Here is a 72,089-nt window from a genome sequence, read left to right on the forward strand (position 1 = left end):
TGCAGCCCGCCAGGCTCCTCTTTCAGTAACGGTGCATACTTCCAAGTCTCAGCTCTTCCCAGTCTTCATCTTTCCGCTGCAGTTAACAGAGCCAAGGCTGGAAATGTAGCAAAAAGATCACATACAGAATTGGAGGTTTTGAGGATCGACCTGCACACTATTGTATTTTAAATGGCTAACCAACAAGGACCTACCACATAGCACAGAGAACTCTGCTCAATGTTATGTGACAGCCTGGAGGGGAGGGGTATTTGGGGGAGAGCAGATGCATGTTTATGGCTGAATCTCTTCTACCCACCTAAAACTATTGCAGCATTGTCAATCAGCTATACTCCAATATAAAATAAAAAGTTTTTTAAAGAAAAGAAGTGGAGGCTATGTCTATATAGAAAGGGCAAAAACTGGTAGAGATGTTCAATTGCCAATAAAAGAGGCAGAGAAGGAACACCTCCACGAGTTAAGAACAAACCTAGATCGTGCAGTGCCATGGAATCTACAAGATAGTGTTTCAAGAACAAAGTATTCAAAACCATCTGTTCCTATAGAAATGAATGAAAGGGCTATGACACATGGGAATTGCCACGTCTTGCGCATCCCACCTCTGTTCTAATAGTTATCCTGAAGTGCAAATGTTCTCCAAAGGCATGGACAGGAAGCTTACCCCCAAACCTCTCAAAGAGCCTGCCATACAAAAGTAACCAAGTAATTATAATAAATAAGAGTGAATCAATGGCTAGTCACTCAATGTCACCTTCAAAAGAAAACAATGCTAATCATGAGGTCAGGAAGGAGGTTAAAAAGGGAGTGGGAAGGGATGAGAGACAAACAACATAGGCTGAAATATTCCAAAAGGGTTTTTTAAGACAATTTATTATAGTATAGTTGATTCACAATGTTGTGTTGGTTTTAGTATACAGCAAAGTGGCAAACAGAATCAGTTATACATATGCATATGCATATACCCACTGTTTTCTTTTTAGAAGTGAAATAAGTTTATATTTAGAAGCCCCAATTGGGGCTTAGTAAACTCAGAAAGGTGGTAAATTGTAAGAATAAAATACCTATAAATCAACAGCTAGTTGTAGTGTTCCAGTCTCTTGAAGTCCAGTTAATGTGAGGCATTCTATGCACCGTATATCCACTTATTTTTACATTGCTTTCCCACATTAGAGGGTATTGAGTAGAGTTCCCTGTGCTATATAATAGGTACTTATTGTTGTCTATCTATTTCATATATATAGTAGTGTATATATGTCAATTCCAATCTCCCAGTTTGTCTCCACCCCCTCTTGCCACCTAGTAACCATAAGTTTACTTTCTACATCTGTGCCTTCTATTTTCTGTTTTGTAAATCAGTTCCTTTGTACCTTTTTTTTATATATTCCACATATAAGCAATATTATATGATATTTGGCTTTCACTGTCTGTCTTGCTTCACTCAGTATGATAATCTCTGGGCCCATCCATGTCACTGCAATGGCATTATTTCATTCTTTTTTATGATAGGGCTTTTTTTGTGTGTGTTAATGATTGCTGATGTTGCTATTGTTTGTTTCTGCATCTTGTTTTTTAGTATGAAGGAGATTTGAGCCCCTGTATGGGTTGTAGAGAAAAAAAAATCAATTAAAGGTTGATAAAAATCAGAGTTGGAGGTGAGGGTTGGGGGAGAGAACAAGGTTTGTTTGAACAAATATCCAAAGAAGATGAGAGGACATGAGCTGGAGAGAGCAAGTCTGCAGAGAGAAATGAGACTTATTCTAAGAGAAGGAGAAAGGAGACATATTTTACAGAAGAATCAATAGATTTTTGAAACATAAATCTTGAGCTGGATACAGAAATCTTGAGCTGAAGAATTATGTTGGCTCTGACCTCTCATGAGAAAAGGGGGTGGAAGATGGTGCAGAGAGGAGTTTTCATGATTAAAGAGAGTGGGAAAGGTTTAGCAAGAGCTGCCTTGGAACTGTAATACATTTAGGAGACCCAATACAGTGGTATTAACCCTGAAGGTCCCAAGGAATGGAAGAGGGTTATGTGAATTAGAGGAGGTTCAGTCACTGTGGTTTGTGACTTCCTTCAACCAACAGCAGAGGAATTTGTCAGACAGGTACCAGTAAAGGTCAAAAAATAAGGGACTTCAGATCATCAGTGGGAAAAACCCAGTTGATAACAAGCAAGCGCCAGATTTTCTTAGAAGTTAACTTTCATAATCAGTTGCTTAGCAACTGTTCCTCCCTCTTAAGCATAAGCCCCATGAGGGCAGAGTACAGCAATCAATCAGTCAGAGGTGGCACTCAATAAATAATTGCTGAAGCATATGATGGCTGAAGCTTTATTGACTATGCCAAAGCCTTTGACTGTGTGGATCACACTAAACTGTGGAAAATTCTGGAAGAGATGGGAATACCAGACCACCTGACTTGCCTCTTGAGAAACCTGTATGCAGGTCAGGAAGCAACAGTTAGAACTGGACATGGAACAACAGACTGGTTCCAATAGGAAAAGGAGTACGTCAAGGCTGTATATTGTCACCCTGCTCATTTAACTTATATGCAGAGTACATCATGAGAAATGCTGGGCTGGAAGAAGCACAAGCTGGAATCAAGATTGCTGGGAGAAATATCAATAACATCAGATATGCAGATGACATCACCCTTATGGCAGAAAGTGAAGAAGAACTACAGAGTCTCTTGATGAAAGTGAAAGAGGAGAGTGAAAAAGTTGGCTTAAAGCTCAACATTCAGAAAACTAAGATCATGGCATCTGGTCCCATCACTTCATGGCAAATAGATGGGGAAACAGTGGAAACAGTGGCTGACTTTGTTTTTCTGGGCTCCAAAATCACTGCAGATGGTGACTGCAGCCATGAAATTAAAAGATGCTTACTCCTTGGAAGGAAAGTAATGACCAACCTAGACAGCATATTAAAAAGCAGAGACATTACTTTGCCAACGAAGGTCCGTCTAGTCAAGACTATGGTTTTTCCAGTGGTCATGTATGGATGTGAGAGTTGGACTGTGAAGAAAGCTGAATGCCAAAGAATTGATGCTTTTGAACTCTGGTGTTGGAGAAGACTCTTGAGAGTCCCCTGAACTGCAAGGAGATCCAACCAGTCCATCCTAAAGAAGATCAGTCCTGGATGTTCATTGGAAGGACTGGTGTTGAAGCTGAAACTCCAATACTCTGGCCGCCTGATGCAAAGAGCTGACTCATTTGAAAAGACCCTGATGCTGGGAAAGATTGAGGACAGGAGGAGAAGGGGACGACAGAGGATGAGATGGTTGGATGGCATCACCAACTCAATGGACGTGGGTTTGGGTGGACTCCAGGAGTTGGTGATGGACAGGGAGGCCTGGCGTGCTGCGGTTCATGGGGTTCCAAAGAGTCGGACACAACTGAGTGACTGAACTGAACTGAAGCATAAAAAAAAGAAAGGAGGGAGAAAAGAGGGGAAGATGTAGGACTTTTAGAACTTTTGTTTAGAACCAAATAATGATGTTGTCCTTTGTGTTATTTGAAAGAGCATTTCACTTTATCAAAGGATAAATACCCACCACACTCTGAGAATAGAAAGTAATGTGCTGTGGACTGTTTTCCCATCTCTCCTTTGCTTTAGAAGAAGTTAAAAGCATGTTGATTGTACATTAACTAGAGAAAAGTCATATAAGGCAGTCAATAAAACATCCAGAGAGTTTTCAATCTTGAGAGGATGTGAAGTCTGTTTCTGGCAGCAACACCAGATTCATCATGAAGTCTGTTGGTGAAAATGATAAGAAAAATGGCACAGTTTGCTATCATGACCAAGATGTTCAAAAATAAATCTGTCTCACCAGATCTTTGAGAAATGTCTGATAGCTATACTAAAGCAATCTCAAGTCCTGGAGACAATGTATCTCTGTCTATCAAATAGGATCTCAGCTCATTCTTTAGAGGAAAACGGTGTTAGTTACTCAAACGACAGACCATCTGCATAAAGGGACAACTGAGTGAGTGATTTTTTAATGCTCTCTAGTCAAGTTTGTGACAAGGAAAGAGAAATTTGAGAAAAAATCAGAAATTATATCAATATTCAAACCCTTGTCCAGGTCAAAGGGATCCTGGTTAATAGGAAAGGGGTCTAGAGACTTCCCTGGTGGTCTAAGTGGTAAAGAATCCTCCTTGCACTGCAGGGGATGTGGGTTGGATCCCTGGTTGGGGAACTAAGATCTCACATGCTGCAGAGCAACTAAACCCATGTGTTGCAACTGAGCTTGCACACTCTGGAACCCAGAAGCCACAATTACTGCACCTGTGACAGTCACAAGATACCACGCGATGCAACTAAGACCCAATGCAGCCACGTAAATAAGTTTTTTTAAAAAATAGGAAAAGGGTCTAGGAATAACTATGATCATAAGAGCAGAGTCATCATGGGGGGACCTCAGAATTTTATTGGGTGCCTACATTTCCCAAGGTTAACATCTTCCAGAATTTTCCGAGGGCCAAATATTATTTCTTTGGACTTATTCCCTAGTTCTAGAGTCTCTGTAAAAGGATCCCTGGAATATACAGCTCGAATGCATAGCTCTGAGCCGTCTCATCCACAATTTGATGCTAACAGATGTGAGAGAAATAATGCAAACAATCAGTGGTGACTTAAAAAACACCAACAGGTTCAATCCTAGCCCGATTGCTAGTTAAGGGAACACAGAAACAACCTGGGCCTCCCTCACTGTCTTGTCCTTCCACGGTAGGACACCTGCATGCAGTCTGGCCAGAAATAAAATACAGATGCTCTGCCCAGTTCTCTAGTCATGGTCAGACTTGCATTGTGGTCACAAAAGGCTGTCCCTAAGTGTCTGCTGTGCTGCATAAGTCACGTCCCTACTTATTCAGCAAAGAGCTCGTCTGCTAACACCCTGCCTCTGAGCACTTCTTCCTGAGCTTTTCCATGTGACCACTTCCCCATTCATTCTGACACCTTCCTGGAATTCTAGCTCCCCTGACATGCCTGTGGTTCTGCCTATGTATCTTTCCAAGACTGCTTCTCAGGGACTAAAGATCTGACGCTAAACACCAGCCAAGTGTCTGTCTTACCCATTGCCAACCTGGACTGCCCACACTTATCACAATGCCTGGCACAAAGCAGGTACCTAGGATACATTGATTGAATTAAAGCATGACTTGCTGTGAGTTCCCTGGCACCAACTCCAATCATATACCTGAAGAGTGTCTGAGTATCTTCCCCCCTACCCTCTGTGCTGTTCCTTGCTTGCCCAGCTGCAACTTCGGTGTGGAAGGCCAGGCATGAAGTTTTAATCCATCTGGCTGTCACATCCTACGTTAAGTAGCAGGTAGATCTGGGCAATAATTTCCAAAATGTGACAAGGACAATCAGCTCCTGGGTCTAATGCCTCTTACAGATGCCTTTAGCATTGACAAAGCATGTATTGATTTCCTAAGTCAACTCAAATTTTATGTGATGCTCCTTAAACAGGTAAGCCCTGGGTATTTTGCCATATTATATATGGAATTTGCTTTTTCTAGTGTGGTATGCAGTCTTTCAGACAATGTGTACAACAAGGCATATAAGCTATTTTGATATTGACCTACATACTATCCTCTTCAAAAATTATCTAGTTGAAATGAACCAGACTGTTCTAGGACATTCTGAAAGTTTATCAAGAAGAAACAAATCTTTATTTATTGGCAAGAGAAATTGTAGTCAGCCTTGAGAAAAGGGTGCTCAGAGAAAATATTCAGTGACTGATCCTTGTATCAAGTAAAAAGTTGAGAACATATATGACAATTATAGCTGTCCACCTACAGACTGGAGTATGTACCAAAATGCTTTCATTATTTCAAAATGTAAGAAATTTAAGATGTAATTATTATCAGATGTTTATACATGTAGTATATGCATTGTATATGCATAAGATTTCATTCAAAATTATGTGTTTCATCTTCCCTGTCAAAAACAATCTTCAGGCTGAAAAGGCCAGAAGAAATAATGCTAAGAGTGAATCAAAAGCCAAGATAAGCATAGAAATTATAAGAGTATAATTGTAAAAAAAAAAAAAAAAAACAACTTAAGTCTCATGATTGGGAAAAAATACATATGAATATTTGAAGAGGATTGGAGAGAGGCTTGGGGATGCAAATGTATTCTCTGAGCTGAATCCTTAATGAGCCAGAAAAAATAGAAGAGAATTATGGTTTACATTGTCAGAGCAAAGAGACAGATTCCACAGAAAGATTTGATAGATGTTTCAGTCAAGATTCTTGACTGAATTATTAAAAACTTGGTTTGAGTTGACTTAGAAAATCAAGTTCAAAAAGAAAAAGTAATTGGGATAATATGGAGTAAATCACCCCAGATTAATTGTTGATAGAGCTACTGAATTGGCAAGAAAGAATGATATGAAATGGCACATCATGATTGCAGCAAGATGTTACACAGTATATTTCATAGTATTTTGTCTTGTATTCAAGACAGAAAGTTTTAAATTGGATCAAGGAAGTTGGCTGGGTTTAAAACAGGTTGAACGACCACAGCAAAGAAAGTCAGCGTTGACCTAAAGGGGATTTCTGGAGCATCTATTGTATCTTGGTCAATGCTTTTCCCAGTGGTTTGAATAAGGACTCCAGGAGCTCTAGGAGACTCTAAACTGAAACAGATAAAAAATACCCATGTGATGGAAACAGGACATACAAGATCTCAATTGGCTCAGGTGATGAGCCAAATCAAACAGAAATGAAACTTTAAATAAAGAGCTTTTCACATGGATTGGAAAGACCAGGAACTATTCGAGGGAAGGGAAAGAGAGATTACAGAGTAGGGAATAATGGGCAGGGAGCTTTGGTGAAAGGACAGTGCATCCTCTTCCCAGGACCACTTCAATGATGTACCGAGGACAGAGTGACTTCAAACAACAGAAATGTGTTGTCTCACAGTCCTAGAAGGCGGAAATCTGGAGTCAAGGTGTTGGCAGGGCCACGACTCTCTGGTGAATCCACAGGAGAAGTCTTCCTTGCCTCTTCTGGCTTCTGGTGTTTGCCAAACATCCTTGGCGCTCCTTGGCTTGTCCGTGCGTCCCTCCAGCTGCGTGGCTGTCCTCTCCCGGTGCCGTCACTTCATCCTGCCTCTGTGGGAGTCTGTCTCTGAGTCCTAATTTCCCCTTTTCATAAGGGTTGGACTCGAGCCTGCCCTAAAGACCTCATTTTAGTTAGTTACTTCTGTAAAACCCTGTTTCCAAACAAGGCCACCTTCTGAGCTCCTAAGGGTTAGGACTGGAGCCTATCTTTTACGGAGGATGCAAGTTACCACATAACAAACCACTCCATGCGAGTTGGCAGAAAGATGCCTCGCGTGAGAAAGCATGATCGCACAGGTCAGGAATAAGAGGAGAGCTCAGCCTCTCTGGTCAGAGTCCACCTGGGGAGCTGCAGTCGTTTCTGGCCCTTTAGTAGGTCATCAGGATAAGGGGGAACTTAAAACCAAATTATTGGATCATGGTTTAGAGGAAATGGGAATGTTGAGCCAGAGGAAGAACAGGCACAGGGGGAAATGAAAGCTGTTTTCAAATACAGGATTAGTTGGCTGAAAGTAGAACTCAAGTTGTTTTTTATGGCTCTGAACTCAGAATTATATTACTGAGAGAGAGCCTGACTCAACTGGATTAAAAAGAAGATTTTAAAAGGTAGTGTGTCCAGAGGCAGTTGGAATTTCATAGAAATACCGAGCTCCCTATCTTTGGATGTCTTCAAGCAAAGGTTTGACACAGAGGGAGGATGTTTTAAAGGGAATGGAAACAGTGGGAATCAGCCTGGAGCAGGAGTCTTCTGACCTTCTATGAAAAGAATCTTTCTTTTAATTGAAGAATATTAATATCCAAAGTAACCCATAGTGTTTTATAAGGAAATGGCATGTGCTAACCAAAGCTTAGGATTGTTTTCTACTAAGGAAAATGTGAAAGAAATAAAAATGAAAAGGATCACATATTTTAACCACACACATAAAGTATAGATGGTCTAAATAAACAAAATATACTCAGTAAGAATATTGGAAAACCATAAAATCAAATGAGGGAAAGCAAAAACCTTTCTCAAATAGGAAATGGAAAATTCAATAGGGACCAACTTTCCCCCTCCCCCCCAACCCTGACACCCAGAAGCATACAAGGAACTGGAACTGTTGGGTGAGGTGAACTGATGTCCCTGAAAGAGGTTGGGAAGGAGAAAGAGATCAGTGAAGAACCCGATGGAAGGAAACCACCTGCGCAGCAGACAGGGCACCAAGCTTGGAAGGAAGTCTCAGGACCCACTGGTCTTGGCTCAGCCACCAACCAGCTACACCGGTCACACAAAACATTTCTCTGCTCCTCAGTTTTCCCTGTAACATGAAAGAAAAAAGAATCAGATGATGTGTTAGCAGTCCCATCCAGCTGTAAAACTGAGTCTGATGAATGCTCCGAGGTAGGGAGTGAGGAGACACTTTAACACGATGAAGGCATAGGACCTAGAGCCTGTTATACAGGGTGAAGTTAAGTCAGAAAGAGAAAAGCATATCGTTTATTAACACATATGTATGGAACCTAGAAAAATGGTACTGGTGAATCTATTTGCTGGGCAGGAATAGAGACTCAGACATAGGGAACAGACTTATGGACACAGTGGGGGAAGGAGAGGGTGGGACGAACTGAGAGAGTAGCCCTGAAGCATGTGCATGACCATATGTAATAGAGACAGCTGGCGGGACGTTGTATATAACACAGGGAGCTCAGCCTGGTGCTCTGTGATGACCCAGAGGAGTGAGTGGGGTGGGGGGTGGGAGAGGGGTCAAGAGAGAGGGAACATACGTATACTTATGGCTGATTCGCACTGTTGTGTGGCAGAAACCAACACAACACGGGTGAAGCAATTATCCTCCAGTTAAAAGTAAATTTTTAAAAAATACAAAAATACAAATGCAAAAAGATAATTAAGACTTTTTAAATATAATTTAAAAAATAAAGGCATAGAAACATTGAACTTATAAAAGACCAAAAGTAAGAAACAACCAGTGTAATTGCTTAAAAGACTAGAACTAAAGTAATGGATGAAAACAATAATAATAGGTACTAAATGGAAATGTGCTAACAAGCCAGATGTCTACATACCAAGACTGAGTTCCATGAAAAATATAAAGAAAGTCATTTAGTTAGCATATTAATTATTACCCAACTTAGTATTACCAATGAAATTATGAACACCTGCTAGGCAACTTTTTACAAATATTTCTCATATCCAGTATATTACTTGGTATAGTCTCAGATGAAATATACCCCTAAGCTTGAGGCTACAAGTCCAATAATGTCACCTTCTGGGCAAAATGATTGATAATTAAATTATCAGTTATTTTTTTTCCACAATAGCAATTTCATTAAAATTCTTCACCATATTCAATTCAGTTACTATAAAGCAGGCTGGATGATTTTCAAATCTAAAGAAAGAAGTACATAAATGGACCAACATTTATTTACAGTACAGAACAGTACACACCATAAAACAAGAATATCGGGATGGGGAATATGTGTAACTCTATGGCTGATTCATGTCAATGTATGACAAAACCCACTGAAATGTTGTGAAGTAATTAGCCTCCAACTAATTAAAAAAAAAAAAAGAATATTCAACATACAGAAAAAGGCTTAAAGAGACAGTGATATCTGAGTAGAATTTTGAAGGATGAGTAGGAATTTGTTCAGCACAAAGAGAGCATTCAAAGGCACAAAAGCAAGAAACAGAATGAAAAATTTGGGAAATTACAGTAGGTTAAGTATTTCTGAAACACACTCTTTGGGGCAGACAATAACAGCAAGAGGTGAACAGAGAAGGAGACAATGAGCTCACGAATGGCTTTCTGTGTTATTCTGGTAGCAAAGGTCTTATGGGCAATAAGAAGCCTCTGAGAGATTTTTGAGCCTTTAAATGTTACCCTCACATTGGCATTTCAGGGAGATGATTCCAGATGTGGCATGGAAGGAGGGAATATGAGCTGGAGAAGTGAGATACAGATGGGGAAAGAGATGGGAAGGAATTGAATTAAAGCTGTGGTGGAAGAGACGGGACAGAGAGGTATTATGTATGAAAATGGTGGGATTTGAGTAATCAATGGGACATTTCAGACCTTCTCTAGAGCTAGTCAGGGAGAAAGATAACAGGTTTAGGGGTGGAAGGTCCAATTTGGACCATATCAAGTTTGAGATGCTCAGAAGAGAAGTTAACTCTATATATTATCTTTTTTTTTTCTTGTCCTAGTCCCTGCAGATTTGCAAAACCTATTTTAAGAGAATAAAAAAAATCTGAATAGCTGAGTTCATTTATTAATGAGATGTCTATAAGAAAATGAAAGGGATGTTTTCCCCCCAGAGTAAAATCAAGCGTCACATAACACTCTAAGGAATTCCACTTTCTAAAACAAGATCTGCCCTCATGCTGTGAAAGGTATTGCCCAATCAAAGGCCAGTTAATCAAATGCTTTGTCAGTAGAAAGTAATTGTACCTGTCACACCTGGGTCATCAAACTTTAAAGAATGGAAATGCAGAAGATACTCTTCATAGCAAATCTTCCAGGATTCAAAGACCCTTGAGGCACCTTAAATGTGCTCTTATGCAGCTCACTGAAAAACAAGCATACATGTGTGGGAACGTTCTCACTTTTGCTGGAGCCAAGTTAACCCTCCTGCTGTGTGTAATGGTCTGTACTTGGTTTGCACAGAAGGATCTGAGGCTGACACCATCAGTAAAAAGGCGGGGGACAGTGGGCCAAGTTCGCATTCCCCTTTGGCAACGTAGGGCCAGACACATAGGAATGTGGTCAAGACAACATTAAGTTGAACTGATATTTAGCATGTTGTAGTTGGGAAAGCCATGGTGTTGCTGCCGTGTGAGCCAGTAAGCCCTAAGAGAAAAACAGACCGTGCGAATGGCATTTCCAAAAGTCACACACTGGCAGGCTGACACGTTTGGACAGCAATGGCCAATCCAAAGTTTTCTTCCATAATTAGTAGATTCATACACTTGAGAAAGGACATTTTCCATGAAGAACTTGCTTTGAAGGCAGACTTTCACTGCCAGGTCTCCAGGGAGGATCATTTTTTCCAGCTCTCACTTTTGCTATCTCTGACTCATCTCAAATGGTTTAAGGGAAAACATTCTTATGAGGGGGGCCACGTGGGGGTCAAGATGAAACTTTGTGAGTGTCTCCAAATATCCCCTATACTCAGAGCTTCACGTAAGTTTACTAAAATGCCCATGTGATGATGCCAGCTCTGGGTTCCAATCTGGAGATGGAGAAACCAGATGAGCCATAGGGGCAGCTTAACATTCAAAGAAAGTGCTCCACCTGCCATGCCGTGGGCCTCAAGGTCCAAAACCCTTTCTTCTTGGGAGGAAGTGATGATTTACTCTTGACAGAGGAAGTAGGGATAGAGTTCTGAAAAATGTGAGCTGGAGAGCCATGGCAAGGAGAAGGGAAGCTTATCCAGATGCTTTAAGAAATTACTAGAAAATAACAAACAAGCTTGGGTGGCCTTCCTAAGCCCCTATAAAAATAACCCCCACTGAACTGGCTAATGATGGAAGCATATGTCATCCAAAAAATAGGTTTGATTGGCCTGGCCTCTTGGATTTTCGAAGCATTTAGGGAAACAAATTGACCCTCTGATACTGGAGACATAAACTATGGCCTCATCTTTGATTTTTTGCTGTGACTCATGAATCTTTCCTTCTCGTTTTGTATGGACACTTCAGGATTAAATTGATCAAAGCATGGGGGGTGGGGATGGGGGTTCAGACAGTGGCAGCTGGTTTTTGTCTGGTTTGTTAAATACTTCTAATGCCCACACTTCTAACCAGTGGACTCTGCTTCACACCCCAAGCAGTACGTTCTCAGGATCTCCGGTCAGTGTCAGTGGAGAGCGGCTCCCTTCACGGAGTGCAGGGAGAGGATTAGCGCTATCTCCAGCAGCTGAGCTGTCGGAAGGCTGCCCACATGTCCAGGCACTGACCAGCAGCCTGCCTCCACCTTCAGAGGCCCGTAAGCAGGGCATCTGCAGCTTTGTAGCTGCATAAATTATACAGAAGTAAAATAATGGCTCCTCCTTTAGGGGTCGGGGGTCTGAGAACCTCTGATTTTTTTAACATTTTACTGTTCTGTAAACAGTCTCCTATGGCCCCGGTTTTATTTTAATTACATGTATCCATCTTTATTTTTTTCTTCCCCAAACCTGTATTGCAGTAATGTATTGCACATTTAAAAGAAACCACATACAGAAAGAAACCACATTTTTGGATTGAAATACCCTGAAAGAGCATTGACGTGTTTCTTTGGACTGATGTTGGCAGCTTCCATACACATGGGTTTAGAATTACTCTCAACAATCGGGGCGTTAGGGGACTGCCTGGCTCTCTTCTGTGGGGTCTGATAGGTTTCTGACCTGTGAGCAAGGCAGTCCCCAGAAAAATTTTCTTGGAATTCCAATTTAGTTTCTCCCAAAACGTAACAGATTCAGACATTAAGTTTGTAAGTCACAAGAAGGTGCATTTTCTTATTGGAGACCAAGATTCCAATTATAGAAGGAAAGGTTCAATTCTCTTGAGTTTGATTTTATGTATGAAAAAAAATTTTTTTAAGTGAAAAAATGTGTTAGTCGCTCAGTCATGTCCAACTCTGCGACTCCATAGACTGTAGCCCCCTAGGCTCCTCTGTCCGTGGAACTCTCTAGCAAAAATACTTGAGTGGGTTGCCATTTCCTTCTTCAGGGACTCTCCCCAGGGATCAAACTTGGGTTTGATCTGTGTTTCAGGAGGGTTCTTTACCATCTAAGCCACCAGGGAAGCCCCCTATGTATGAAAATATATAAAAGCAAATACATATGAATAAATACATACCTATACATGTCCATATATTTGCTTTTATGCTACTTTTTAAATTAGATTTTAAAGTCTTAACTCCTCAAAGACAACTATAGAAGCTATTTGATGAACAAATTGCCATTCAAATAAAAAATATAAATTTGTGATCAGAAGACTCTCTTAGTGTAACTCCTTTGGAAAGGAATACTGACTGCACAGAAACAGACTTCAGTGATATTTGGGGTAAAATCCTTGGAGAAGCACATCCCAGAGGGTTGCAGCAGGCAATTACCAGAAGCCCAGAGAAGTAAAACCCAACTTCCCTGGCAGTCCAGTGGTTAAGACACCCACTTCCAATGCAAGGGATGCAGTTTCAATCCCTGGTCAGGGAACTAAAATCTAACATGCCATGTGGCACAGCCAGAATATTTAAAAATAAAAAATTTGATTAAAAAAAAAGTAAAGCCCTCCAAGGGAAACACAGCATCCCTGGCCCAGGCTGGAGTAACCCTTTATTCTCCCACATTGCTCTGGAAGTACATTCAGCCTTGTGCTCGACACTGTTGCACCTCTGGAGACATGCCATTTCTAAGTGATGGCCACGGCCCTTCCACAGGAGACAGCCTGTGTCTCCCAGACCACCGCAATTATGCCTCTCCTCCCCTGGCCTCTGCCCGCAGCGTGGGTCAAGATGCCGCTGTCCACTTAGAGCACTCGCTCGTTTAGAGTCCCAAGGGGATGGTCAATACCACATATGTGAATTCTGAAGAAACGCGCTGGGGGTGGTAAAAACCCAGCAGGATTCAGAAATAGCACATCAGTAAAACCCAATGTATAGTCAGTGGTTTTCAAGGGTTCTATATATGTCGATGTTCCAGAAAAACAAAGCTAATTTTTTAAGTATCAAAATGCTTTTCAGAGGATTGATTCGATCAGTAATGAGGCTTGCTCAGCCCTGAGATGGTTGCCTTCTCTGTACCAGTAGACATGCTTTCTAAAGAATGGTGCAGGAGTCAGTTCTACTTGGAGCCGAACTGGAGCATGGAAACACCTCTTCACTGAAGAGAGCCGGGCTGAGCACTCATGTTCAGGTCAAACCAGCCCAGCAGTAATGGCTCCTACTAATGAAGAGCCAACTATTTTCCATTCCCCTTAAGAGAAAGTTAAACCTATACGGTGTCTCAAAAATTTGATCTTTTCTTTAATAAAAGCCACCGCAAAGAACATACTTCCTTTGAACCATCACATCTCTAAGCAAAATGACTTTGAAATTCATGGACTCTGAGAGGCATTTATTTCCATGGTTGTGTTTTAAGTCAGGGGGATGGGGGGGAGAAAAAGAGAGAGGGGGAAAAAATGCATGGATAGCAATAGAATAAGTACATCTAGAAATTTTCCTCTGGCAGCTGAAATCCTGCTTGGAAATCCTGCTTACAAAATCTGTTTAGTTGTAGGGCTATTCAGCCTCTCATCCGTTCAACAACTATTTATTGACGACCAACATCCTGTCAAGAGTGGTCCTAGAGACAGAGAAATCACAAGGACCTAATAGATCGAAGGGCAGGGTGTTTGGAGGTAGAAATCACGGAGGCCTTCCCTAAGGTGATAAATAGTTGACCGCACGTGACCTGGGGTGGAGGACATTGCAGACAGAGGCAGGAGAGTAGTGTTCCAAGACAGAAAGCCACTCAGTAAGCCTGCAGGGCTGAGGGTGGGAAGAAGGTTCAATTACAAAGCAGGCTGTAGGGAGAAGAAAGGCCATCTTAGGAGTTTCGCTTTATCTCAAAGGTGATGGGAATTATCAGAAATATCTAGAATGTGTTGCATGAAGATTCATAGTTAGAAAATAGTCAATCTGCAATGGTTCTTTTTTAATGTTCATGTATTTATTTATTTATTGGGCTGTACTGAGTCTTAGTTGCAGCATGTGGGACCTCGCTCCCTGACCAGGGATCGAACTCAGGCCCCCTGTACTGACAGCATGGAGTCTCAGCCCCCGGACCACCAGGGAAGTCCCCTGCCATGGCTCTTAAACATAAGAAGAGATGCTCATTTAAAACTCAGAGAGGCTGCTTTTCACCTATCAGATAAACAAGAAGTTTAAGCAGGGTAGAGAAAGGGGTATTTGACCCATTTTTTCTGGCCGGGGTAATAGCAACTTGGCAACATAGATTAAATTTACAAACACATCTGCCCTGAACCCAGCAGTTCCAGTTCTCAGAAGTCACCTCGAAGTTACTGTCACAGCAGTATGGAGTGACATATTCGTGTTCATTCACTGAAGCATTGTTTGTCACAGCAGAATATCAAACATTCCTAGTGTCTCTTAAAAACAGGCTGGCTAAATATATTTTATTACCTCAATATGATGGAAACCTGACCCTTTGAAACATTAAATGTCTTCTTTATACAGAAAGGTTACTAAGATACATTGCATATTTTAAAAGGAAGTACAAAACAGTGCTTCTTTTTTGTAAAAGTGGATATTAAAAGATACATTAATATGTTAATTGTATATGTATGCAGTATCTCTCGGAGAAGGCAATGGCATCCCACTCCAGTACTCTTGCCTGGAAAATCCCATGGATGGAAGAGTCTGGTAGGCTGCAGTCCATGGGGTCGCGAAGAGTCGGACACGACTGAGCAACTTCACTTTCACTTTTCACTTTCATGCATTGGAGAAGTAAATGGCAGCCCACTCCAGTGTTCTTGCCTGGAGAATCCCAGGGATGGCGGAGCCTGGTGGGCTGCCATCTATGGGGTCGCACAGAGTCGGACACGACTGAAGTGACTTAGCAGCAGCAGCAGCAGCAGCAGTATCTCTGGAATAGCACAGAATACATTCCTCCCCATGACTGTGCAGAAGGGAACTGGGTGGCTGGGGGTGGGCTAGCAGGGATCGTTTCCAGCGAAAGTCATCTTCCAAGACCTTGGCCCAAAGAGTTTCATGGAGTGTTGTGGGCAGAACCCAAAGTGTAGTTGACGACTGAATGAATGAGCAGTGACAGACAGGAGACCACTTTCAACAAATCTGGTTGTGGAAGGGGAGAGCAATAGGTCAGGATGGGGATCAAGGAGCAGTGTCAGATCCAGAAGAGTCTCGCTTCGATGGGGAAACAGAGTTGAGCTTGTTTTCGAATACAGACATGGTAACAAAAGGATGGTAAATGTAAAGGAGGTATTGATGAAGTGAGACAAGAGTGGAAATGAAAACATTGCAAATTCCCAGAGAAGATTTAAAACTATAAGTCCAAAGATTGTATCTTTTTCCTCTTTTGTTTCTTTTCCTTTCTCTCTCCCTTCTGTTGTTCTCAGAACAGCGGTTTATACCAAGCAGGACTCACTAAATGTTTATTTCCCATCTGATGTCATGGTGCCTGAGCTCATGTTTTGAAGGATCTCCCTTCACTGAACATCAGCTGCAAGATCAAAGAGGCCCGCACCTACATTCGAAAGTGTGTGCAGGAATCCTACCAACCCTACGTCCCTCCCTGTGCCTGGAAGAGTCAAGAATGTGGCTTCTCCCTCCCCTCCCTGGCATTCTCCCTCAGTTCTGCCTACAGTTCCTGGCTGCAGAAGAATCCTGCACCAAGGGCTGTGCTTCCAGCGGGTCCAGACCCACACTTCGTGCAACAGCCAGGAAGGACACAGCCCCACAAATTCCTTCCTAACTTTTCAGTGTTTTCTCTGTCCCAGCATTCCAAACCATCGCCCCCACCCCCACCCTGCCTCCCTTTCTGGCATTTTCCAAGTGAAACATTTGACTCACACTCCCCCTAGTGACAGCCCCAGGAATGCTTTTCACTAATTAAACTGTACTTCCTGGAGAGCAGAGAGAAGCAGCCAGCCCGGATGGGCACCTTGGCGTCCTCAACTCCCACCCCCACCCTCGACACATTTACTGACATTGCTTTCTGTGGTTAGAAAGAAATATCTGAGCAGCTGAATCTCTAGAAATTAGCAGATTAGAGGGAATGAGTTTCAATCACAGTGGAATAAAAGCATCACCAGATCTTCTTTGTTTTGCGAAACAAAAAATATTAGAAGCAGGAAGACTCTGCACATTAGAAGGGAGTAAAGGGGAATGTAGAATATGCTTGACGTGTCCAGGGCTGCACTGGTGATCCCAGAGCCATGGCAGAATGACTCTAGCTCAGTTTAAGAAGACAGAAACTCAAAGGGTTAATGCATGAGGATGGGTTGCTCTGTGGGAGAGATGGCTTTAAAGGACAGTGAACAGAGTGATTAAATATTTGCAGGGCTGACCAGTGGAAGAGTAAACTTCCTTGTTCAGAACAACTCCCCATTGGTGGTTCTGAACGATTTCACAGTTGTTTTGAGAACTGATGAATCTATAGACTTCCTCTCCAGAATAATATACTTTCACATTTCAGAGTTATGGGGTGGGGGGGGGGGGAATTCTTGCAATAAATGTAGACACAGATGTTTAACCTCACTTAAAAATTCAGGCCAAAGTAACAAGGATAAGAACAGGTTTGGAAGATATTAATTTAGTAATGCAAATTAGAAAGACATGAGGAAACAGGCACTCTTGTACAATTGATGCATTATAAGCCAGTGCCATCTTTTCTGGAAGAGGCCCCATATGTTAAGTGATTCCCCAGGCCACAGCTTCACTTCCCATCTTCTGGCCTATGAGTCTCCAGTGTGTATCGTCCATCCAGCTCAGGCAGGCCTCTTTGAGCTATAAACATGAGGAATCAACTGTCTTCACGTGACTGTCGCAAAGGTTCTGCAAATCTAACATGTGCAATTCTTGCAGAACTCAAAGTGTTAGCTGCTCAGTCTGACTATCTGAGTCAGATAGCCCACCAGGCTCCTCTGTCCATGGAATTTTCCAGGCAAGAATACTGGAATGGGTTGCCATCCCCTTCTCCAGGGGTTTTTCCCAATCCAGGGATTGAACCTGGGTCTCCTGCCTTGCAGGCAGATTCTTTACCATCTGAGCCATCAGGGAAACCCAAAACTCAAAAGTCCCAGAAACATGGTGATATTCCCTGTGGTGTAGAACACCCTATCCATCTAGCTGTGTTAGAAATCCCAGAGGCATCCTTGACATTTCCCTCTAAGTGCTTCTCCCCACTTCTGTGTCACCACAGCAGTTTAAGATATTATCCTGTCTCACCTGGATGACCGTAATAATCCCCTAACTTGTGTCCTAACAGTCTCTTTGATGGGTTCTCTCCATTGCAGTCAGAGTAACCCTTTCAAAGCTTAAAGCAAATCACAGTAGTCTTCCTGTTTAAGTCCTGCAAATGCTTTTAAGATAAAGACAAAAATCTTCAATGCAGCCGGCAGACTGGACACTATCTCACTTCTAGTTGCCTTTCCAGGCCCCTCTTTCCCATCTTCTCCTTCACTCCCACATGCCCGCCTCTGGCTTCTTTCTCTTTCCTTAAAGCCACTTTTCTCTCCTGCCTCGGGGGTGGATATATACATCCATATTTCTCTTGTCTCAAATTATCTCCTTCCTCTCTTCACGTAGTTAAATCCTACTCAGGACATAATCGAGTCCTAAAGGAAGGCATTCCTGTCATCTGGGTTCAGCTCAGTTTTCTTTTGTTTTTATGAAATCAGAGAGCCATCTCTTTCTTCTTTCTGAATTATAGCACTTTGTAATTATGCTCTAATCTCTGGGATTGTTTCAGTTCTATCTTTTCCTGCTAGTAGACTATAATCTTCATGACAGCAGAGACTTTGTTTTCCCCAAAGTGTGCTAGTGTTTCTTAAATAGCAAGAAGTAGTTATGTGTGTGTGTGTGTGTGTATGTGTATTAGAAAATGTGAGGAAGAAAATACACAAAAATGTTTATCAGTGGTTATTTATAGATAATGACTTACACATGACTTTTTCCTTCCTTTATTTTTTCTGTAATTTATATATTTTATACACTCGGTATGCATTTATTTATAACCAGATAAAAATCAATGTGTTGTGTTTTGATAACACCTAATAGGTTTTTGCTAAAACCTAATTAATTGAATTTCAGAGGAAATGCACTTCAGCCATTTCTTGCAAATAAGAGCGGACTATAATAGCTTATTAGGAATGCTAAGGAAAACAAACAGCATTAAAATGAGAGTCTAAAATGAAATTATAAAATAGCCAAATGTGGGATAACAATAGAAGAGGTCTTTTCAAAAATCTGAATTAGCATCTTCAGAAACATTGGAGAATGTTATTTTCATCATAACAAACTGCTGTGTAAAAGAGAGCAATTAGAGAACAATGTGTAATTAAAAATTTATTTGCAAAAAGGCAAGGAACTGCATGATAAAATACACACAACTGAAGTTGGTGAGCTGAAAGATAAATCAAGGCAGTCCCCCAAAAGAGAGGAAATTCAAAGCAATGGAAAATATGAAAGAAAAGTTAAAAGACACAGCATATGACCAAAAGGTGTTTGAGACAGAGATGGCAGGAACTATACAGAAGGAAGAGAATAAAGAAAGAAAAGAAAAGGCAGAAGAAAACTTCTCTGAGCTAGAGACGAAAAATGGTCATCAAATATGCCAAGTGGAAGAGAAGGGGATTTCAAGACATAAACCTAGATACATACTCTAAAATAATCAATTAACCAAGGATATAAAGAAAGTCATATTGCCTCAAAAAATAAGAATTTCCTGCAGCAATAAATAGAAAAGACGTGGAACCCATATTCTAGTAAGAAGGAAACAAAACAGATAAGGAATAAAATAAATAAGTGAAATATGTGTTTTTAAAATTTTATTTCCTATTTTTGGCTGTACTAGGTCTTTGATGCTATGCTTGGGCTTTCTCTAGTTGCAGAGGTTCCTCTTCAATGTGGTGTGTGGGCTTCTCACTGCAGTGGCTTCTCTTGTGACTCCCAGGTTCTAGAGTATTCAGACATCAGTAGTTGTGGTGCTCAGGCCCAGCCACTCTGCAATACATAGAGTCCTCCCAGACCAAGGATCGAACCCATGTCCCCTGCACTGGTAGGTTTAAGTAGTGTTATCAGGGCAGCCTCACTGGGAAAGTCACATCTCAGTCAAGACCTGGAAAAGGTAAGGGATTAGCCTTTCAGATATCTACAGTAAAACATCCCAGTGGGGGCATGGGGCAGTGTTCATCATGTGCAAAGGCCCTGAGGCAAGAGCATGCTCGTCATGTTCCAGGAACACCGAGGAGGCCATTGTAGCTGAAGTAACAAGGAAGACAGATAATAGAAGACAGACTACATAGGACCTGTTAGTACACGGGTAAACATCAGCTTTTACTCAGAGTGAAATAGGAAGTTACTGAACAGTTTCAGGCAGAAAAAGAGACATGATCACTTGAGTTGATGTACTGGAAAGAAATGTGAAGGGGCTGAAGAAAGGATCCAAGGAAACTGGGTGAAAATAAATTCAGGCAAGAGATGTATGAGAGAAGGTCAGACCAGGATGGTACCAGAGGAGGGGGTGAACAGGGCTCATATTCTAGGTATATTGTGGGTGTAGTGCTAACAGGACTCAGAGTCACTGCAACATTTGTGACTTGAGAAACTAGAAGATAGAACTGCCATTGCCTACGATGAGGAAGGCTGAAAGAAGCAGGCGTGGAGGGAAAGGTCAAGATTTCAGTTTTGGATATATTGTGTTTGAAATTACATATCCAGGCAGACTTACAGAAAAGGAAGTTAGATAAACAAGTCTGGCTTCAGGAAAGGATATGAGAGAGAGAGAGCTATTTGTATACTGTGTGTGAGTGTGTATGTATATATATATATATATATATATATATATATGCACACACATATACATATGTATATATGAATCATCAAGGTGTATATATATATAGACATAAACATATCCATATGTGTATATGAATCATCAAGGTAGAAGCGTTATTTTAAAGCATGAGGCTAGAGGAAGCCAAAGCAAGTAGAGATGGATAAAGGGACAAGATCTAAGAACTGGGTTCTAGGATGTACTAATGTTCAGAGGTCAGAAGGATGGCAAAAGGAGCAATAAAACTGAGAAGTCACAACCACAGAAATAGGCAAAAACTCATGGGAGTATCACATCCTGGAGGCCAAAAAAAGAACATGTTTCAGGGAAGAGAGTCATCAAAACTGCTGACAGGACAAGTAAAATGACCGCTGGATTTGGCAACATGAATGTAATTAGTGCTCTAGATTAGAGTGGTTCTGTGGAAACACGGGAAGATACTGATGACAGTGAGTATTAGTAAACCTTTAGAGTTTTCTTACGATAAAAGTAAGGAAGGCATAGAGGGTGGCTGGAGGGGAAAGTGAGGTCAGAAAAGCATGTTTTGTTGATATGAAATAGAACATCCTCTTTGAAGGTTAATGGGAGGATTCAGTAGAGAGGGGGAAATTAAGTTGATGAAACAGGAATGAAAAGGGGAATTGCTGGAGCAATGTGTTTACATCTGCAAAAGAGGACGGGATTGGAGGCAGAATGAGAGGAACTGGGCTTGGCTAGGCGCAGGGAGAGTTCAGCTGACATACAGGGAGCAAAGTCTCCTTAAGTAAGTGGAAATGCGGAGAGTGAGCGGATGCAGTGAAGGGAGCTTGTGTAAGTCTTCAGACTGTGACCGTCGGCTTGAGAATGAGGATGGAAGTGAGGAAGAGAGGAAAGAATAGCACGCATGTAAGACTAAGAAAAGACCAAAACTAGAAAGAAAATCAATTTAACCTTGGTGCTTAAATTAATCTTCTTTAAGGAACTCAATTGGGAAGATGTTATTTGTTCGCTTGTTTAAAAGCTTACATCTTTTTTCCTGTGGGTTTAATCACACAACACGCTTCCAAAGTGACATATATGGTGATATCATGATATATATCTTTGTGTGTGTAGTCGCTCAGTTGTAGCCAACTCATTGTGACCCCATGGACTATAACCCACCAGGCTCCTCTGTCAGTGGAATTTTCCAGGCAAAAGCACTGGAGTGGGTGCCATTGCCTTCTTCAGAGGATCATCCTGACCCAGGGATTGATCCACGTCCCCCTGGCTCCAGTGTCTTCTGCACTGGCAGATGGATTCTTTACCACTGTGACGCCTCAGAAGACCATAGTAATATATATACATATGTATACGTATGTGTATATATGTACATATATATGTATGTATGTGTATGTAATATATATGTAAATATATATTATATGTATTACTATATAAATAGTCTTCAGTTCAGTAATATATATATATACATACATATAATCTTCAGTTTAGTCGCTCAGTCGTGTTTGACTCTTTGCCACCCCATGGACTGCAGCACGCCAGACCTCCCTGTCCATCACCAACTCCAAGAGTTTACTCAAACTCATGTCCACTGAGTCAGTGATGCCATCCAACCATCTCATCCTCTGTCATCCCCTTCGCCTCCCGCCTTCAATCTTTCCCAGCATCAGGGTCTTTTCCAATGAGTCAGTTCTAGGCATCAGGTGGCCAAAGTATTGGAGTTTCAGCTTCAGCATCAGTCTTTGCAATGAACACCCAGGACTGATCTCCTTTAGGATGGACTGGTTGGATCTCCTTGCAGTCCAAGGGACTCTCAAGAGTCTTCTCCAACACCACAGTTCAAAAGCATCAATTCTTCAGCACTCAGCTTTTTTTTATAGTCCAACTCTCACATCCATACATGACTGCTGGAAAAACCATAGCTTTGACTAGCTATGCATATATATATATATATGTATGTATATATATATATATATGTATATGTAACTAAGAAGTTTTATATATATATATATAAAAGAAGTCTAGCTTCTTTCAGAAATACATATAATGGTTTTTCCACTATATGTATGAATTTTTCCACATTCATGTATGAAGTAAGAGTTTTTCAATTTGTGGAGCTGGAGAAGACTCTTGAGAGTCCCTTGGATAGCAAGGAGATCAAACCAGTCAATCCTAAAGGAAATCAACCCTGAATATTCATTGGAAGGACTGATGCTGAAGCTGAAACTTCAATACTTTGGCCACCTGATGCAAAGAGCTGACTCATTAGAAAAGACCCTGATGCTGGGAAGATTGAGGGCAGGAGGAGAAGGGGACGACAGAGGATGAAATGGTTGGATGACATCACTGACTCGATGAACATGAGTGTGAGCAAACTCAGGGAGACAGTGAAGGACAGAGATGCTTGGCATGCTGCAGTCCATGGGACCACAAAGAATCAGACAAGACTGAGCGACTGAACAACAATATATGTACACACATACCTATAATTTAATATATACTAATCATTATTCATCAGTTTCAACATTTAGAAATCATATATTAAAAACTTAAGAAAAATATGATTAAAGAATAGTGAAAATATTATAAACCTTGACAATGTAAAAACAATATAATAAATAGAATCAGGGGCAAGAGAATGAGATAGAATTGGAACTGCGCTAAAACTCCTTGGATGTATTTAATAGCTGTTGTGTAGAATATATATATACCAAAGTCCAGTCCTAAAGGCAAGAACCAGAATAAAACACAAATAAAAATATAAATAACACATTTAGGAAACAGAAGGAAATAAAGACAAGTTAAAGTCTTTATTTCACATAAATTCCTGGGTTAATATAGTTTTAAAATTGATAAATCAGGAGATTAAAGCATAATTTAAAATTAGAACCATCAGTTCCAAAAGAGGTAAAGAGCAATGTGACTACTTCTGGGGAATAGTACTAACTGGAGTAGAGGTGTTGTGGGGAAGTTCTTTATACGTTTCAGGATTATTTGATTTGCCTGTGCATGTGTATACATGTATGTTGTCAAAGTGTTTTTTTTTTTTTAGTGTTTTTTTCTTAAAGTAATTTAAGAAGCTGTGAATACTATTTTTGAATCAAGTAGGATCTCCAAAAGATTATATAATGAAGCATTTGGTGAAGTCTAGGTCCTTTCAGAATGACTTCACCAAATGCTAACATTAATGTGGTAGCTTTTATCAAATGCTACTTAGAGGGGCTTTTCTGATGGTCTGGTGGCTGGGACTCCACTCTCTCAATACAGGGGACCTGGGTTCTGTCCCTGGTGGGGGATCTGAAACCCACATGCTACAACTAGGGTTCCAACACACAGCCACGAAGATCGAAGATCCTGCATGCTGCCACTGGTACCCGGTGCAGCCAAATAAATGAGTATATATACTTAAAAAAAAAAAAAAAAGGCTGTTTAGAGAAACAACCATAAAAAAAAGTCCTTGTTTTCTCTAGAACTGTTGTTGAGGATATTGATTATGACGTGACTCAGCCTTCACTATGTAGAGTCCTTGAGTGAGTCTCTTCATCTTAGTATGAAACAAAGCTTTGCTTCTGCTGAAGAACTATTTTGCTTCCTCCTAGAAGAACCATCAATTGGTTATATTCACCCTTTTGGACCAAGGGTTAAACTCAAAGCCCTATCCTTGCGATTCTGTTACCTGTAAGAGTGGCTTATTTGTATTTTCCTTACCCTTGGCCCTGGGTTTCTGTTTCTATTTTTATTTTATCATTTACTTTTACCTCTTACTGGTGTAAATTCAATGATGTAAAATCATTTGTAAATTGAGGTGGGGCATAAATAAGTAAATCAAGTTGGTTACATAGCAAAATAAACTATTTATGACCATTTATAAAATGTATAATCCTTCTATTTTCCCAAGCTATCAAATCTTATGCAAGATCTCCTTTTCCCACATCACCTTTGAGTTCTATCCACCAAACTGCAGACCAGGATGTCCTCAAAGTTTCTCAAATAAACTGGACAAAAGTTTTAAGTAGACATGCCAAAGGAAAACTTGAATACAACAGATGCAAATATCAAGTGTAAGGAAATGTTTCCCAGTAGCTAGAACCGTCCAAAGATGGGAAGGAGCTGCCCCAAACCCAAGAGTTGGTCATGTCATGGGACCCTAGATAGCTTTCTGATGGTGTCAAGGGAGACAGTCATGTGTTCACTTTCCCTCACCAGCAACACGGCCCAGTGTCCTTGCCTCTGACCATCTCAGTGTCAGAAAATGTCACTGGATGATACTGCAAATGCCCAAAGTGGAGGACTTGATGCCTAAGCCTCTCTCACGCCTTCCGAACCCCCACATTAAGGGTAAGCACCAGTCTCATGGCTGGTAGCTCTGTCCATCTCAGCTACCATGGAGGAAGATCAGCAACAGCCTTAGTCTCTCAGGTAATAGTTTCTTGTTTGGTCTTCACTCATTACATAGAAGTCTGCAAAGGACTGATCAGCAGGCTTATATGTAAAAAAAAATATCTTAGGAAGCTACAGAGAAAGTATGGGCAACATTAAGATTGGCACATGGTTCTCTTTGAGATTCAGCGTCCGATTCAGCTGCAGATCAGAGATCTAATCCCAGTTCCAGCTATTTTGCAAGCAAGTCATGGTAATCATCTAAGAATTGTGACCACTGGAACAATTTATGATCTTTTATCTTCATAAATTTCTGAATCATACACAGTACCCATTTTTTCTATTAGTTTGGGGATTATACTTAGTTAAACAGACATGGTTACTCAGCATCCCAGACCAGAATCTCTTCTGAGGTTTTGAATGAATTGGGAAACACTCAAGGAAGAAATTTCAGAAGACTTGAATCATTTAAAGAAGCATGCAGAGCAATGCCATAAATGGTCATAGAACAGAATGCAACTAGACCACCAGGGACTTAAATTCTCCAAGGGTGGAAACTGTGGTGATTCATTCAGACCAAAAGGGGTTCCAGAGTCTGATGTCCATAATACCCACTCAGAACTTGAACAGCAACCCTGTCCTTGGGGAGGAGGATGGGGTAGCCAAGGGTGGAAGAGAGATGAGCTCTGAGATTGGGAACAGAGGGAAATTGAGGACTGGACGACTCATAAACTGACCACCAAACCCAGAAACATCTGGACCTGTGATCAGACTGTATCAGAAAACTACCATTTGTAAAACTTCATCCTTTTCTATGATTTTGCTATTTTTCATTTTTCCTTAGTTCTATGTAGAAATGTCATGATAATAAATATCATATGATAGCACTTATACATGGGATCTAAAAAAATGATACAAATGAACTTATTTACAAAACAGAAACAAACTCACAGACATTGAAAATAAACTTATGATTACCAAAGGGGAAAGAAGATGTGAGATAAATTTGGAATTTGGGATTAATGGATACACATTACTATATATAAAATAGACAAACAACAAGGACCTACTGCATAGCACAGGTGACTATATTCAACATCTTATAATAACCTATAATGGAAAAGAATCTGAAAGGAATATATATGTAAAACTGAACCAACTTTCTATACACCTAAAACATTGTAAATCAACTATACTTCAATAAAAAATAAAAATTAAGAAAGTCATGATAAACTCAAAAATTATAGATGTTATTTAAATGATAAATTAGAAAGTGACTTTCTATTTTACAAAAGGATTCTTGGCTTCACAAAAGAAAAAGTCATAGCATTTTTAAAATGACTACATCCCTTTTTACACCTAAAGTATGATATCATTTTGTATTAATCAAGCTCCCAAGAGGAAACACCACATTCAAATAATGTGTGTAATTTATTATGCAAAATCTCTGTAGCTCTCATTAGTTAGTTCTTCATTAACCATGGTCTTCACCTCAGATGCTGGGGGGAGATTCAGGAAGAAAGCTATTCCTTTCTGGAAACAGTTCAAAGTTTAACAAAGCTTAATGTTTTGTTAGAAAAAGAAGACACGCCTATGAAGCAGCCTCAATCACTAACCCAAAATTTGTTCTAAATTTTGGGGTGCATTCTACAAAATATTTAGGTGACTACGGGAGCAATGACAGCTGAAATGGTCCAGGGAGACCCCATGGGAAAAGTAGGGAGTGTAAAAGTAGGACTGAACAATTTCTCCAGATGGAAAGAAGAAATGGAAAGTATGCAAACTGGGAACAGGTATAGAAAGAAGGGAGTCTGCAGACAGAAAAAGCAATTTGCAGAATGCATGGCACACCTCAACACTTAATGCCTCTCCTTAAATGAGGAGGCTATTTTAGATCTTATCCATATTTTATATCGAAATAAAGGGAAGCATTTTGAGGTGACAATCCCTTCCACTATTGCTCACTCTCATGTACCTCCCTCCAACGGTTCTGAGGAGGGATGAAGATAGAAATTTAGAAAGAAGTTAACTGATAGTTACTGGTGGTAAAAGGATAAGACTTCACCTTTTGACTACACAGAGGCAGAAAGCATCCTCTCTTTTCACCAGTTACATTGCTGTTTTCCTTTTTTTTTTTTTTTTCTCCCACTGGCAACCAAATCGACTCTGACAACAGTTCACAAAGATTAACTTTAGAGGTTTTAAATTTGATTGTGTGTGGGTTGAAGAGACACTGTGTTTGAAGGTCCATAAAATTGTTTTTCCATTACCTATGACATCCATTTAATACTGATTACAATTTAATATCAGGGAATTTTTAAAAATCACAGCATCAAAGCCGCGTCATTAAAAAACCCTCTGAAACTTCCATGCCCTGGGTGCTCTCAGTAAAAATGTTAAGAGAACATTGTGACCTGGAAATCAGGAATACACAAGCCAAACCAAACAAGCTAACAGAGATAGGGTGATAATGTAACTTGGGCGCTGTCTTTCCTTTACCTTTCCTTGCCTCACTCATGCACCTATTTTTTTTAAAGTGGTTTTGCCATTGCCAGTAAATGGAAAGATGACCTCAAAATCATTTTGTGGTATTCCCAATGATGGACCTTTCTGAAAGGGAGTAGGTGGGAACACCGCAAAATGCTTAAAGGAGCATCTAATTCTAAAGGCATTTAGTCCTCCCTGAACCAGAAGTTCCCCTGACTCATGAGGGTAAAGATCAAACCTCTATCTTCCTTTCCAGAACAGACGTAGTCACCCAGCAGACTGGCTGGAACTAAATAGCCGGAGAGGGCAGACATTTTGATATTTTATGTACCGAGGTAAGACCTTGGATATTGATGAATTCTTGTGCTTTGTTTTCTATCCTGAAATCGCTATTGTTTTTGATTCCTGTAGTTCTCAACCTGGCTGCACAAAAGAATCACCTGGAAAGCTTTTTGAAAAATGCTGACTCCCGCACCCCACCCCAGACCAGTTAGATTGGGATCTCTGAGGGAGGAGCTCAGACACTCTTGGGGCACAAGTTCTCCAAGTGATTCCAAAGTTAAATCAGAGGTCAGTACTAGTGTCATTGGAGGCACGCACTTGACTTAAATGAGAATCACTTGGTCGGGGTTGGAGGGTGAAAATGAAAGTGTCCTTGTTTTATAGTTGGAGCAGAGAGCGAGCTGGAGTGTTGGGGGGAAGGATACCTGAGGTTGTGATTGGTCCCAGCAGAAAGGTAGAGACTCAGGCTAGTTATAATCCTTGGACATCCGTACAATTTGAGGGGGTCACGCCTTGCTGTTCTTTTTAATATGTACTAGTTAGTACTCTATTCTCGGGCTTCCCTAGGGGCTCATTGTAAAGAATCCTCCTGCCAATACCGAGACACGGGTTTGATCCCTAGGTCAGGAAGATCCCCTGGAGAAGGAAACAGCTTCCGGTATCCTTGCCTGGGAAATCCCATGGACAGAGGAAGGAGCCTGGCGGGCTCACAGAAGAGTCAGGCACAATTCAGCGATTAAACAGCAACATTCTACACTCACTAAGAGGTTTCCCACCTACCATGTTTGCCTAATGAGCTGTTTGTTATCAGTATGACCTCAGAATGCTTATTCAATAGGTTATAATCCACTGGTGCTTAAATCGTCCCAAATTTAGTTCAGACTGGCTCTGGTGTCTTGGGTTCATGACTGGATCACTTTATTCTGATTTTCTTACTTTCGGTCACCACAAGGTATTCCAGATTGATCTTGAACCCTCTATGTCCCAAACCTGGACTCAGCCATTCAGCCATTTCTCCAAACGGCCAAGATTCCTTCTGGTGGATAATGATGTTTAGAAACCAGGACCTGTAATTAAGGTTTGTTCACTGCAACTGTGGTGTCATCACTTCTAAGGATAGACAGACAGACACACATTCGGATAGGCCACTCACGATGGCTGTTCTCTTGCTCTCTCCATCCCCTGCTCAACCAGACCCAGCTCCAACCACGTGACTGTCCAGTGCTCTTAATTATAGGGCTTCCTCAGTAACCGCCTACAGTGCTATCCCCCAGCCCAGCCGCTGGTTCCCCTGGTAACTGGTGAGCCAATCAGATGCCAGCTTCCCCTATAAATGGTAGTCCCCTTCCTCCATTAGTAGGAGGACGTTCTGCCTGCCTTTGACCACTGCACATAGTGGCCTATCGCTCCAGGACCTTTGCCTTTGACATACAACATGCCCTGTTCAGTAAATCATGGGTGTCTCTCACTGACTCCAAGTTCTTTCTTCGGTCTCAGGGCTGGGCAATTACAAGGCTTGCTAGCGACCTTGTGGGGGTGCAGTCCAACATATGTATATACCAGGAGTTTATATAAATTTCCTTAATTCTAATCCAACCTCACAGCTACTCCTATCTTGCCTCACCTTCCATATTTGTATCTCCCTTATTTCACAGAGAGATCTTGACTCCCAATAACCTCAATATGTTTGCTCATGTTCTCAGCCTACAAGACAATCATGTGAGTCTCAAAATTGCCATATTCATAACATACTTTTAAAAATAGTCTTTAAAAGATAAAGATTTATTCGCAATTCTTTTTTTCCCCTTAAGACAGGATAGTGGGTTCATTGTGATCGTTATTTATTTGAAATGCAGGTGGGATCACTTGTTCATGTTTACATTCATTGTTAGGATATTTTTCTTCCATGCTTATTGATTTAAGTTTATTTGTTGAATACACAATATATTAGCATGAGTCTAAAAGTGAAAACTGTCAGAATTTCCCTCCCTCTTGTATACCTTTTACTCCTTTCCCTTTGAAGGTAAGAATCCCATTTGTTTCTAGTTATACTCCCTGTGTTCTCTTTTGCAAAAGCAAATACATTTATTTCTTTAACTTTTTATCTTATATTGGGGTAGAGCCAATTAACAAAGTTGTGATAGTTGCAGGTGAAGAGCAAAGGGACTCAACCATACATAAAAGCAAATATATGTGTTTTTATTTCTCCTTTTTTTTAACTAAAAAGTAGCATACTGTATGTACAAGTTGGATGTACAACTGAAGCAAAGTTGGATATAATTTTTATCTTTGTTCTTCTGTATATAAGATCTTTTTCACCTAGCTTCTTTGGAGTTATAATTTTCTCTATCTTTGACTTTCTGTAATTTGAAAATCATATGCCTAGATGTAATCTTTGTGGTGTTTATCATGTTAGGTGTTCTCTAAACTTCTTAGATCTATGGTTTGATGTCTGACATTAACTTAAGGAATTTTCAGTCATTTGTTTAAAATAGTCTGTTTTTTCTTCTTCTAGTATTCCCATTACACATGTTACATATTTTGTAATTCTCCCACAGTTCTCAGATATTCTGTTTTCTCCTAGTCTTTATTCCCTTTTTCAATTGTTGTGGATTAATCATATATCCTCAAGTTCAGAGATTCTTTCCTCAGCCATGTCCAATGTACTATTAAGCCCATCAAAGGCATTCTTCATTTCTGTTACAGTGGGGTTTTTTTCTAGCCTTTATTTTTGGCTCTTTCTTAGGATTTCCATCTCTCTGCTTCCAGAGTCCATCTGTTCTTGCATGCTATCCCCTTTATCCATTGGAGACCTTAGCATATTAAATTGTGATTTAATTTAATTTAGAATTTTAAAGTTTTAAATTCCTGATCTTGCCACATCTCTGCTATGTCTAGTGCCAACACTTGCTCTGTCTCTTCAAATTGTGTTTGGATTTCGATGTGCCTTGTACTTGTTTGACAGCCGACAGTCTGTACCAGGTAAAAGAAACTGCTGTGAATAAACCTTTAGTAAAGTGATGATAGGGCTTCCCAGGTGGCTCAGTGACAGAGAATCTGCCTGCCAATTCATGAGATGTGGGTTTGATCCCCGGTTGGGAAGATCCCCTGGAGAAGAAAATGACAACCCACTTCAATATACTTTCCTGGGAAATCTCGTGGTCAGAGAGCCTGGCAGGCTATAGTCCATGGGGGTCACAAAAGTCAGACATGACTTGGTAGTTCAGTTCAGTTCAGTTGCTCAGTGGTGTCCGACTCTGCGACCCCATGGACTGCAGCACACCAGGCCTCCCTGTCCATCACCCACTCCCGGGGCTTACTCAAACTCATGTCCATTGGATCAGTGATGACATCCAACCATCTCATCCTCTGTCGTCCCCTTCTCCTCCCGCCTTCAATCTTTCCCAGCATCAGGGTCTTTTCCAACGAGTCAGTTCTCTGCGTCAGGTGGCCAAAGTATTGGAGTTTCGTCTTCAACATCAGTCCTTCCAATGAACACCCAGGACTGATCTCCTTTAGGATGGACTGGTCGGATCTCCTTGCAGTCCAAGGGACTCTCAAGAGTCTTCTCCAACACCACAGTTCAAAAGCATCAATTCTTCTGCACTCAGCTTTCTTTATAGGTCAACTCTCACATCCATATGTGACTCCTAGAAAAACCATAGCTTTGACTAGGTGGACCTTTGTGGGCAAAGTAATGTCTCTGCTTTTAATATGCTGTCTAGGTTGGTCATAGCTTTTCTTCCAAGGAGTAAGTGTCTTTTAATTTCATGGCTGCAGTCACCATCTGCAGTGATTATGGAGCCCCAGATAATTAAGCCTCTCACTCTTTCCATTGTTTCCCCATGACTTAGTAACTAAACAACAGCAACAAAGTGATGATAAGATGTAGCGAAGAGAAGAGTTCTACAGTCCTATGGTTAGATCTCAGTCTTACAGTGAGCCTGTGCCTCTGGATTGTGAATTTGAAGAATTTCTCAGCTTCCCTCCTGATTAGGTAGGGTATAATGGATAGAACTACTGGAGTTGGACATTTCCCTTCTCCCTCCCCACCCCAGGTCAGTTAGGCTCTGATAACTCTGAGAAATTAGATTCTGGCTAATTGGTATCACCTGAAAGCAGAACCTTACATGGAACAACTGACTGGTTCAAAATTGGGAAAGGAGTACGTCAAGGCTATATACTGTCACCCTGCTTAATTAACTTATATGAAGAGTTCATCATTGAAAATGCCAGGCTGGATGAATCACAAGTTGGAATCAAGATTGCCAGGAGAAATATCAAACAACTTCAGATATGCAGATGATACCAGTCTAATGATGGTAAGTAAAGAGAAACTGAAGAACCTCTGGATGAGGGTTAAAAGAGGAGAGAAAAAGCTGGCTTAACACTCAGTGTTCAAAAAACTAAGATCATGGCATCTGGTCCCATCACTTCATGGCAAATAGAAGGGGAAAAGTGGAAGCAGTGACAGATTTTATTTTCTTTGGCTCCAAAATCACTGCAGAAGGTGACTGCCATCATGAAATTCAAAGACGCTTGCTCCTTAGAAGGAAATCTTTGACAAACCTAGACAGCATTTAAAAAAAACAGAGACATCACTTTGTCAACAAAGGTTTGTATAGTCAAAGCTGTAGTTTTCCCAGTAGTCATGTACAGATATGAGCTGGACCATAAAGAAGGCTGAATGTCAAAGAATTGATGCTTTCAAATTGTGGTGCTGGAGAAGACTCTTGAGAGCCCCTTGAACAGCAAGGAGCTCAAACCAGTCAATCCTAAAGGAAATCAGTCCTGAATATTCATCAGAAGGTGTGATGCTGAAGCTGAAGCTCTAATACTTTGACCACCTGTTGCAAAGTGCTGACTCATTGGAAAAGACCCTGATGCTGGGAAAGATTGAGGACAAGAGGAGAAGGGGGTGGCAGAGAATGAGATGGTTAGATAGCTATCACTGACTCAATAAGTGTGAATTTGAGTAAACTCTGGGAAACAGTGATGAACAGGGGAGCCTGGCATGCTGCAGTCCATAGAAACTGAATAACAACAAGAGCAGGCTATAAGAGCAAAGTGCTCTGGTATATTTTTAAATATATTTTCTCTTACCCTGCAGGAGGTTCAAGGGGATTTTTTCTCTAATATTTACTGTGGGAACCTGGTCAAGCTCCTGGGGGTGAATCTCACAGTATTATGGGAGTCCCCCATGACTGGATCTCCCTGAGTTTTAACTCTGACTTATCACACTGAGCCTCCAGCAATTCATCAATTATAGGTCAGGTTTTCTACCTCAGCAATGACTCCCTCATTGGTTTTCACACATGACTGTCTGCATGGCGAAAGCTGTGATGCCTGTATTTACCTCTCTTTCCAAGTTTGGTGGCAGTAGTTTGTCCTGTGTCCTCACGTCTCTTAGGGATCCAGATAGAATTGTTGGCCTTTCAATCTATTCAGGTATAAACCTGAATAAGTTATAAAACTTATTAAGATGGAATGGTGATTCCATGCTCCTTGCATGCAGAACATGAAATCAGGAGTCTATCGGCACTTTATTTTTTAATGTGACAATGTATCTTGAAATATGTATAATATATATTAGAAAACTTATGAATTTTTGCCTAACTAAAAAATTTATGACACTTTTATTTACTTATTTGACTTAGTATGAATAGAATGCTAGATTTCTAATCAAAAAATAGATATGCAACAAGCAACAAAGGTTTACTGTATAGCACAGGGAACTATAGTCAATATCTTGTAATAACCTATAATGGAAAATAATTTTAAAAGTAACATATATGTGTATGTATAACTGAGTCACCTTGTTATGCACATGAAAAATTGTAACTACAATAAGATATATATGTATTAAAAATACATATACATATATATATATATATATATATATATAGGAAATCACTCTATATTATAGAGATCTTTCATTTTTCAAAACTGCACAGTATTCAATTATTTTTATGCACCATAGTTTGTTTAGCCTGTTTCCTACATTTGGGCATTTAGGTCATTTCCAATATTTTCCTCCTTTACTCAACCATACTGACACCCTGATATTGGACGACCAGTCGTAAGAATGGTGAGAAAATAGACATAAATCTTTCTTCTTCATAAGCCACCCAGTCTGTGGCACTTTGTTATAGCAGCCTAAACAGATGAAGAGAGATACATTGCTAGAAATGAAAGTGCTAGATACATTGCTAGAAGTGGAAAGTGCTAGCTTAAAGGGTACATGCATATATCCTTTTGCTAGATATTGCCAAATTCCTCACCATAACAATGTATAATTGACTGATTTCCTTCATACTTTCTGTCAGAGTACAATATTAAGATTTTAAAGTGTTGCCAGTCTGATAAATGATAGAGCTCAGTGGAGTTTTAATTTGCATTTCTTATTGTGAATGGTTAAACATCCCATCTTATGAATTGTCACATTTTTTGCCCATATTTTCATAGAATTTTGGTTTTCTTTTCCTTTTATTTGAGATTTACATATAGTTAAATGCACAGATGTTGGTGCATACCTCAAAGAGTTTTCACAAATATGGTGGTGGTTTACTTGCTAAGTTGTGTCCAACTCTTACAATCCCATGGAATGTACCCCACCAGGCTCCTCTGTCCATGGGATTTCCCAGGCAAGGATACTGCAGAGGGTTGCCATTTCCTTCTCCAAGGGGTCTTCCTGATCCAGGATCAAACCTGTGTCCCTAGTATGGCAGATGGATTCTTTACCACTGAGCCATCTGTATTATCACAACCTCAGTCAAGACATGGAGAAACATTTCTATCAGAAAATGCTCCTTTCCAATGAGTCCCCTCATTGCATCAGCATCCAATTTTGACTTAAGTCATATGGTACAGTCACATCAAAAAGAATAGAATACCTAGGAATAAACCCTCCCTTAGGAGGCAAAAGACCTGTACTCCAAAAGCTATAAAATTATGATGAAAGAAAGTGAAGGCAACACAAACAGATGGAAGGATATACAATGTTCTTGAATACTGTCAAAATTACTATAATACACAAGGCAATCTACAGACTCAATGCAATCCTTATCAAAATGCCAATGGCATTATTCACAGAGCTAGAACAAATAATTTTAAAATCTATTTGGAAACATAAAAGATCTCAAATAGCTGAAACAATCTTGAGAAAAACGAGAACTGGAGGAATCAGGATCCCTGACTTTAGACTATACTACAAAGCTACAGTAATCAAACCAGTGTGCTACTGGCACAAAAACAGGCCTATGGATCAATGGAACAGGATAAAAAGCCCATAAATAAGCACATGAACTTGTGGTCAGTTAATCTATAACAAAGGAGATAAGAATATACAATGGAAAAATGAAAGTCTCTTCAAAAAGTGGAGCTGGGAAAACTGCACAGTTACATGTAAAAGAATGAAATTGGAACATTATCTAATTTCATATACAAGAATTCAAAATGCATTAAACCGAAATGTAAGGCCAGACACTATGAAACTCCTAAAGGAAGACATAGGTAGAACACTTCTTTGACATAAATCATGGCAGTATTTTTTTTGGATCTGTCTCCTAAAGTAAGAGACAAAAGCTAAAATAAGCAAATGAGATCTAATTAAAAGTAAACAAATGGGACCTAAGCTTTGCACAGCAAAGGAAACTATAAATAAAACTAAAAAAAAAAACTACTGAATGGGAGAAAATATTGGAAAATAACTAACAAGGATTAATATCCAACATATATAAGCAACTTGTACTAGTGAGTATAAAAAAAAAACCTAACAACCTGATCTAAAAATGGGCAGAAGAACTGAATAGACACATTTCCAAAGAGGAAATACATATGGCCAAAAGGCACATGAAAAGATGTTCAACATGACTAGTCAAGGAAGTTCAAATCAAAACCACAATGAGACATCACACCTGTCAGAATGACTACCATCAAAAAGAATACAAATGTTGGCAAGAATGTAGAGACAAGAGCGCCTTTGTACACTGTTGGTGGGAATGTAAATTTGTGTAGCCATTGTGGAGAACACCATGGAGGGTTCTCAAAAAACTAAAAATAGAACTACCATACAAGCCAGTAATTCCACTCCTGGGTATATCAGTTCAGTTCAGTCACTCAGTCGTGTCCGACTCTGCAACGCCATGAACCGCAGCATGCCAGGCCTCCCTGTCCATCACCAACTCCCAGAGTTTACTCAAACTCATGTCCATTGAGTTGGTGATGCCGTCAAACCATCTCATCCTCTGTTGTCCCCTTCTCCTCCTGCCCTCAATCTTTCCCAGCATTAGGGTCTTTTCAAATGAGTTAGCTCTTCGCATCAGGTGGCCAAAGTATTGGAGTTTCGGCTTCAACATCAGTCCTTCCAATGAACACCCAGGACTGATCTCCTTTAGGATGGACTGGTTGGATCTCCTTGCAATCCAACGGACTCTCAAGAGTCTTCTCCAACACCAGAGTTCAAAAGTATCAATTCTTCAGTGCTCAGCTTTGTTTATAGTCCAACTCTCACATCCATATATGACCACTGGAAAAACCATAGCCTTGACTAGATGGACCTTTGCTGACAAAGTAATGTCTCTGCTTTTTAATATGCTATCTAGGTTGGTCATTACTTTCCTTCCAGGGAGTAAGCATCTTTTAATTTCATGGCTGCAGTCACCATCTGCAGTGATTTTGGAGCCCCCCAAAATAAAGTCTGACACTGTTTCCACTGTCTCCCCATCTATTTGCCATGAAGTGATGGGACCAGATGCCATCATCTTAGTTTTCTGAATGTTACGCTTTAAGCCAACTTTTTCACTCTCCTCTTTCACTTTCATCAAGAGGCTCTTTAGTTCTTCTTCACTTTCTGCCATAAGGGTGGTGTCATCTGCATATCTGATGTTATTGATATTTCTCCCAGCAATCTTGATTCTAGCTTGTGCTTCTTCCAGCCCAGCGTTTCTCATGATGTACTCTGCATATAAGTTAAATAAGCAGGGTGACAATATACAGCCTTGATGTACTCCTTTTCCTATTTGGAACCAGTCTGTTGTTCCATGTCCAGTTTTAACTGTTGCTTCCTGACCTGCATACAGGTTTCTCAAGAAGCAGCTCAGGTGGTCTGATATTCCCATCTCTTCCAGAATTTTCCACAGTTTATTGTGATCCACACAGTCAAAGGCTTTGGCATAGTCAATAAAGCAGAAATAGATGTTTTTCTGGAACTCTCTTGATTTTTTGATGATCCAGCGGATGTTGGCCATTTTATCTCTGGTTCCTCTGCCTTTTCTAAAACCAGCTTGCACATCTGGAAGTTCACGGTTCACATATTGCTGAAGCCTGGCTTGGGGGATTCTAAGCATTACTTTACTAGCATGTGAGATGAATGCAATTGTGCGGTAGTTTGAACATTCTTTGGCATTGCCTTTCTTTGGGATTAAAATGAAAACTGACCTTTCCCAGTCCTGTGGCCACTGCTGAGTTTTCCAAATTTGCTGGCATATTGAGTGCAGCACTTTCACAGCATCATCTTCAGGATTTGAAATAGCTCAACTGGAATTCCATCACCTCCACTAGCTTTGTTCGTAGTGATGCTTCCTAAGGCCCACTTGACTTCACATTCCAGGATGTCTGGCTCTAGGTAAGTGATCACACTATTGTGATTATCTGGTCGTGAAGATCTTTTTTTGTACAGTTCTTCTGTGTATTCTTGCCACCTCTTCTTAATATCTTCTGCTTCTGTTAGGTCCCTACCATTTTCTTTCTTTTATTGAGCCCATCTTTGCATGAAATGTTCTCTTGGTATCTCTAATTTTCATGAAGAGATTTCTAGTCTTTCCCATTCTATTGTTTTCCTCTATTTCTTTGCATTGATTGCTGAGGAAGGCTTTCTTATCTCTCCTTGCTATTCTTTGGAACTCTGCATTCAAATGGGAATATCATTCCATTTCTCCTTTGCTTTTTGCTTCCCTTATTTTCACAGTTACTTGTAAGGCCTCCTCGAACAGCCATTTTGCTTTTTTACATTTCTTTTTCTTGGGGATGGTCTTGATTCCTGTCTCCTGTACAATGTCATGAATCTCCATCCATAGTTCATCAGGCACTCTGTCTATCAGATCTAATCCCTTGAATCTCTTTGTCACTTCCACTGTAGAGTCATAAGGGATTTGATTTAGGTCATAACTGTATGGTCTAGTGGTTTTCTCCACTGGTATATATCCCCCTCCAAAAAAAAAACCACACTAATTGGAAAATAGATGCTCGCCAACGTTCAAACAGCATTATTTCCAATTTCCAAAATGAGGAAGCAACTTAAATATCCAGTGATGTGTGAACTGCTAAAGAATTTATGATACATATATACAATGGAATACTACTCGGCCATAAAGAGAATGAAATATTGCTATGTGCAGCAATATAATTGGACTTGGAGGGCATTATGCTAAGTAAAATGAGTCAGAGAAAGACAAATTCCATGTGATATCATATACGTGGAATCTAAAAAATATAGCAACTAGTAAATTTTTAAAAACAGATACATGAATATATAGAATAAACTAGTGGTCACCAGTTAGGGGGCGGGGGAACAAGATAATGAGTGTAAGACAGGCTCAAGAATGTATTTTACAATGTGGAAAATATGGCCAGTATTTGGTCATTACTGTAAATAGAAAATAACCTTTAAAAATTATATACAAATTTAAAAAAAACTTTAAATTGTATGGTGCATGTTTGACATGTGATTGCTTTTGTTCCAAACATTTTTGAGATTCATTCACATTGGTACTTATATAGTTGGCCCTTAAGCAACACAGGGAGTTAGGAATGCAGAACCTCTGTACAGTTGAAAATCCACTACAACTAAAAGCCTGCATTCCATGTATGGAGTTCCTCCACTTCTATGGGCCTGTGATCCTGTAGTATTGTTTACTAGCACAAAGAATCCACAGATAAGGGGACCTACACAGTTCACACCCATGTGGTTCAAGGGTCAACTGTATGTTATTAATTTCTTTTAATTTTTAGTGCAAAATTCAGTACCATTTATTGCATTCACCTGATTATGCAACTACCACTTCTATGCATTCCAAAACGTCTTTTTCATCCTAGAACTCCATATCCATTAAATAGCCATTGCCTGTTCTTTCCTATCCCCAGTCCTTGACAACCACTAAGATGCATTCTATCTCTATGAATTTACCTTTTCTGTACACCTCATATAAATGAAATCAAATAATATATGCCCTTCTGTGACTGATTTCATTAGCATGACTTTTGAGAATCATCTGCATTGTAGCATGTAGCATGTAGTACTTCATTCCTTTATGTTTGACTAATATTCCATTTCATATTCATATCATACTTTGCTTATCTGTTCACTGGTTGATGGACATTTGCTGCTACAAATCTTTGGGTACAGGTATTTGAGTACCTGTTTCTAGTTCTTCTGGGAATATATCTAGGAGGAAAATTGGTAGGGTAATTCTGTGTTTAACTTTTTGAGGAATCAGCAAACTGCTTTCCACAGAGGCTGCAATCATTTTATGTTTACAATACCAATGTACAAGAATCCAATTTTCCACATCCTTGCTAACAAGTATTCATTCCTACTACTGCTATTAGCATCCCAGTACATAAGTACTACACAATTTGTGTATTCATTTTTTGTTAATGGACATTTGGGATATTTGAATATTATTAAGACATCCTGGACATCATTGTACAAGTTTTTTCTGTGGACATGTTTTCATTTCTCTTTGATAAATACCTAAGAGCAGAAGTGCTGAGTCATAGGATATATGTATGTTTAACTTTATAAAAAAAAAATGCCAAAGTTCTCTGAAGTGGTTGTACCATTTTACAGACCTACTGGGAATGTATGATAGCTCTGAAGGCTTTATACCATAGCCAACATTTAGCATTGTTAGAATTTTTTATTTTGTTGGTTTGGAATGTTACCTTTGGTATCCTATTGTGGGTTTAAAATCTCTTTCCCCAAAGACAAATAATACAAAGCGCCTAGTTTTCTGCGTATTGGTCTTTTGTATATCTTTTGTAGTGTCGGTTCAGGCTTTGTCCATTTTTAACTGGTTGTTTGACTTTGTTACTGATTTGTTAAAGTTCTTTAAGTATTTCTTGAATATACATATTGCAAAAATATTTTCCTGTTCCGTGGACTGCCTTTTCATTTGCTTTCTTGTTTCTTTTTAGGTTACAAGTTGTTTTATTTGGGGATCTTAATTAAGGACTGTAGCCTGGGAGAGAGCCTCTCAGATAACTCTGAAGAACTACTCTGAAGAGGTAAGAGAGGAGCAAAGATACAAAGGAAATTTCTTTACTGGGAAAAAAAAGCAAACATGTAATCAAACATCAAAAGGTTACTGCTAATCACAAAGAACATATATCTCAAGTTAATGATTTTAAGTACTTTTCTATGTAAGGGAAGATATGAGTCTGGGCTTGTTGAAATTATCCCTTATATATGGATCTAGGGCCAGCATCCAAAGTACAGAATGCTTTGTTCTACTTCATCCTGAATTCCCCTTAGGGCACACTGTCAGTGGGCAGCTGCAGTGGCTAATGATTTGATCCTTGTAGAACTGGGATGATGGGAAACATCATTAGTTTACTAAAATAGCAGGCAATATTCCCCATCCACATTCCCACTTGGTTATAAATTCAACCAAGGTTTGGGAGGCATTTCGTGACCAAATTGTCCTATTGTGCTAGGAGGTTTTATTTCTAAGTCAGATAAGGATTCCATTGATATGCTACTAATGTGCTATTTTTGGACAAGCCCCTGTTGATGACCTAAAATTCTCTGGATTGTCTGCCTTACTAGTCTATTATGATCCAGGAAATGTTTTCCCCGATTGCTTCTTTCCACATCTGAGGGCTTCCCTGTTGGCTCAAATGGTAAAGAATCTGTCTGCAATTCTGGAGACCTGGGTTCAATCCCTGGGTTGAAAAGATCCCCTGGAGGAGGAAACAGTTACCCACTCCAGGATTCTGGCCTGGAGAATTCCATGGACAGAGGAGCCTGGCAGGCTATGGTCCATGGGGTCACCTCACTAGTCTGTTATGATCCAGGAAATGTTTTCCCTTGTTGATTCTTTCCATATCTAGAGTTGCTCTATTACAATATTATATAGAGTTATATATAGGAACAATTGCCTCAAGACATTCAACCATCATTAGTTTTGTCAAAAGCCTGGTTATACATTGAATAATTCAAGATATAATAATCTTATAAAATAAACAATATAAATAATATAGCTAGTAACATTAATAAGGTTATAGTACAGCTGAGAGACGCAAAGCATAAACAGTTTGAAAACAACAAAGAACAAATTAAATGAATGGTTAGTATAATTAGTCATGATCTGTGTCACAACAAGCCATCAAATCTAGAGAGGAGCCAACTAATGAACCAAATTCTAGAGGGATCAGATACAAAAAAATGAATATTTAACCTTTGTTTACAAAGGAATACTTTAGCAATGTTGTAGGTCATAGTGTAAGAGGAAATGTTTTCTGGAAAACAAAAATTAAAAGCCAGTAATGTTTCTGACAAAAAAATCATAGAAATATAAATCATATTTACCAATTCATTTAGCCCCATGTAATTAATTCCTGTTGATCTGGACAAAGCTTTAAGGTTTTCCACTAGAATTTTGTTGCTTTTTACCCAGTTCAGTGGTGTGATCTAAAAGTCATCAGAAACCTTGTTTATAAAGCCCTTTTTAAGAATCTCTTTAAAGATCTTCATTTTGTAAAAGAATCAGAGTAAAACAATATCTGTGAATGACTAAAAAAATTGTTAATAAAATGGCATAGTTTAAGATCTTTGTACAACACAATTGGGCCTTAGGAAGTATTACTATGAACAAAGCTAGTGGAGGTGATGGAATTCCAGCTGAGATATTTCAAACCCTAAGAGTGCTGCACTCATTATACCAGCAAATTTGGAAAAGAGCAGTGGCTACAGGACTGGAAAAGATCAGTTTTCATTCCAATCCCAGAGAAAGGCAATGCTAACGATTGTTCAAACAATTGCACTCATTTCACATGCTAGCAAGAATATATGCAAAATCCTTCAAACTAGGCTTTGGCAGTATGTGAACCAAGAACTTCTAGGTGTACAAACTGGATTTAGAAAAGACAGAAGAACCAGAGATCAAATTGCCAACATCCATTCAATCATAGAAAAAACTAGAGAATTCCAGAAAAACATCTGCTTCTTTGACTACACGAAAGCCTTTGGCTGTGTGGATCACAACAAACTGGAATATTCTTAAAGAGATGGGAATACCAGACCACATTACCTGCCTCCTGAGAAATCTGTATTCCTGTGAAATCTGTATTCGGGATAAGAAGCAACATGGACGTGGAACAACAGACTGGTTCAAAATTGGGAAAGGAATACATCAAAGCTGTATATTGTCACCTACTTATTTAATTTATATGCGGAGTACATCATACGAAATGCTGGGCTGGATGACTCACAAGCTGGAATCAAGACTGTCAGGAGAAATATCAATCATCTCAGAAAAGCAGATGATACCACATTAATGGCAGAAAGTGAAGTGGAATTAAAAAGCCTCTTGATGAAGGTGAAACAGGAGAGTGAAAAAGCTGGCTTAAAACTCAGAATGCAAAAAGCAAAGATTATGGCATCTAGTCCCATCATTTCATGGCAAATAGATGGGGAAGAAGTGGAAACAGTTTCAGATTTCATTTTCATAGGCTCAAAAATCACTGCAATGGTGACTGCAGTCATGAAATTAAAAGATGCTTGCTCCTTGGGAAAAAAGCTGTGACATACCTGCCAATGTATTAAAAAGCAGAGACATTACTTTGCCCACAAAGGTCCGTATAGTCAAAGCTATGGCTTTCCTAGTAGTCATGTATGGATGTGAAAGTTGTACCACTCAGTTTTGCTGAGTGCCAAAGAATCGATGCTTTCAAACTGTGGTGCTGGAGAAGATTCTTGAGAGTCCTTTGTACCGTAAGGAGATTGACCAGTTCATGTTAAAGGAACTCAGTCCTGAATATTCAGCTGAAGCTGAAGCTCCAGTACTCTGACCACCTGATACAAAGAGCCAATTTATTGGAAAAGACCCTGACGCTGGGAAAGACTGAGAGCAAAAGGAGAGGGGGGCAACAGAGGATGAGATGGTTGAATGATATCACTGACTCAATGGACATGAGTATGAGCAAACTTGGGGAGATAGTGAAGGGCAGGGAAGCCTGGCATGCTGCAGTTCATGGGGTTGCAAAGAGTCGGACATGACTTAAGTGACTGAACAACAACACAATTTACAAGAAACAGTTACTTCTGTGGCATACAACATTTTTAGATAACTAGAAATAGGATTACATTATACCAGAACACACCAGATCTTTAGACATTCCATATACTTTTTGGAACATTTAATGACATTTACCTACACAATAATGGACATTTCTATATAATAATAAACAGTAATGACAGTTATCCATATAATACAACCAAAGAAGTTTTATCACTACTTGTTTGACAATGTTTCCTATGTAATTTAACATACCAAATAAACCTAAGTTTAATATATCTCTTCCGAATCTTTCAGAGGTCCTCCGAAACATCCCAAAGTTAGCTAGAGGTCAAAATAGCTTTATTTGGAATTTGGAAATTTGTCAAGAATATCAAAATGTTTCAAAACACTTGGCCAAATAGGATCATCGGTTACTGCGAAATAATACTTAATATTCAACCAAAGTTACAATTAAAGATTTTAAATACAGAAGCTTGTAACAGGTTACTTTTCCAGAGGTGCCTCAGTGGTAAACAATTTGCCTGCCAAGAAGGAGACACAGGTTCAATCCCAGGGTTGGGAAGACCCTCTGGAGAAGGAAATGGCAGCCCACTCCAGCCTGGGAAACCCCATGGACAGAGGGGCCTGGCAGACTACAGTCCATGCGGTGACAAAAAGTCGGACACAACTCAGGGACTAAACAAACAGCTGCAAAGAAACCTTACAATCAGTTATCAAAAGCAAATTAATATTCCAAAAATACCTTTGTCCTCTTAACACAGAGAACATAAACCAGAGAGAATGAACAACATTTTATTTTTGTACCAGCTTACTCTTAATATTAAAATTGACTTACCTAATTATATTTCATTTTTAATCTTAGCCAGTTTTGACCATGCACAAAACTCTTCTCAGGACTCCTTTCCCCAAAAACTTATATAACTTTCTTAACTTTCAGATTTTGTCCTATGCTTTCTCTTTCTCCTTCCAGGATAAAATTACTTTCTTAGCCTTAACAAAGTATTTCCATTTCTTGCATCTTTTTTCCCCTTCATACAAAGATGTTTTCCATGTTAATTTTAGTAGTCTTGTCAGGCGAGTATAATCTCCTCAGTTCTGTCTCGTCTCAACAAAAATTTGAAGCGACGGACATTAAAGCCCTCGGCGCATCACAGCTCTTGGACAGACCATGTTATAGCTCTTGGTTCTCGAACAGACTGTGTTATAGTTCTTAGACAGATCAGTGTTACAGCTCTGATTTACAGCCCAGTTTTATTTAGAAAATAGCAGGAAAATACATCCTCGAGGCATGAAGGCATGCCCACCCAAAGACACGAAGAGAAGAGAGAGCCCTGGCCCTTTAGATCCTCTTTTTATGTGTTTTTTCCTCCCCCTTGGGCCTGCCCTATGTAAACTGGGCTAGCCAGGAGTGCTATTTGTTCTACCTGAGGTCCTCACTCTGGTCCTCAGACCTTCCTTTGTTCTATTTTCAGGGGCTTTTCCCTTCCTTGTCTTTTAGCCACCGCCATTTTGGACTCCTGTTTCCTATTCTACCTACCTAACAGTCTTAATTATATATATATTAATTAGAATTCTTTTTAAGCTTAATTCTGGTGAAAAATAAGAAACTAGCAATTATAAACTGGCCTTTACATTAATTAGTATTCTGTAGACTGGCAAAACTGTAAATTCAACTTATAGTTTTTAAAAGCATGTGCTTTTTATAGAAAAATTTTCAGTGCAGCATGAAACATTTTTACTAATAGTCCTAAATATATTTAGTTTTTCTGTAAAAGGAAGCTTGTGTTCAGTGTTAATGTTTCAGTATTTTGTTTGAGAATGATCTGGATATTTAACGAACTTTCATCATTTAACTTAGCAAAACTCTAAAATTCCAAGTTACCAAAAATCTGTAGAAACTATGTTTAAGCAGACATACCACAAAACAATTATTTTTAAAGATTCACCTAAAAGCCCTTACCCAATCTATATCTATTTAACTCACTTGTTCCTAATAATTATGTTCAGATTGCCCATGAAAACTTAGAGCCATTAGACTAAATCAGACATCATCCCTGGCTACTTTCCTTACTGATACATTTTATAAGAGATAATAGGGGCTTATTCAACTTTTATAAACCTAGGTGCAATAAGAGTAAGACATGGATGTATTAATTAAACCAGCAAATTTAAACTTTAGTTCTCAGTATTAATTAATACTGAATATTTCCCAGATCATATGAATTTGGAGTTCATTTGAGTTAGTTTCTATTACATTTAGAAATATTTAATTTATAAGTGCTTACTTTTAAGTCAATTAAATAGAGCTCTTATGTAAATTTAATTCTGATAATTCTATCTGGAGGTAGAGACATGTATGTATAATGTACACACAGCATATAAACAGACATAACTAGAGGTGTTATGGCTTCATTTTAAAACTTAGTCATGAATCCAGATACTACAGTATAAACTTACTACTTTATAAACAACAGTTGGACTAAGTTAAATCTATTTACTTAACTGACGAAGTCTTTTTACTATTTGTGGAAATGACTTATGATTTGTATTTATCCTTGGTAAATCTTTAAGGAGGCTGTGAATTTGAGTTGGGGTGAAGGAGCCTTTTTAGCAGTTTGAATATCAAAGGGCTTCTTTTCCCCTTTTTTCTTTCAGTTTCAAGTTCTATCTGATTGAACTAATTGGACTAAACCTTAGGTCACTGTGGGATGTATTTACACTTCGATTCTAGAAATTTGCAAGACAGAGACAGTTGCTTCTAATTTCGGAATGATCTGGTTTGCCACCTAAATGGTATCAAATGACCAACTAGCCCAATTGCATTTTCTTTAATTTGCTTTTATTAGTCCCTGAATATTAGCCCCCAGTTTTTACTTTATATTGTGTGGGCTAAGGTAACCCTATTAGTTTCCTTTAGTATATTTGATTAATATTGTCTGAGAGTCAGATTTGTGTGCCCTGTCTTATAATACCATGCAGGGAAGCATTCCCCAGTGAGACATGTCTATCCCATAATATAATTATAAACTCATTTAAATACATCAATTTTTATAAACATTCATTTCAGTTCTATCAAGTATTTTACTTTTAACTTTAGCTTCCATTAGAACCCTATCGAGAAGTCTTGGTCTAACAAGGAGTCCCATAAACTTTCTGTTGGATCCTCTGGCCATTTTATCTATTTTTATGTAAAGGTTTTGGGATCCCCAGTAAGGAGTTGAGCCTATGGACTTAGGTCCTTTTTGTCAATCTTTCAGCTTGATAAATTGGCCAAACTCTTGCCCCATGCAATTGATGATCAAGTATCCCAGTGTAATTTTCTTCCAGTCTTTAGAAACTTTTTTCAAATGGGGTAAACAGAGTGGACTTGGTTTGGGGTCCTTTAAGGTACGGGGGACCAATAGGGAGTCCTTTGGCCCATTCAACTTTAGGTAGCATGTTATCAAAACCTGTGTTTAATCCCATTATTGCCCAGTTTATTTATTTCACTTCTTAATAAACATCAAAAGATTTCTGTTCTACTGGGACAGGTCCCTTTAAAATTCGTACCTTACCAGGGAGAAGTCTTTTGACTTTCCCCTCAGCTTCTTCAAATTTCCCTGTTAACCAATTTTATTTAATGTAACATTTTTATTAGCATCTGTAAAATTCACTGAAGAAACTTGGAGACAACAAATAAGGTTTCCCAAACAAGTATTTTTTTCTTTTAAAATTTATTTTTATACAGTTTTCATAGGTTACTTTCCATTTACACTTATTACAAAGTATTGGCTATGTTCCCCATGTTGTACATACATCCTTGAACCTATCTTACACCCAATAGTTTGTACCTCCCCCTTCCTCACCCCTATAATGCCCCCTACTCGTAACCACTATTTTATTCTATCTGTGAGTCTGCTGCTTTTTGTTATATTTACTAATTTTCTGTATTTTTTTAGATCTCCATATAAGCAATATCATACAACATTTATCTTCCTCTAATTTATTTCACTTAGCATAATGCCCTCCAAATTCATCCATGTTGCTGCAAGTGGCAAATTTGCATTCTTTTTTATGGCTGAGTAGTATTCCATTGTATATATGCACCTCTGCTGCTTTATCCACTCATCCGTCAGTGGATTGCTTCCACATCTTGGCAATTGTAAATAATGCAGTTATGGATGTTGACATGCATTTGTCTTTTCCAATGAGTGTTTTTTTCAGGTATATACCCAGAGTGAAACTTCTGGGTTATACAAATTGTTCTATTTTTACTTCTTTGAGAAACCTCTATACTCTTTCCAAAGTGGCTGCACCAACTTATATTCCCATCTGCAGTGTAGGAGTGTTCCTTCTTCTCCATAATCTCTCCAACATTTATTATCTATAGACTTTTTAATGATGGCCATTCTGACTGGTGTGAGGTGACACCTCATTGTAGTTTTGATTTGCATTTCTCTAAATGGGTAGTATCTTAATAATGAACCAAACCAGTAAGACCCGAGAGATGTCCCCATAAAAAAGTGCAAAGAATGCAGCCTTCATAATATTCAGAGAATTTACTTCCAAAATTAGTTTGAGAAAGTAAAGACCTTTATCATAGACATGACATAATTAAAATTGAGATGACAAAGGACCCTTACAGTCTGGAATCCTTTATGGCAATTCTCCTTGAGAGTTGGCACAGTCAGGCACAAAGACTGCTTGGAATTTCAGTTTATTTGACTAGTTGCCAAACGTACACTATTTGTTTATCTTGCAGTTGGCAGAGAACAAGCTCAAACAGACACACACACACACACACACACACTCACACACACACGCACACACTCCTGAGATCAGGTGGAATATTTACATCTCAAAGACACGACAAGGGGAGAGAAATGCAAATGTTCCTCCTAGAAGGGGTTTTGTTTTTTAGGGTCAGAATTCTGAAAAGATGTTTTATCAAGACAGATTTTTCTAGCTGCATAGGCAAAAAAAAAGTTTAAATGTAAAAAGAATCCCAATTTGACCGTTTTGAGGATGAGATTTCCTTTAATTTCCAGTTAAGCAAGTACTTGTCTGTATAAATTCTGTCTGTACATAATAAAATCTCCCCGGGTTCTCTCAACTTGGGCAAGACAGTCAGTATTTTCCAACTGAGCAAAACCTTCCCAGGGTTTTGCAGCTGGGGTAACCCAGGTATCTCTTTTTGAAACTAAATTCAAGGAAAATATACTCTTCACAGAGAGGAGTTTATCCACCACCAAATAAACCTTAAGGCTACCCAAGACCCAGAAGAGATCCAAATTCATCTGGACTCTCCAAGGAGGTAGACAGGCACAAGAGGTTTCTGCTGATGCCAAGGCCCTGGATCCTTACAGAGCTCAGAAAAAGGAGAGAAATCTGATCTGGGTCCCCAAAACTGATTGAATAAACATGCACCTACCTTTCCATTTTCCTAAAGGTGTCTTTTGATAATTAGAAGTTTTCAGCTTTCAAGTTCAAGTTTTTATTTTTTTGTGTGACTATCCAATTGAAAAGTTTTTACCTATATCAATTTTGTGAAGATTTGCTTACATTTTGTAGAAGCTTTTTAAATTTTAACTTTTTAAAATATGTTCATTTCAATTTTATTTTGAGTAGAGTGTGAGGTAGTATTGATATACTTTTTCATAAAATTGTACATTAATTCCAGCACCATTTGTCGAAAAGACTTTCCTTTCCCCTTTAAGTTGCCTTCGGGCCTTTGGGAGAAATAAACTGATCACATAAATATGGATCTCTTTATGGACTCTGTTCTGTTCTTCTGATCTTTGTCTATCTACCTATCAACCTAGCTGTGCCGAGTACTGCAGCCTAATAGTATCTTGAAATTAGATAAAGCTTCTAGTTAGACTATTCTAGGTTCTTTGATTTCCCTAACAAATTTTGGTTGTTTCTTAATTTTTACATTTAAAAGAACTCTCGGTATTTTGGTTGATATTACATTCAATCTATTCTTAAATTGGAGGAGAATTCATAATACTTAATACTGAATTTTCAATTCATGAATACTGAATGACACAAACTGGAACAGACAGCCTTGACAATGAGAAGCTGTTGATACACTCATCTGTGCTAACAACATCTGAAGTTAATCGTTACATGTGAGAGGAACCATTGCAAGTAATTATTGCCATTTCTGTCATTGAACACCACAATTCTAGCAAGAGTAGAAACAGAGGGAAATGGGCTGGGAACCCCAGCGAATGTAGCTTTGCATCACTATGCCTCCTTCAGGGTACAGCTCAGTGAATAAGCATAACCAGGTATTTGCTGAAAGCTAGATGTTATATTGTTAAGATGTTACAGTGAGACTCATTTCCATAAATAGCTAAGGATAAATACGTGAATAAAGGGAAGAAGATTAAACATAGTCTTGAAGGTCAAGACTAAAACATTAACTGTTAAGATTTTCCTCTTCACCCAAGTATAAGCACTCTGATTCTTATTTTGGGAGTTTCATTTTATTCTCCAAATTAATATTTCAAGGCCATGCCAGGGAAACATTCAAAAATGATCTTTTACACTCTCTCTTCTTTGGTACCCTTATCACCCACTCCACCCTAATTTGATGGGAAAAGAAGGTTTGAAAGTGATGTAGGATTAAGATTAGATTATAGTATGAAAATCACTCAGTCATGTCCAACTCTGTGCGACCCCACAGACTGTAGTCTGCCAGGCTTCTCTGTCCATGGAATTCTTCAGGCCAGAATACTGGAGTGGGTAGCCATTCCCTTCTCCAGGGGATCTTCCCAACCCATGGATCAAACCCAGGTCTCCCACATTGCAGGTAGATTCTTTACCAGCTGAGCTACCAAGGAAACCCACATTAGATTGTAATGTGAGGAAATGCCTTCATCGTTCTTTTTAAATTTTTTTCAAGTGGCCCACCTTTAAACCTGCTTCAAGTATAAGTTAAAGTGAAGTATAATTTAAGAAACTTATTGTCTTATTACCAAAGTTTTCTTAAGTTTTATGCTAAAAAGCTAAGAAGACAAAGTTTTTAAAAAAGCAACAAAGAACTCTTATTATTTCCACTAGTCAATGATAATTACTGTGAACATTTTGGAGTATTTCCTTCTAGCAGGTGTGTGTTTGTGTGTGTGTGTTTGCACACACAGATATCCTAGCCAGTGTTGGTGTCTATAAGCTCCTGGCTTCTCAGTCCTGCCCCAGACCATAAGGAGCCTGAGCACCAAAGAACTGATGCTTTCGAACTGTGGTGCTGGAGAAGACTCTTGAGAGTCCTTTGGACAGCAAAGAGATCAAACCAGTCAATGCTAAAGAAAATCAATTCTGCATATTCTTTGGAAAGACTGATGCTGAAGCTTAGGCTTGAATACTTTGGCCACCTGATGCAAAGAGTTTACTCATTGGAAAAGACCCCTGATGCTGGGAGAGAGTGAGGGCAGAAGGAGACGGGGGCAACAGAGGTTGGATGGCATCACCGACTCTATGGATATGAATTTGAGCAAACTCAGGGAGATGGTGAAGAACAGGGAAGGCTGGCGTGCTGCAGTCCATGGGGGTCACAACGAGTCAGACATAACTGAGCGACTGAACAGCAGCTGTGGTTGTGTGATGGCCAAGACCAGCCTTGGGTTCCTGGGGGAATCTGCAGCTACAGCCTTCCCAGCCCACATTACGTGTGTGCAACTCAGAGGACTGGGCTGCTGGGCTGCCTCAGTTTCCTGATTTGTGATTTTGTTTCCCACTGAACACCTAGAACCCTTTTCTACCCAAACTCCTCAGCTAGTGCCTCATACTCAGGGGTCCCCTCTTTCTGAACCACTGAACTCTAGGGGCTGTTGGGTCCAGATATCTGCCCAGGTCCCTTCCTGGAGATTTCAAGTGTAACAACCCACCCAACCAGATCAGATTCCTGCTGGGTGCTGAAATCTTACCAGGCATCTTCGACACTGGGTTTGGACCACTTTCGTCAGGGATCAGCCCTAAGATGGTTTCTCTTCACTGCACCCTGGACCTACTGGCCTCTCTGTCCCCACCAGCCTGTTGCATACACCCCAGCATCTGGCTCACTGCCCATTTGCATACTGCTTATTTTCAAATGATTTGAGCTGTATGTTTTCATAGTTTACTTAAAACTGGTTACCCTTTACTGAGCGCAGTGTTATTTAAGCTGCTAGAAGGGTATCAGTGACAACATTCTAATTGTTTAGCACTGTTTCAAAGCAATGAAAATCTACACTTATACCTATGCTCTCCTACAGATGGCTTGGTGCCACCTGACATGAAGTAGCCTTTCCATCCTTGTCAGCAGGAAGAACAGGAAAGAAAAAGAAAAGAATAGAAGAATGACCAAAGGAGATTTCTTCACATGTTTCCTCCTTTCAGGGTGGAGAGGCTAGATGGGCGGTTCTCTTTGATCCAATGACATTAAGATGCCTGCTTCTTTTGATGGGTTTTCATTTGGATGTATACAAGTATGCTGGACTGCATCTTGCTGCGTTCCCACATGAGATGAAACCCCTCCATCATAAACAGAATGGCAAGCCTATGATGCTATTTTGCCCAAAGTGACCTAGATGGGAGATTATTATATAAGTAAAAAAGGCACACTTGCCTAATAGACAAACTCAGACAAGCTCACTTGGCAGGATTGCCTTTTCCAGAAAGGAAAACCTCCAGGAAGAAGTTTTACAGCATGCTGAGCCATTATCCCAAATGTTCTGCTTTTCCTCCTGGAGAAGTAAGACTGTTTCTGACAATTGTATTGTTAATGAGCATATTGTATTGAAGGACAGTGAGGAATTGCAAATCTGCCTCCGTCCCAGCAGTCAGCTCCCAGAAGGAAGCTGATGACAAGACACGTCTCCTATGCCAAGAGGGCGAGTTGGGTCCAAAGTAGGGGAAGAGATGGAGCCCTAATTATCTTGGATTTAATTTTTATTATTATCGTTATTATGTGACTTAATAATTATGGTGGAGGAAGACTTAAAAAGACATAATGGTTTGAAGAGACATTTTAGCCACTGTCAGTCAGAACTAAGCATTTGTTTGAAGCATCTACACTCATTTTCTGAAATAAGTTTTCATTTATACATAGACAGTCCCTAGATGTAAAAAGTATATGTACTTCCAATCAGTGTGAATTGAGCCTTATTATCTATTCTCACCTTTTGCGAAGCTGGCTGTAATATGGCAGGTGTTGGGGGTGGGGGGGCAGTCTTAAATCAGGGGCTGTAAACTCAGCCCCTCTAAGGCCAGGCACAGGGTGAGTGGGTGTGATGAGCCCCGTGACGACACAGGCCACCAGGAAAGCACATCTGTCCAGCCAGTGGCGGCTCCAGTCCAGCCCCACAAGGCCACGTGGGAATGCCAGCGCCGTGTCGACAGATATCAGGCTTTGCAAGGGAAGGCGGAAATCAGGATGCTTATGAGAATTCCCCAGAGTTTTAAGTGTTAGAAATTGACTTAAAGAATTTTCAACCCCCCGGCAACTCCCACAATACACATGTGCAGGCCAGATGCTACTCTGAGGCTTGTAGTTTGTGAGCTGTGTTCTAGAGCACGGGAGAGAGGGCACGCAGGGCATTTGGCAGGCCGGGTGGAGCCCTGGGAGGTGACCTGCACCCAGAGCATGCCATACTTCCAGTGGGGAGACACAGGCAGCAAAGACGCCTGGATCAGGTCAAAAATGGGTCAAGCTGGGCATAGCCCTTTATGTTTTATACCCACACATAAATAACTTGCAATATTGAATATTTAAAATTGTGATATATATGTACATGTAGAGATCTGTAAGTTCTTTGTATCAATGAAAATATCCATATACATTCACAGAAATTGTCCTTGGTTCATTATCCCTATATACAAGATCACTTACTGCCTTGCACATAGAAGAGAGTCAATAAATGTTTGTTTCAAATATATTTAGTGAGCATGAATACACTCTAAGGACTGTTCTAGGATCTTGAGATAATGTAGTGAACAAAGTAGGCAAAGCCTCTGGTCCTCAAGGGATAGAGTTCCAAAGTGGGCAATCAGATAATCAATAAGGATCTTAAGAAGTAAATTGAATTTCATGGCACAGGGTAGGAAGTTCTGCAAAAAGGAAAAGTAGGGCAAAGGGGTTTGGGATTACGCTCACAATATTAATTGGTTAATATTAACCAATGTTAATTATTGGCTAAAATTTTTACTTTAAAAAGCTAAGTAGATACGTTTTTATATAATCTAAAGGTGTGGTCAGGATGGGAAGCATGCATTAAATATATTGATAACTTCAAAAGTATGTTTTAGTGATTATGCCTAATTTTTCCTTCAAAGAAATTTTTTTTTACCAAGTATTGTGTATAACTGTAAAATAGATTTCTTTTTTAAAATATTTACTTATTTGGCTACATCAGATCTTGGTTGCAGTATGTGAACTCTTAGCTGTGGCATGTAGGATCCAGTTCTCTGACCAGGGGTCAAACCTGGGCCCCCTGCATTGGGAGCCTGGAGTCAGCCACTGGACCACCAGGGAAGTCCCTGTAAAATAGATTTCTAATTTCACATTTTTTTAAATTTTGGTGCTCATATACATGCTAGTCATGTGTCTATTCATTCAGTTATTATTTAATAGAACACCTACTAAGTGCAGAGCCCCAAGTTAGGCATCAGGTAGAGAAAGGAGGACAGTAAGACTTCGGTGACATGGCTTCAATGACAAAACCTTCTATACAGAGAAGTTGATTTTTCTCTTCCCAGTGGCCCAGGAATGAGGTGACTTTAAGGGCAAGGTTAGCTTCAATCACTCCTGAAAACAGCTCCATCTCCAAGGAAACCACAGGGACAGCTGTCTGTCTCCGTGGATGGGGGCGGGGTCCTGTCTGAGTCTCACCATCTCCATCACGCCCTCCTCTTGGCAGGCACAAAGTCGTGGTGAGAGTTCAGTCAGTGTGGGCTCCCAGAGTGATCTCAGGGGACAATGCTCTGACCTCTCTGTGATACTCATACCCACTCCTGTCTTGTGTCTTGACTGAAACCCTTTACCGTCCATGAAACACGTATGAGAGATCTTAAATCACAGGAGGAGATCAGCCCACACACAAGAGAGCAGGGCCAAGCTCTGGTATAGGTTCTCAGGAACAGAGGGGTCGTGGGGGTTATTAGACGGCTAGGACCAAAATCTTCTATCCCCAATGGCTACTTCTGGGGTGTCCTTTGGAGACAGAGGCAGGCAGCCCTTTTCTCAGTGTTATGTGTTAAAGTTAGATTGATATCACAGCTCCCCCAGTGATGTCAAGGGTTAGCACATACGAATAGTTTTCCACTAAGAGGGGTGAGGGGAAGGAGTAGGAAGCTAACCACAAATACATGCTCACCTCATAATTCATGCACAGCTCCCCTGCTCTCCCCACGCACTCTGCTCCGAGGTATCCGGGGGCTTCTGCTATTCTTTGTGAGAAGCAAACAGATGCTCACTGGAGGTCTTCAGGGATTCATTTAAAATTAATTCCCCGTAAAATAATCAAGAACTCATTTTTTTTAAATTTTGTTAAAGCACCAGTGCATTTATTTCGTTACTTGGTTCTATTTTATTTCTCAACACCCTCAATCAAAGTGCTCTTATGGTTGGTCTCCTTCAGCGACCTGACTCCTTCCACAATCCAAATTTATTAAAAATGCAAACCCTAATGTTCTCATTATCTACATATCTATAATAAGGAATTTGGAAAAAAAAAAAAACTAATCTTTAATTCCATAGACTTTTGAGAACACACCACATTAGGAAGTGGTTAGAAAGGAGGCTGTAATGTGAGTTATACAACTCAGATTTGGATTTTAAAGAGGCACTGTGGGGACGCCTCCAGGGTCAGGGTCCCTTCCCACTTAGGACTCTTTTAGAAAAGCCAAGTATAAAAATAGAGCAAGAAAACCTATAACCCTCAGATCACTCTGATTCCTAGTTTCTTACTCAAACTGTGTAGAGGTCATTTAACTTCTGCCTTCTTGATCTGAAGGCTTAGGGGGGAAAAAGTCTCTTTTAACAGAAACAAATTCAGACTAACCTCTCAAGGCAAACATGAAATGAACCTCCCAAATCTTTGGCAGAGGAGAGGGGCAGTCATTATAGATAAAGAACAGGTAATGAACAGGGCAAACCAATTGCAGTGATCCAGAGGAAAGGGGGATTGTCCCAAGTGACAGGTAGCAAGTCCTGGAGAGGATGCTTTCGTCCTGGAAGGCAGTTAGCTCCACCTGGTCCAATCTCAGGTTTCCCTGATAGCTCAGTTGGTAAAGAATCCGTCTGCCATGCAGGAGACCTGGGTTCCATCCCTAGGTTGGGAAGATCCCCTGGAGAAGGAAAAGGCTACCCATCCCAGTATTCTGGCCTAGAGAATGCCATAGACTCTACAGTCCATGGGGTCGCAAAGAGGTCCAAACTCATGGGAATCAGAAAGGCTAATTGAATCGGTGAGGATTTCAGTGCATTTTAGCCAGGGTAGTTCACCCATTTCATTTAAAAGTCTCATTAAGGTTTTTAGCTATTCTTTTTATATAGAACTCTCACACATCTTATGCCTAGCTCTTATCATCAAAAATCCCCTAAAAGCCAAAAGCACATGACAGCTTCTGAGGACTCTCTTATAACTCACAAATAATTTTTTTTTTCCTATCTAAACCCAAATCCTTATTCAAAGGAATCACATTACCCTGCCCAAGTATTTTCTGATTTGCCCAAAATATTCTGATCCAATTGTCTTATATGAGGGGCAAAAAAAAAAAGAGACACATCATATCTGCTAAGTCTATTCTTGCAGCAAAACACTAGGTTCATCAGGCCAGGGGAGATTGACAGGGAAAACCATTTTATCTGGTGTTCAAGAATATTTGACATTCAACGAAAGAACCCCTGAGCACCAAAAGGCAATTACCCTGACTTCACTGTTTACCAAAAATGTCAACAAATGAAAATGGGGAGTAAGTTATATTGACTTTTGCTAAAATATACACACCTGCCAAGAGCTGAAGTCACACATTCCCTCTTTGGCTCTTAGTTCCTGTCTTAAAATCCTTCATGTTATCCCATTTGTGAAGTTGCATCCTCCACAATCCTGTAAAAGGTTCTGTCTTGGGGGTGGGGCTCGGACAGAGAGGGGTGGCATGTTGGAATGGATGAAGTCTGTCATTGCAGATAACCTGATGTTTCTGAAATCAGACACTCGAGAGAGAAAAAGCAGCCCTGTTAGCTCACCCTAAAAAAATGACAAGATTTAAAGTGACTGATTATGCAGCCAGAAAATTCATCTCTTCATATTCATTGTTTAGTCAGTCATTTGCTTAATTACATTTGATTAACCAAGTGGAAGGTGTTTTTTGTTTGGTATTACTTTATTGTTGATACTGACTCCCAATTACTGAACGATGTCATGGGTAAGAGAATATCTTCATCACTGCAACCTAGGCAAAGAGCTATTAATCAGAGAAAAAACACTATAGAAGAAATAATAAATTGGAGTATATTGAAATAAGGGAGAAGTTAATAAAAGTGTACAAGTTTTCAGCTATAAAAAGGGTAAGGTCTGAGCATATAACATGTAACATGGTGACTGTAGTTGGTTATGCTATATGGTATACTTGAAATTCATTGAGGATAGAACTTAAAAATGTTCTTTTTTAAAAAGGGTAAATGTGTGAGGTGATGGTGATGGAGGTGCTATTTAACTTCACAGTGGGGAGGGGGGAAAGAATCCTTTCAGACCCACCATGGATACCAAAGTCTGTGGATGCTCACATACATAGTCAGCCCTCTATATCCATAGATTCTGCAACTGAGGATTCAATCATCCATGGCTGATAAACATAGTACCTGATCTGCCTGCCATTGGTTGAATCTGCAGTTGCAGAACCTATGGCTCCAGGGAGCCAAATATGTACCAAAAAAGAAGAATTTGTGTTCATCAAAAAGCATAATAGGCGAGTGAACAGGAAAACTAAAGCACAAGTGGAAAAGATATTAGCAATTCATGAACATTTTCTACAAATTATCACACAAAAGAAAATCCAATAGAAAAATGAACAGTGATTGAAAAAATAGAATATCCAAATGTGCAACTAATAAACAAAAAATGCTCAATCTCACTAAGCATCAGGGAAATGCCAAATAAAACTATGAGGCGATATGACTAGACATAAACAAGAATAAATAAAAATAAGTGACTAAAAAAACCCAGAAGGGAAATAACAAGTGTTGATGAAAGGGCAGTATCACAAGAGCTCACATATCCTATTGGTAGAAATGTTCATTGTCTGGAAAACTGGCAAGATCTGTTAACCTGAACAAGCATGTCTTACCATCAACAGAAATGTGTGCAAACATTTACAAAAGGGAGTACCAGAATGTCCATAGGAGCCTTAAGGAAAATAGCCCCGAACTGGAAACTACTCAAATGCCCATTGGCAATAGAATGAATACACAAACTGTGGTGTATTCATACAAAAAGTACTACACAGCCATGAGAATAATCGCTTGATAACTGTGTATAATAGAGTGATGACTCTCACAAATATAATGTTGTATGAAACAGACCGGCCACATAGGAACACTGCATTATTGTATTACTCCAGTTATATGAAATATAAAATGGGCAAAACTAATGTAAACTATTAGAAGTGGTTTGTCTCAGGAGGGAAGGAGCAGGCAAGTAAGAGGGCTTCTGGGCGCCAGTAACATTCTGATTTTTAATCTGGGTGTCACTTACAAGAGGTGTTCATTTGGTAGGTGAAGCTATTAAGCTGTATATTTCTAAGTGTGTGTGTGGGGGGGTATGTGTGTGTGTGCATGTTCTCAGTCATGTCTGACTCTTTGAGACATCATGGATTGCAGCCCACTAGACTCCTCGGTCCATGGGGATTCTCCAGGCAAGAATACTAGAGTGGGTTGCCATTTCCTACTCCAGGGGGTCTTCCCGACCCAGGGACTGAGCCTGCATCTCCTGCTTTGGCAGGCAGATTTTTACCACTGAGCAACCTAAACACCACTCTTCAAAAAAGATGTAAAGAACAAGCAAATTGGACATGACTAACTTGCATTCTCATGAAAACACTTTCAGTCCACAGAGAACACTGTACTTTTTAATGGATAAAATTTGCATTTCTTTTTTCATTGATCTCTTTGAAACTGAGAAAGCATATTCTTTGAAATGAGAAAACAGGTACCCTAAATTTACAACAGTACATTTTGTGCTTTTCTTGAAGAGGTGTAATAATTCCTTTTACTAAGCTAGACAATAAACTGAGAAGTATTTTTGTGCTGATAATTACAATGTTTTGGTATACCAGATGCTTTATGTTTAGAAAAACACTCTACTTTCACACACAGTATCCCTCCCTAAGCCAACTCTATTAAGTAAAACAAGAATTATTGTTATTATCCCTATTGTCTGCATAAGGAAAATGAAGCTCAGAGAGGCTGGATGTGTCCATGATCACAAAATATAGTAACTTAACATGGCTTGGATTCAAACTTGATAGAGGATTAGTGCACATATGTTTGTGAAATCAGAATATCCTGTCATTAATTTGTACTTATATTACTACTCAGCAAATCCTCTTATTTTCATTTTTCCTGTACTCCTAATAATCTTCCTGGAATGAAATGGTTCCTCTTGTAATTCTATTTCCTTTCTCTTTCATTTACTAAAAGTTGAAATGTTTCTTAATGCTGATAGCATAAAAGAGTCACTGGAAAATGTTTTTTGTAGTTGGAGTCAATTTTTCTTTTTGTTTTTAATCTGGAAAAGTCTACTGGAACCCTTCAGTGGGTTTAAACTGAATCCACTTATGGCTGCTTATTTCTTTTCCCAGGTAATTAACACAACGTTGCTACAATACCTGGATCATACTATCCATGGGGACTTTATTTTCTTAGGCTCCAAAATCTCTGCAGATGGTGACTGTAGCCATGAAATTAAAAGACACTTGCTACTTGGAAGAAAAGCTATGACCAACCTAAACAGCATATTAAAAAGCAGAGACATTACTTTGTCAGCAAAGGTCTTTCAAGTCAAAGCTATGGCTTTTCCAGTAGTCGTGTATGGACGTGAGAGTTGGATTATAAAGAAAGCTGAGTGCCAAAGAATTGATGCTTTTGAACTGTGGTGTTGGAGAAGACTCTTGAGAGTCCCTTAGACTGCAAGGAGATCCAACCAGTCCATCCTAAAGGAAATCACACCTGAATATTCATTGGAAGGACTGATGCTGAAGCTGAAGCTCCGGTACTTTGGCCACCTGATGCGAAGAACTGACTCCTTAGAAAAGACCCTGATGCTGGGAAAGACTGAAGGCAGGAGGAGAAGGGGACAACAGAGGATGAGATGGTTGGATGGCATCACTGACTCAATGGACATGAGTTTGAGCAAGCTCCAGCTGTTGGTGATGGACAGGGAAGCCTGGCGTGCTGCAGTCCGTGGGGTCACAAAGAGTTGGACACAGCTGAGCAGCTGAACTGACAATACCTGGATCACCTTTGAATTGGGGCTTGGTGCCTTCGTCCTGAAAGTCAGAGATGTAAGAAAGGGCTACATGATAGAGGTGAGTCCTCGATGATGTTTTGTGACTTTTCTGTGAAGTATAAAACTAGAAAAAGCAAAAATCAAACTTTTAATCTGTTTAGGGTCTACCTTGAATATCCCCTTTCTGACCAAATTTCTTGGAAAGACTTAGAAATAGAAAAATAAAAATTTACAAACACACCACCCAGATAATAGAGGAGATTGACTGACATATGACAAGCAGAATACATGAGAAAAAAAATAATAAGTGATGAATGTCACAAAGCAGAGCAGCCTAAGCAACAACCTGGTTAGTTTTTCAAGATGATACGTCTTCCCAATCTCCCAATTCATCCTTCTGTGCCCCCCTACCCTCTGCTTACACGTCTTGCTTTACACTGTGTCTCTATTCCTGCCTTGCAAATAGGTTCATCCATACATTTTTCTAGAGTCCACATATATGCGTGAATAAATATTTATCTCTTTCTGACTTAGTTCACTCTGCATGATAGAATCTAGGCCCACCCATATTTCTACAAATGATCCAGTTTTGTTCCTTTTAATGGTTGGGTAATGTTCCATTTTGTATATGTGCCACATCTTCTTTATCCATTCCTCTGTTGGAATTTAGGTTGCTTCCATGTCCTGGCTATTGTAAATAGTACTCAGCTTGATGCCCTATGGTGACCTAGATGGATGGAATGGGGATGGGGGGTGGGGGGAGGGAATTCTAAGAAGGGAGGATATATGTAAACATATAGCTGGTTCACTTCATTGTATAGCAGAAACTAGCACAATATTATAAAGTGACTATACTCCAATAAAAATAAATAAATAAAAGATGATATGTTTTCCTCGTCAGAGGATGGAAGGCGAGAAAGGGAGTGAAGTAAATTTATCAGATGGTGGCTTCATTCATGGATGCTAGACTGACTTATGAGCCACTGAAGGCAGCTCTATAATTTAATACATTTAAATTATACATTTTTCCTTATTCTGTAGCTGGACTCAGTTGTCATTAAAGGTCCAGCACCCTTTTGAAAAATAGTGTTTTAAGAATGAAAGAATGAAAATGACTTTTATTATTGTCATTATTACTATTATTTTTGAAATAGACATTAATGAGTTTTTGTAATGATCATACTTTGTTTGTATTTTTGACCTTTCAGTGATAGAAGCAGTTCAACTTTATGAAAGATATTAACAAATAAGACTATCATGAGGAATGTATGCTTTACATAGACATGGCTGGTAAAATAAATAGATGATTCCTTTGCTATTGTTACTTAAAATTTCAATAAACTTTTCTCTGCACTTAAAATATCCCTTCTTCCCTCCACTGAATAATCATAAATGAAAAAGCTTTAATTTGAAATGTGGCAAGAAATTTTACTATGTTAAAATATCTTAATACCACCGAGGCTACTAATTTAGTCATTGTCAAGTCTGATCACTAAATAAGAAGGCAAGATGCCTCAAAGGTATTGGGTCCTTACCATGATCTCCACTGCAATTGAATTCATAGGACTGTGGGACTTCAAGTTTCTTTCATACACCGGTGGAAAAAAACATAGCGCTTGAGATGTCTCTCACCCCTGCAGACAAGCATACGGCCTGATGGAGTTTGAAAACAAAGGTCGTGCGCCTCTTTTTGTCGTAGCTCTAAAAGCCGGCCACCGTTGTCTTTTTAAAACATTTTTAATTATTGACAGTCTTGTGTTAGTTTCAGGTGTACACCATTGTCTCTAATAATAAACATTACAACACAACTATGAGACTGAATCTCTGCCATAACTTCTGAATTTTCCAGATGCCCCCACCAACTTGTAACCTTGGTTATTGAACATGACCTACCTACTCTCCCAATCCAGCCATTTTATCTGTCCAAGTTTCTTCTGACTCACACAGGAATATGCAAAAGCCCTAGTTCACCAAAATGTTCTAATTGCTTTTAAAGAATGGAGTGCTACCATGATTCTGAAAATGTTTATGAAGATTCTAGAAGAGCTGCTAAAATGACGGTCATCGATTCTCTTTGATCAGAGGTGAAGAATTCTTCCACATTTGGTAATGTTTAGAGTTTAGAGACTGCGAGCTTTAATTCATAACCAAATGTATTGGTTTTCTATAGCTGCCATAATTACCACACTTAGTGGCTTAAGATGGGCTTCCCTTGTGGCTCAGCTGGTAAAGAATCCGCCTGCAGTGCATGAGACCTGGGTTCGATCCCTGGCTTAAGACAACACAAACAGTGTCTTAGAGTTCTGTAGGCCAGAAATCCAACAGGGTCTCAGTGGACTGACATTAAGGTGCCTGTCTGAAGTCACTAGGGAGAATCAGTTGGCATAATTTATTCCTAGTAGCTATAGGTTCAAGGCTGAGGTCCCTGTTTCCTTGTTGGCTGTCAGTTCAGGGCCATTCCTAGCTTCTAGGGGCCCGCTTTCTATATCTCCAAAGGCAGCCAGAGCAGACTGAGTCCTTCTAATGTGACATCTCTCTGACTCGCTCTTCTATCCTCTTCCACTTTTAAAGATTCATGTGATTATATTCAGACCATCTGGATAATCTAGGATAATTTTCTCATCTCAATGTCTGTGCCCTTAATCAAATTTGCAAAGTGCTTTGTGCCCTGGAAGAAAATGTACTCATAAATTCCAGCTGTTATGACTTGGGTATTTTTGGGGAGGCCATTGTTTTGTCTACGATGCCAACCTTATATATCCCTGGTTGAACAATAATATCCTCTATTGAAGAGAATAAGCTTACTAAAAAGGATTTCAAATGAATAAAATTTGCTGATGGACAAAGTGTTCTTTGCTTCATTCGTCTGTTCTATTCTTATCTGCTACCAGTAGAGTCTAGATAGAGAGATGAGAATAAATGAGTCAATGCTATAGGCGATTAATATGCTGAAGCCCTAAACCGCAATGTGGAGATGGAGCTTTGGGGAGCTCCTTAGACTCTGATGAAGTCATGAAGGCTCATGATGTGGTTACTGCCCTTAGGAGAAGAGACACCAGAGAGTTTGCCTTCTTTCTTCTCTGCCAAATGAACACACAGTGAGAAGGTGGCCATTTGCAAGACAAGGAGAGGACTTTCATCAGAACCAGACCAAGCCATCATCCTGATTTCTAACTTCCAGATTCCAGAGCTGGACTTCCTACTAAAATTTCTACTAAACTACCCAATTCGGTTGGTTTGTTTATTTGTTTTAATGGCAGTTTGAGCTGTCTAAAGCAGAGAAGTTTTATGTATAAGCAAAAAAGATTCATCCCCCTATTTTAAATCTAAAGAAATGCAGCTTCATAGTGGAGGTGGCATAATCTCTTCAAAAAGAGTAAACTATAGATCTCATTAGATATGGTCTTATTTAATCACAACTTCATCAGCAAAGAACAAAAACATCTTAACCCAAATCTACTGGGATATTCTAAAATACAACTCTCACTGGAATAGTTTGAGACCTTCAAAATACTATTTATAATAATGATCGCTCCTTCTATATGATTATAGATCAGCTTTCTAGTAACTAACAGTAATAATGTTAAGAAGTAATTTTTTAAAAAAATTTTGGCTGTACCACACGGCATGTGGGATCTTAGTTACCCAACCAGGGATCAAACCTTCACACCCTGCATTGTAAGGTGGAGTCTTAACCACTGGACCACCAGGGAAGGCCCAAGGAGTAATTTTTTGACTGTTAAACATTGGCAAACTATATAGAACTTTAACCAGTTATTAAGGATTAACAGTGGATCTCGTTCTCACTGCATACAGGGTAAGCTTAAATGTAAACAACATTGAGGATTACTAATGAACTGATTTAACTATATGTTTCAGATTTTAAAATCTTGAAATATTTCTCCTATATTTTCATTTTTTAAGATCATAGAAATTCCTCAATAATGTAGTGATGGGATACAAAAATAAAGTTATCTGTTTCAGTGGGCAGACATGCCATGGTTTATCAAGTACCCCAGGAAGGTCTTTTTGGTAAATAATCTCCAAAGATGTCTTCTTCTCTTCCTGTATAAACATGCCACTCCCCTAACTGGGAGTTGGAGTTTGTTTTTCCTCCACTTGAATCTAGACTGCCCTTGCAACTACTCTGTCTAAAATAATACAGAAGTAATACTCTGACACGTTGGAGCACACAGATGCAGAAATAATTCTCTGATACTTCAGAGCACACACCTTAAGAAAATGACAGCTTCTGCTTCCTTCCTTTTGGAATGCTGTTTATTGGAACTCAGCCTCCAATCAACAAGGAAGCCCAGGCAACTACATAGGGAGGTCATGTGCTAGTGAACCAGGGTCCCTGGCCACCAACTCCAACTAAACTTCCATCTGGAAGCCAGAAAGAACTTCCAGCCATATGTCTGAGGCCACTTGGACCTTTGCACCACCCTTGTACTCCAGCCAGTAACACATGAAGCAGAGGAATTGCTCATTCAACCAAAATGGGAGAAAAATGGAAAATACCACCAGCGGAAGAAGGAAGGTGAGCTCTACAATTTCAAATGGAGTAACCGGGGTGACCTCATGACACGGTTACATGAGGAAGTGACCCATGATCCTGTCTGGAGGAAGACTATCCCGGAGGACTTGCCAGTGAAAATGCCCCGATCCATGGGTGCATGGTATGTTTGAGAAACGTTAAGGAATCCAGTACAATTGCAACAAGGTGACTAAAGGGAAGAGTGGTAGAAAAAGAGATCCAAGAGGTAATGGTGGTCCATAATACACTGGATTCTCTAATGGTACCCTAAAAAATTGAATGATGGTACACTAAAAATATGCCCACATTCCAACTTCTGGACCCTGTAAATGTGACTTTATTTGGAAAAAAGAGTCTTGCCAATGCAAATAAATTCATGATCTCAAATGAGAACATCCTGGATTATCCATATCATCTTAAATATAGTACTAACAAGTATTATTATAAGAGAAAGAAGAGAATATGGTCATGTGAAGACAGAGGCAGCGATGGGAATGATGCAGCCACAGTCAAGGAGCACCTAGAGTCATCACAAGTTTGAAGAGACAAAGAAGGATTCTCCCTTCGAGTGTCTGGAGAGAGTTCTGAAAACTTGGTTTCATTCTTCTGGCCTCCAGAACTGTGAAAGTATTAATTTCTCTTGTTTTAGGCCACTGAGTTTGTTACAGCAGCCCTAGGAACCTAATACAGTCTTTCTAGAACATTGTAAGGATTTTGTACTTTAATTGGGGGAGAAATTGGAGCAAGGTTAGAGCAGAGAAGTAACATGATCTGACTTACATTTTTAAAAGTTGATGAACTGCTAGGTTGAAAATAATTTATAAGGGCTCAAGAGTAGAAGTCAGGAAACCAGTTGGCAGGCTAATACAAGCAAGAGAAAAAGACAACACCGGCCAATATTACAGCAGTGTTGGAGACAAGGAGTGGTTAGATTCTGGATGCATTTTCAAGGTAGAAAGAACAGAATGTCTTCAAAGATTGGACCTAGAGTACGAGAGAAAATGTAGTGCCAAAGATGACTCCAAGGTTCTGGATGTAAGCAAATGGAAAAATAGAGTTGTCACTGACTGAAATGGGAAAGGTTGAAGGTAGAACAGATTTGGGGGGGAAAGAGCAAGGAAAATCCATTTGGACATGTTGAAATTTGAAGTTGCTGTTAAATATCCAAGTGGAGATGTCAGGCACACAGTTATACATAAAAATCGAAAGCTTGGGAGAAAATATCGGCTGGAGATATTAATTAGGGTATGTCAGCATACAGGTGATAGTCAACACTATGGAACTGGGGGAGATCCACAAGACAGTCAGTGTGGACAAACAAGGAGACCCCAGACAGAACTTAGAGCACTCTGGTATCAGGAGAAATGGGAAGCAGAGAAACAAGCAAAGGAAACCAAGGAGAGTAATCGATAACATGGGAAGAATTTTTTTAAAACCTTTGCTGAAGTATAGTTGATTTGCAATGTTGTGTTAGCTTAAGGTATACAGCAAAGTGATTTGGTTATACATATACATGTATTCATTCCTTTTGAGATTCTTTTCTCATACTGGTTATCACAGAATATTGAGTTGAGGTCCCTGTACTACAATAGGTCCTTGTTTGTTATCTATCTTCTGTATAGTAGTGTGTATATGTTAACACCAAATTTCTAATTTATCCCTCCTTCAATTGTTTCCTTTACTAACCATGAGTTTGTTTTCTAAATCTGTGAGTCTGTTTCTGATTTGTAAATAAGTTCATTTGTATCAGTTTAAAAATGAGATATGAGTGACATTGTATGATATTTATCTCTCTCTGACTTCACTTAGTATGATAAAATTAAAATGTGGTATCCTGGAAAGCAAAGGAAGGGTGTTAAGGAGAAAAGAGTGACCAAACGGTGTCAAGAACATGACTGGGGACAAATAAGATGAGACCTGAGAATGATTCAGCAGATCTAGGCACGTGGAGGTCAACGGTAACTTGACAAAAGCAGTTCTAATGAAACATTTGAGGCAGAAGCTGGGCTGAAGTGGGCTTAAGAGGAAGTAAGGAAGGAGGACTTAGAGACCACATGACAAGTTTTTAGGAGAGTTTAAAGTCAAAGAGGAGCAAAGAAATGAGATGGTAGTTGGCAAGGGAAGAAGGCGCAACGAAAGAGTTTCTGAAATTGAAAGGAAAAGCATCATGTGTGTATGCTGATGGTAGCCATTGGGAAGAGGGGGGAAAGACAATGGAGAATAATGGGAAGTAGGACAGGTGATTCTCATCTGATGCATAGCACAATTTCCCTTCAAGTTAAAGTCTGTACGAGCAGAGATCTCTTTCTCACATCGCGGAGTGTGTTCTCTACCTCTCCTTCCTATCCCACTTAATAACCTTTACTTTCATTCTTTGATTCTGCCTTATTACTCATCTCTCTAAAACTACAATGCTTAAGCCTAAGTATGATACAAAAACCTCACCAATGCCAAGAATAGTGGAAGGACCGTCATGCGATCCTTGTACTTCATTTACTTTCCCAGTGTCATGTCTGTGTTGGATTCTGTGTTTGTCAGCAAGTAGACACCCACCTTCTAATTGAGTCAGTGCCAGGGCAAAAACACCATCTCCCTGAGCCATCTTGCACCTGGAGAGATCTCCTGTGGATGATATGCAAAGATAAACAGCAGCCCAGAGCAGCTAGGTCATATTATATTTTTATTAACATAGTAACTCTTTTACCCCAGAAATATCCCAAATTGGATAATTACCTCCCAGGTTGCTGTTCCATTGACTTGGGAGCTAAACACCAGGCTCTTTCTCAATTAGTGTTCTGAGCTTTGAGTCAAATTCCTTATGGGCTATTACCCACCTGCTACACAACTACCCAGATGTTGCATGAAGCCCGGCCTAAATATAGCCCTTTAGTACATTCAGAATTCTCCAGGAAAAAAATAAATAACATGATGAAATCAATATCCACCACCACTTAAAAGGCCTTTTAGAAAGCCAACTAAAAGTCGAATGAGCAAAATTTTATTCTGACTGCTAAATTTCAAAGTACTGACCTGATCAGGCTAAGAAGATCATCAGGTAATAAAATCTGATCCAAGTTCATTAAGCAGCACCTTTATCCAAGTAATATGTTACTTGTGAGTAAAGGTAGTTCAGAATGATAAGTATAATATGGAAGGCAAAAGGAAAAGGGGGCAGCAGAGAGGATGAGACGGTTAGATAGTATTACCGACTCAATGCACATGAACTTGAGCAAACTCTGGGAGATAGTGAAGGACAGGGAGTCTGGCGTGCTGCAGTCCATGAGGTCACAAAAAATCAGACACCACTGAGCGACTGACAACAAGTATGAAGGAAGGTAGCTTAAGGGGAAAAAAATCCGCTTGTGTTTTGCATTTAAGTGGTTTAGTTTTTAAACGGAAACCAAAAAAGCAGAAATATTCTGAAGTAAAAACAGAACTGGAATTTCCATTTCCCATCCACACCATAAATGAGATCATCCCACGGCGCTGACTCCCTGCGCGCCACTTTGAAATGAGGGCACTCAGACACAATCTGTGGCCCAGGACCCAAGGCACAGAAAACCTGTCCTATGCCGGCCTCTGAAGGATGTATCTCTCTGTCTTTGTCTCTCTCTCTCTGTTTCTCTCTCTCTCACACACAGAGTGGATTTACGGTTCTACCAGAAGTCGCATAACCTATGGCTGAGTTTTTAAAGTTTGTGAATAAACTACCAAGTAGCCCCCAGCAGAAGTAGCAACAACAACAGAAAAAACAGCGTCCCTGGAGAATCCCATGGACAGAGGAGCCTGGCAGGCTACAGTCCATGGGGTCGCAAGGTGTCGGACACAACTGAGTGACTAGCACTTTCATTTTTCCTTCTTTTATGTAATTTTATCATTATAAAAATAATTTGATATAAAAAAGAATGATTGCATCTGAAGAAACTGAGGCACAAAGAGCCAGGGTATTTCACTCCAGTTCAGTTCAGTTCAGTCGCTCAGTCGTGTCCGACTCTTTGCGACCCCATGAATCACAGCACGCCAGGCCTCCCTGTCCATCACCAACTCCCGGAGCTTACTCAAACTCATGTCCATCGAGTCGGTGATGCCATCCAGCCAGCTCATCCTCTGTTGTCCCCTTCTCCTCCTGCCCCCAATCCCTCCCAGCATCAGGGTCTCTTCCAATGAGTCAGTTTTTCTTCACATGAGGTGACCAAAGTACTGGAGTTTCAGCTTCAGCATCAGTCTTTCCAGTGAACACCCAGGACTGATCTCCTTTAGGATGGACTGATTGGATCTCCTTGCACTTAATAAATGGTAGTCTACGTGCACTAGAGAAAAAAAAAAAGTAGCATCCCTTTCATATCTCTTTGAAAACAAAGTCCATCCATTGGGAAAGAAAGCAACATACGGTGTTTGGACAACATCAAAAATAATGCTTAAGAAATTTAAGATAGTATTTAAGAATTTAGAAATCCTTTGGCCTGTGATTCCATACCCTCCAAAGGATGGATGTCTGTACCCAGTTCCTTAAATCCAAGATCAGAAGGCCACTCAAGCTCCAGAAGTGGAGCTCACATCTGTGCAGCTCTGAGCAAGTCACCCACCCACTGTAGCTGCCCTTCTCACTGACCTGCCGCTTACAGGGATGTGTTATCAGTGCTCCATATCAGGTACGTTATGTAGCACTTTTCTCCCTCAAGACAGAGTGGAAACTTGCAAAGGAATTAGCAGATGGGGAGGCAGCCTAGCGGATGGAGGTGGATGGTGCTGTGTGTCATAAAGGGAACTCACAACTCAAAGGAGAGATCGAGTCGAAATCACAATGCAGCATAATGAATAAGGAGCACGTGCGGGGTGCTAAGTCTCGTCAGTCCTGTTTGGCTCTTTGCCACCCCACGGACTGTAGCCCGCCAGGCTCCTCTGTCCGGGAGATTCTCCAGGCAAGAATACTGGAGTGGGTTGCCATGCGCTTTTCCAGGGGATCTTCCTGACCAGGAATCTTCCTGCCGATTGAGCCGGCATCTCTTATGTCTCCTGCATTGGCTTGTGGGTTCTTTACCACTAATACCGCCTGGGAAGGCTGGATAAGGAGCACAGTTCGCAGCAAAGACTGGGCCCTGTGGGGGTGAGTGCGCACTCCAGAGGCAGCCAGAGTCGGCACCAAGGGCATGGGTGTTGTCTGTTAAAGAAACGTGGGTCCCTGGGCTCCTGGTGATGCCCAGCCTGTCTTCCACTGGCCTTCACATTATTAGAGCTACAAATATCCTGCGGCCCCAGCACTCACTCTCAAAGCCATCCAAGGTTTGAAACAGGAGAAATATGGCCGTGTCATACACACCACAGAGAGCACATTTTTGTTTCCTTTAAATGGTGCAGGGGGAGGACGTGGGGAGAGAGGCTCCAGAGGGAGGAGATATATGGATATTCACATTGTCATATGGCAGAAACCAACACAACATTATAAAGCAATTATCCTCCAATTAGAAAAAGAAAAAAAGAACTGAAAGTCTAGAAATTTAAAAAAGAAAAAAAGAATGCCACAGAAATAAGATATTCAGGATAAACTAGGAGGATGGATCTGATGATGACTGAAGAAGTGAAAAAGGAATCCCCCATCTGTCTTAAATTGAGGGGAACAGGGGAGGGAGAGAGAGAAAGAAAATCGTTCTTAAGAGATTTTTAAAAAAAATTTAAAAATCTGAATCAAAGGAAAGGAATGCTAGGTAACTTTGGAGATGATTCCTTCAAATTCTTAGGTTTCCTTCTAGCATTTCCTGTCAGCTGTCTGGCTATCTCCCAGAGAAAAGAAAAACCTCCTCTTACTGTTCCTGTGGGAATGAGAATTGTTAAGGATGAAAAATACAATGGTCCACAAGCCAGAGAAGGAAATGGTAAAATTCCTAAATGACTTAAGTTGAAAGATCCAGAAGAATGTAATGTCTTGTGTTTTTCCACTTCTCTGTGTGGTTATGCACAAGATAAATCGATCAGTCACAAAGTCCTGGTGATGAATTGATATGAAGCAGCAACCCATTCTGGCAAGATTACTCATCTGTCAAGTATTTTGCTAAATCACCGACACTATGCATTCAGCTACCTGTGGGAGTTTAGGATTTGGGTTCTCGAACCAACCAGGCTACATTTAAATCCTCTCCTCTCTATCTGGGTGACCCTGGCCAATGATTCAGGCACCTTGTGCCTTATTTTCCTCATCTTAGCAAACAGAATTTTTCTGTTTTCTAGCATCACTTCTCTTAGAAAACCACCTTTATATATTAATTAAGACACTTCAAGCATTTGGAATAGTTCCTGGCACATACTAGGTACACAATGTGTGTGTGTGTGCTATTGTTACTATTATAATATCAGGAATAGTTATGTTACTTCCTGATGTATTAGGAATATTTTCTATTTTTAAGTATATTTTCATAAGCTCTGGGGGGAATTAGTCATTCAGACACTCATGAGAGGACACAGGTATCTTCATGAAAATAATCAGATATACTTTTCTTTTTATTTCTCAATAAGCATATATAATTTGGGGCTTCCCTGGTGGCTCAGCTTGTAAAGAATCCGCCTGCAATGCATGAGATCTGGGTTCAATCCCTGGGTTGGGAAGATCTCCTGGAGAGGGGAAAGTCTACCCACTCCAGTATTCTGGCCTGGAGAATTCCATGGACTGTATAGTCCATGGGATCACAAAGAGTCAGACACAACTGAGCGACTTTTACACACATATATAATTTTAACTATTTACTAGGTAATTCCATATGTATATATAATAAATAAATAAATTTTATATTTTTATGTTTAATTATACAGTAGTTTTGAGTTTATATTGTAAACCTTAGTGCAGTTGGCTAAAAAAAGGAAATGAAATGTGGCTGAGAAATAGCAATAAACTAGTTGTAGAGCTGAGGTTAAGTACAGCTCTAGCTTCTTGCCATTTCATTAAAAAGTAAGAAAAGAGGCTAGTAGGATCTGTGACTTTGCCTGGCAAACATCGGACAGTCTCATGGGTGAATGAGTGAATGAATGAAAATTAGTTTTCTCAGGTTTTTCAGGCTACCCTTCTACTAATAGTATTTCCTTCTATTCTGTCAAATTTCTTTTCAAATCTTGGCTCACATGTGAAAAGCCTTTGAACTGAACATGACAAACATTATATGAGAAAAAAAAAACAAACATGTATTCACATACCACCCACTCTGCTCATTCTAAGCCTGTCCCATGCCTCTCTCCTCAAAAATCACCTCAGTTCTCTTACAGGATTTACCTTGAAGAAGTTGAAAGCAAAAGTATTTTCCCCCCTACTATAACCATACTCAGTATACCTTCCCCATCCTACAACAGACGATGAAATAAATGTGAAGAGACCATGTCATAGTCACTCTGTTTGCTTAGGATTTAGGCACCAGTCTTCTGAAAATTGTGGATGCCCAACAGGCATGATTTGAAACCATTTTGCTGGGAGAACTAAGGCTCTCTCTGTGACTGTCCTCATTCCAGGTTGCCATGGTCTGGATGATGCTTATTCCTCATTATATTTCCACTTGCTTCAGTTTCTGCCTTCTTCCAGACCACAGTCAAGGCCAGAAAGCTCCTCAGTCTACCCTTTACTCAACTAAGGGTGTCTCCTTCCTTCTTCATCTTCCCTGCTATTAAACAGAGTTTTTTATAGTATCCAGACTAGGTCAGCCCTCTCAGATGAATTACTTTTTCTTAAAGAAAAAAAAAGGAAATGAAATGATTCATGATCTTGACCCTTGGGGCTGGAAAGTAATGTCTCATTGAATGAAAAGGCAGTATAACACTTCAGAGAAGCTGCAGTTTATATTTCAGCTCATACCTGCTAACTTTCCAGCAGTTGGTGGAAACTATTGTGAAGAGACAAGAAAGAATTTGGCCATGTGGTATGGAAATAGCAATAAAAAATTATTCTGTGTATAAAAAGTTGAGGAAAGCTATTATTACTAGTCCAGCTACTAGTAGGGATCAGTCACTGGTTTATTTAGTCATTCAGGATATAATAATCTCTTTGGGAAAAGTTGAT

At 39.8% G+C, this 72,089-nt stretch overlaps 1 long non-coding RNA gene across 1 annotated transcript; it reads left to right on the forward strand.

Annotated features, from left to right (window-relative positions):
• The first annotated feature begins 27,750 nt into the window (after positions 1-27,750).
• On the forward strand, positions 27,751-60,242 carry LOC136150881 (uncharacterized). Its single transcript, XR_010659951.1, has 6 exons — positions 27,751-27,802; positions 27,879-28,037; positions 28,702-28,827; positions 29,405-29,468; positions 39,945-40,034; positions 58,871-60,242. It is a non-coding gene; the product is annotated as an uncharacterized lncRNA (long non-coding RNA).
• Positions 60,243-72,089: the final 11,847 nt, after the last annotated feature.

Source organism: Muntiacus reevesi, chromosome 19 (genome assembly GCF_963930625.1).
Source record: "Muntiacus reevesi chromosome 19, mMunRee1.1, whole genome shotgun sequence".
NCBI classification, from domain to species: Eukaryota; Metazoa; Chordata; class Mammalia; order Artiodactyla; family Cervidae; genus Muntiacus; species Muntiacus reevesi.